The sequence below is a fragment of the Cupressus sempervirens genome, chromosome 10 (genome assembly GCF_028749045.1).
Source record: "Cupressus sempervirens isolate cs-2001-9-10 chromosome 10, ASM2874904v1, whole genome shotgun sequence".
In the NCBI taxonomy this organism is placed as follows: Eukaryota; Viridiplantae; Streptophyta; class Pinopsida; order Cupressales; family Cupressaceae; genus Cupressus; species Cupressus sempervirens.
The window spans coordinates 295117755-295189843 of NC_143127.1; the positions used below are offsets into that span (position 1 = coordinate 295117755).

General features: G+C 34.8%; 1 protein-coding gene across 4 annotated transcripts; it reads left to right on the forward strand.

The window, feature by feature from the left end:
* The first annotated feature begins 8226 nt into the window (after positions 1-8226).
* On the forward strand, positions 8227-41338 carry VPS22 (EAP30/Vps36 family protein). Of its 4 annotated transcripts, none has more exons than XM_089807023.1 (9): positions 8227-8455; positions 9863-9932; positions 10160-10219; positions 10383-10493; positions 10945-11080; positions 11421-11575; positions 11886-11993; positions 40781-40870; positions 40990-41338. In XM_089807023.1, the coding sequence occupies exons 3-9, from the start codon at positions 10169-10171 to the stop codon at positions 41101-41103; spliced, it is 765 nt and encodes a 254-aa protein (XP_089663149.1). In that variant the 5' UTR covers positions 8227-8455; positions 9863-9932; positions 10160-10168; the 3' UTR covers positions 41104-41338. The 4 variants fall into 4 exon arrangements, with proteins under 4 accessions (XP_089663149.1, XP_089663152.1, XP_089663150.1 ...); XM_089807024.1 differs by having other exon boundaries at positions 8412-8681; XM_089807025.1 differs by having other exon boundaries at positions 8415-8678.
* The last annotated feature ends 30751 nt before the right edge of the window (positions 41339-72089 follow it).

Below are 72089 nucleotides of genomic sequence, written 5' to 3' on the forward strand. Positions count from 1 at the left end.
CCACATTGTGGGTCAATATTAAAAGTACAATGTCTTTATGAGCCGATGAGAAAATTGTACACTTGGCATAATTTGATTGAATGCACTTAAACACGTGTGACTGAGATTTTCTGATTGGTTGAAGACAAATGGGCAACACCTCAGTATTCTTATATCATACAACCAATCTATTTGTTGATGATGAGAAAATATCTCGTGATACTCAACATTATCAAGACTTCAATCATGGTAGCATATTTCCAAATTGCTTCATCTTCTCAAATTTTCTCCATCTTTTTTCTTGGAAATTTTCTCATTGTCATGATTTGAACTTGATTGTACTTGCAAACTTGATATCTCTTTTGATGCCTCAAACTTGGTCTTCCTGATGTGATGAATTCTTCATGCACTTGGATCCTTCAAAATGAGCTTGGATTTCTAGAGGAGATTCAAGTTGATGGTAAATTTTCTCTGATTTTCTCTCTTCTTATTCTTTGCTTTCTTGGATTTCATCTTGATCCTGATCTTCAAATTATTCATTTTGGTATTTTGATTTTCAACCTCCTTCTCATTTGAATTCCTCAAACTTGAATTTACCTCCATACTTGCTTAGAGTCTTGAATTTGGCTTTTCCATTATCTCTATCTTTTTCTTTCCAAGTCTCTCCTTGCTCCATATTTACCCTACAAAACAAAGTAGGAAAATGTATTAAGTCCACAAAATAATGAAATGAAGGAAATCTGCAAGCTTCATGAAATAAAATTCCATCTAGATTTTACTTTTAAATCAACCTTTTCCTTACATCAAAACAAGGAGGCAAAAAGACATTGCAATCATGGATTCTTTCAAGTTTAAACCAAATTTCCGTTTCCTCTTGCAACTCCCAAGTTCTAATTTTATTGGTAAAATGGCTTCAATCTTGCAACTTGAACGTGGAATTACTTGAAATTTGGAAAATAAATAAGTTTTGCAATGTACGACATACACAATTTTTTTTTTCTTGCCTCGCTTTACCTCTAATATTTACAGAAAATATGTCTTAAGTATCCAAAATTGGTGCCCCTTGATATTTCAAATTGTTGCTCCCTCAAGAGGATATACTCCCTCTTTATTGTAGCCTTTTGTCTTAGCAAAATAATTTTCTGCCCAATAGGAAGGATAATCAATGTCTCAATAAAGAAATCGATGCTAAGCAAGGAAGCAATTCGATGTCTAAAGAGATGATTTTTCTTGCATTTAATGTTGAAATGAATTTCCATCTCTCTCCTTATATATGAGGCACATCTTAATATGAAGGTTGACTTGGTCTTTTTAATTTAATTAAAACATTTAATTTAATCACTTTTCCTTCTCTAGAATGCAGGCCAGCTTGGCCTCTTGGCAGATCAAAGACATACTTTTACTATTTTAACCATTAATCAAACCATCACCTTCTCCTCCTTTCATCGGCTTTATTGGCTTCTAGGCAAACTTCAAGCATGATGGATAATTATTAATTCTCGAGGGATGGTGGATCCCTCAAGGAATTTCTCTTTATCACATTCAAATTACATTCTTGATCTTCATGTCATCCTTCTATCTTCATCATTCTTTTCCATCTTCTCATCATTCTCTTGCATGCTCATCACAAATATTAAAGACAAGTCCTAACAATATCAACCCAAGGCAGAAATTAGAGGAGTTCATGGATTTTTTAATATTTTTTGTTTTTCAAACACTATTTGTCTTACCCCTTGAATTCAGCCAATGTAAACTTACCCACTAATATCCTTATTTCAATGCTTTTGATATTCATTCTCTTTGAATTGCCAAGTTGGAGAACTGCATTGTGTTTTAATCTTCTTGTAGACAAGGGCAGAAATCAAGGAGGCTTGAGGACAATGATTCCTTGGAGGGTGGCAGAATCTTCCACCCTTCAAGGATTTTCTTTTCTCCATGCAATCAAGTCTCCTCTCTTTCTTCATGTCAACCTGTCACTTGCTTCCTCAAATTCGGCTTTGCCTTTTATACCCTTCCATTTTGATCTTCATAATGCAGATTTCAGGGGGCTTTGTTTGAGTTTGTAGTCATATGAAGATAAGTTAGAGATTATAGTTGTTTGAGGATTCTCAATCCAATAAGGGTGGTGAAAGTGTCACCTCTCAAGGATTCCTTTCTTTTCACTTCTCAAACTCATTATGTTCTCCATCGAATTTGACCAGCTTTGGTCTTTAATCCTCCTTTGATTCACATTGCCATGAATCTTTATTTTCATTAAGCTTGAAAGTTGAATCTATAAGGTAGAATTCAAGGGGTCGAGAGCATTTTTAAATCTTTCCCTCACTTGCTAAAATTCATCTTATTTCTTATTGCATTCAGTCCAATTGAAGTGATTTTTGAATTTGTCAATCTCATCATTAGTTCTTTGTTTTCAATTGTCCTTTCACTTTCACTACACAAATCCAATCTATGTTTCTACCATCGTCACTGCAAGGTATAAATTGAGGGTATGAGAGGATTGATAATCCTTGGATGGAGGCAAAGTTTGCCACCTCCATAGGATTTTTCATGTTCCACACTTAGTCTTTTCGCACCCCACATTTTGATTTATAATTCCATTACTATGCCCTCTGATTGAATTTGTCTTCCATTTGATCGAATCAATACATTGCATATGCCTCTAATTGAACGCAGAAATCTTAGGCCTCAAAGATTCTATGATCATCAACTTTAGTTTTGTCTAATGCTTGTATCTTTTATACCAAATTAAAGGGACATTTAGATTGCTCATCTCCATGGTTTCAAGGGATGTCTTATTTCACCTTGATTTGAGGGTTTATTTTGTTATTTGAAGGATTAGAAATCCTTGATAGGGAGCGGATTCACCCATACCTAAGGATGTTTGCACAGTTCAACACTTTCATCTCACCAAAATTTCATTTCACACCTCCATCATCAAACCTCATGATTCCATCCTTTATTAACTTTTCTTGCACTATGTTGCAAAAAGACACCTTAAAAATTGTCCATATTAAGGTGGCTGAAATTAGACCCTCATCAGGATTAAGAATCCTAGGAGGGTGGCAAAATCTACCACCTCCCAAGGATTATTATTGGTTCATAACTTCACCTCAAAAAATAACATTTTGCATCTTGCTTTACTTTTTTAGCAATGAAACTCGTTTTTACAAGAGGCAGAATTTTGTGGGGTGTTAGGATTATGAGTCCTAGGATATCATCAGATTCTGACCTAGTGCTAAGATTTTTCATTTGCATGTTAACTCCTAAATTTTGTAGATTAGTTTCCATTTCATAGGAGATAATAAAGATTCTAGATTTTTGAAGTTCAATTTTTTTTTCAAATTCAGGCAAAGTTCAGGATTCAACACGCCTTCAATAGTGCCACCTCCCATAAACTTTGCTGATTTTCTAAGATGAAATTGAAACTCGAACAAGGCTTTTCTAATAATTCCATGATTCCAACTCATTTTTTCCCAAATCACTTGGTTTCAACTTCATATCCTGGACTAGCATTGCCTAGAACTCACCCATATTCTTAGCACTCTTGACTACCCCAGTAGGCCAAACTTGCCCAAAACTCATCTCTTCAACTTGGAGACTTGAACATTGCCACCAAGTCCACCTAAGACCACTACTTTTGCTACTAAAATGAAAAGAGAGGGTCCCCATTTGCAATGGGGTGTTGGTGTGAAAACCTCATACTAGGTAGGTGAATCTCCATCCCCACATTTGATGATTAGGACAACTAGAGCAATGATAAAGGCCATGTATTTTGTATCACTCCAAAATACATTACTATTCACTATACCCTTCACTCTCTTAGCCTTGGCCCATTGATTCCACTCTATAGTCATAACTATGAGTTACTGTGCCTCTTGCAACTCAATCATTCTCTCCTAAAGAATGAAATAAGAGGTGTATGGTTTCAAAGGATCCTTTGCAAAGCTGTTGGAGAGGGCATGTGGAGTGTAGAGGGTGTAGATAAACATCTACAAATCTCTCACATTGTTGACCACTTCTATAATCCAGTCAATCTTCCCCATATCCTTGAGTGTATTGTTCACGACATGCACACAACATGGAGTCCACATATGTCTGTAGGATGCCTTAATAAGCGTCCCCATAAATTTTCACACATGTTGCATTTGTCACACTTGAACCACATTTTGTGACCCAACCTCCTCAATAACCTCCCCAAGGACCTCAAACTGAAAATCAACATCTTCATGATGCCCTGGACAATCAAGTGCCTCAAGAAAACATTGATCCTTTGTACATGGAAGTTTGTAACCATGATGCTGATGAACCAATGATTCCTAATGTCCATGCATCCATCCTTGCGATGCCTTGCACAATCAAGTGCCTCGAGAAAACATTGACCCTTAGTACATGTAAGTTTGTAACCATGATGTTGATGAACCAATGATGCCTAATGTCCATTCATCCATTCATAACTATGTTTCATCTAGACTCCACTGAATGTGTCTTCATCTTTTCCATCAAAACATTGATATTGGAATAGTGATTAGCCAATATTGTGGTCCTCTGTGCTTACTTGGTGGAACACATGATGGTCATCCCTTTGTCACCATCATTATCATCTCCTTACAATAAGGAGATGCAGCCACATGAAAGTGGATGCCATTATCAAAGAACTTGCCAATGACATCATCTATCTCATCCTTGAACCGCACATTGAACAATTCAACTATGGGGTTACTTTGAATCTTGTGTTTCGCTTATCATCTTGTGATGAGCCACAATAATATGATTAGACAAAGGTTCTAGCATTGATCCTGCTTTCTGTTGCAATGTATGAGTAAAAGCACATGGCTAGCTCTAACACTACTAAATAGGTTGAACCTGCATCCTACAAGAAACACCCCAAAGCTTGTTGAGCTCAATTCTATAATGGACATTTCTAGATTGTTTAAAAAATTTAGATGGATCCACACATTTTCTTCAAATAAAAGAGAAGTGTGCATTAACTCTAATAATGCTGCCAAACCATTCCCTACTACACATGTTGCATCTGCATTTCCTTGTGCCGCCACATGTCCCCAGTGTGCTTGGTATTCTCATTACACACTGTTTGAGAGGAGACTTAGAATGATAAGAACCCATAGCAAACTCTACTAGTAGTTTGGAGGGGCAATCTATAGTAGCTGGTGTGCTTACCATGGAACTAGTTTGGACTTCATGGTCATCCCTGTCAGCCTCAAGTTCATATTCTAATTCATTTTCACCATGAGAATGATTTTTTTCCTTATCCTCACTCATATCGCGAGAGCTCATTGTGCCACTGCATTTCACAAAATTTATTCAATAAGCTCCTAGTTTCAACCTAGTTTCTAACTATTCTATAAAATTTCAATTTTGAAAATATAATTTAAAATTTGATGTTGAATCTTGAGAGCAAAATGAAGAAATTATTCCAATGCTATGTAATATTGAATTAATTCTTCATATTACCCTCAAGATTCAACATCAAGTTTGATATAGAAAATGAAAAAAGAAAAAACCACAAAAAATTGAAAATTAGAAAATATAACAAACAAATACCCTACCTTGTGTCGAAAAATCTCTTCAAGTTGGTGTAGAATCCTCCTCTTTTGGCTTCCTGTCACTCCTCATTCCCTTGCACTCATTCCTTTCACTCCAATCCCCCTTTTCTCTCCTTTTCACTTTTTTCTTTCTACTTTGAAAAAAATCAGAAATCAAGTTGTGAGTACAAATGAGGGTCTGAGGGGCCTTTGTAGGCTTGGAGGGGCATGGATGGGGCCCATTTCAAATTTAGGTTCAACAAGAAGCTACAATTATGACAAGCTTTGGACACGATTTAAACATTGAATCTAAACTCCGAGTCATGAGGATAGGTGCATAAGAGCTAGTGGTTTATAGAAATGGAGATGAGGTAGATCTGTGCTTGGAATTTGACAGTCAACCCTACTCGTCATATGATTTTTGTATGACTGTCATTTTAATGTCTTGCATTTTATGTTTTAAGAAAAATATTGTATGTCAATTTCTTTTGAGTTACAAATCATTTAATAAATTATTTAAATTCTAAATCAATAGTAATATAAAATAAACAACATACTAATTTAAAAAAAAAAGATCCTAAATTAATATGAATATATAATAATTTAAATAGAAACATATTTATATTTATCATATATTATAAATTAATACATATTTACATTATTAACTTAGTAAAACAAGTTTTTAAATCATACATTCTATTTGATAAACATTCTAAATTAATATCAAACATATATAATAATTAAAATCTATGTGATTCAACTCACTCCTTGGACCCTTGAATTGGGTATATGTGCAAATTGGATTTGTATTCGCAAATCAGTCCTTGAAGGATCCGTGTAGGGTTCATGTTTGCTCTGCGGATCCGGATGGACCCACAGGGTCAAACACGAACCTTGCTCAGATCTATCACAGACCTGGGGGGATCTTGTGTAGACCCGGGGAATCCCAGTTGGATTTGAGTGGACCCTCACAAACACACGAGCCAAACTAAGAAATTGTGGGGCCAAAGTCACTTAATATTGTATATTTTAATTTTTTTTGATCTGGACTTTTTTGATAATCCATTTGATGATTGATGAACACTTTCATGATTCATGAACATTGAATCATGTTTCAAACTTTAGTGAACTATATATTTTTGTAATTCAGTAATTCAAAATTTCAATGTGATGATTTTCTTTAGAATCATGAACATAGACCAATGACCAAGTATTTCAAATTTTAATGTTTATCTTTGATATTGGACATTGGTCAGTGATCAAGTATCATAGATCCATGCTACAAAATGATTTTAGTTTTACAATTATATATATATATATATATATATATATATATATATATATATATATATATATATATATATATATATATATATATATATATATATATATATATATATATATATATATATATATATAATGCACATATTTATTTATATAGACACACACGAACCCATAGAAATCATAATGATTATTTTTCACGAATCCAAAAATCAGATTACTAAACCCGAACAAGCAAGAATCATATATATTATAAAATAATTTAATTTTTTATACATATTATTAAGTTAGATGTTTTTATATTATTAAATAAAATACTAAATTATTTTTCAAAAACAACCAATACAGCCATCAAAGTCCACGCCTGGGTAGAAGGTTCTATGTTCTATGAGAACTTGTCCAGTCAAGCTCCTTTTTAGGTATGTGTTGTGGCCTTTGGCACTGGCTACGGTGCAACTTATTTGCACCGTGGAAAGCCGGGCCAATTTCTACTTGTCAGATGCCATGCTCTTACTCCGTATCAGGCAGTGCCGTGCTTTTACTCCTATCTGTTGCCTGACAATTGACGTCTTAAGTTTTTTTGGTTTTTTTAATTATGTAGTTTACTTATATATTAATGTAACTATATAATAATTGTAAAAATTTAATGTTTACCTATATATACGGTAAATTCAATAGTAAATTTGCATTTAGGTTTTGCTTTTTACATAACTTCTAATGTTAAATATATCTTCTATAAAATAATTTACAAATGCTAGTAGTTTTTTGGTATTTTGTTAATAAGTATTAAAAAATTAAAAAATATTTTATTAATGAAATTGAAATTTTTATATTATATTTTAAAAATAAATTAGTATTTAAATTTATGTATTCAAATGATAAAATTTTGTATTTAAATTCAATTATAAAAATATATTTTCTTAAAAATCGTCTAAATATTTATAATATAATATATTAAAAGTAACATTTAAACTTATGTCATGAAAAGTATATTATATTAGTGCAATTCTCAAAAACAACTATCATAATTTCTAATATTATATATAATTTTTTAAATTTTAATATAATATAAATACTTCAATTTTATAAAAACTATTAAAAATCATCTAAATATTTATAATATAATATATTAAAAGTAACATTTAAACTTATAATATAAAAATTTCAATTTGATAAAAACTATTAAAAATCGTCTAAATATATCAGTGCAATTCTCAAAAACAACTATCATAATTTCTAATATTATATATAATTTTTTTATTTTAATATAATATAAAAATTTCAATTTTATAAAAATTATAAAAATTTAAATATTATTAATTAACAAAACATTTATTTATTTCAAATATTAAAATTAAAACTTATTTAAAAAACATAAGTTTAAATGTTACTTTAAAAAAAAATCAAAAAACTAAAAGTTGTCAGGCAGCGGATACGGAGTAAGAGCACAGCCCTGCCTGATACGGAGTAAGAGCACGACATCTGACAGAGAAATTGGCCCGGCTTTCCACCCGTAGCCGGTGCCGTGGCGTTTTGGGTGATGTACTGTCTAGCAGCAGCATTGGTCAGGTTTGGGTGTATGACATATCCTACTTGGAGGACATCATTGATGGGTTGCCTGAAACTCCTGGAAACCAGTGTTCCTATGCTAGGTATGACTATGGGTATGGTGTGGCACAGATATTGTATCCACACAGGCCAAATAATCCGTTTTTTTCCTGTCTTTCTGGATATCATGTGATTTGGATTTTAAATAAATCTGAGCTGAATCTTGCTAAAAGCCATGGGTGAGAAGCAAAAGAAAGCTGTGATAAAGGATGGTGCCTTTTGATTCTTTGTTCTTGCATGCTGCTGCTTCTCCATTGGATTGTCTAGGTGGTATATATTTCTAGGTCTCAATACTTCTAGACATAAGTGGTAAATGATTAAGTGTAGGTTATTAACTAGATCCTTATACTTCTGCTGGACCTTTCATTTCTAGGTCTCAATCTGGAGCTGTTGGATCTATCATTATGTTTCTCATGGTTGACTTTGTCGTCGCTTTAGCCACCTTTGTCTTTATGATCTTTGCCTTTACCATAATAGTAAAACCATCTATATCCAGTTCCATATTAGGGCAGCTTGAAAAACAGTGTGTACCTGTATTTATGATCATGCAACTTTGTTGGAAATAGAATAAAATGGCTTCTATGTTTCAGAGCCAGGGCACAAAAGTTTTTTTAAAGGGTATTCAAAGAAATTTGCAGCCGGAAAAATCCTCAAGAGTGGAAAATTGGATTTTTATCATTTTTTAGGCATTGATTCTGCGAGCACAAAGAATGCCTTTGATTTTCTCTGCGTTTGATTTTTCTTTTGAAATCTACTGCATACTGAATAAGCTTCTCACGATCATGGATCGGATACCATGCAAAAAACATATTGTGGTCATAAATGTGTAATACATACTCACTAGATAATAGATGAATGAGAATCTCATTAATCTGGTAGTACAATGATGTGAGTAGCTAGCTTGACATGCAAGTTTCATATCTTTAATGTATATTTGTACAAGAATATCTAATTTTAAAGTCTGCTGGATACTAGCATGAAGGTTGGCCCAAAGCCAAATAATAATTTATATTATAACTGCAGTATTCTGAACAGTTTTATTCTTTTGGCATTGGTTCTTCTGATGTGATACATTATATTTCTTTTACCATTTAGAATGCTAACAGTAAGTACCAATAGTGCTGGGTACTTTGTTGCTCAATTTTACCATCTAGTCAAGGAAGGTTTAATTGACTGTTTTTTTCGGAATTTTGAGGAATGCTTTCTTGTCCTAAGAGCTGTGAACACCCCTTTTAGCATTACAACAGAATTTTAAATCTATATTACTGTCTTCTTCTACAAGCACCACTGGCAAAGTGCTGCTTCCTGGGATAGAACTGGGAACCTCACCATTATTTGGGTTGTGTTTTACAACCGCAATCCAGGTGTAGCCCAAAATTTTAATTATCTTAGTGTATCCTTTAAACATTACTTTTCGTTATTTGATGTCTGATTTTTGACTCTTTTAACAGGGTATTAAATTATGGATCTAAGGTTCCACAGTCCATAAAATTCTGTTGAGGGCATGTGGGAAAAATCTGTGTAAGTTGTCAATTGATGTATTGGGCCTTACCCTATGAGGTTTTGCCTAGAAAAATCTTTTGAGAATGCTGTTGAGAAATTTCGAGAAGTTTCATGATACATTAACTCTTGACTGAAAGTTTACTTTCTGTAATGTCAGATAATTTTCATCTGTGGATGCATCTTAGTTATTGTTTGGTTTTGAAAGTACTCAAATTTATTGAATCTTCCTTGAATTGTTAACATAGGGTTCAAAAATGAGGCGTCGACCAGGAATATCAGGGCTTCAAACTGCTGCTGCAACTCGTGTATGTCTTTTCTGTTTTGAATCTGTTTACCTGTCATGTACAAATAGTTTTAACTAAAAACAATGACCATATTCTTTATTTTTCATCTTACTTCAAGCAGAATTGATTTTTATATCGGCATTGATTTCTTACCTCTAATCATTCATAAGTATCTAATCTACAGGATCAATACAAGCAGCTTGGAGATAATGTCGCTAAAATACGAACAGATCTTTTGAAGGAGCAACTTTCTACGTTTAGGACACAGCTTGAAGATTTTGCTCGTAAGCATAAGGTATGCATATTGTTTTCATTGTCTATTCTTTATTTTTAATCGAAGTCTAGATGTTTGGCTATGGATGGAAATGCTTTATTTTGCAATATTCCATTGTTTGTCTGATCTCAGCAAGTTGTCTCGTGCTGATCACAACACTGGCAAAATTTGGAGAAAGATCTTAAAAACTCATCAAACAATAAATTGTTGTATTGTTTTTATGCTATGATTATGGAAACAGTTACTATTTGTTTCTATAGTAGCCGAAAGTAATTTTATCACCAGACACTGATGAATTGTTTACTTTGTTGGTCATGGGCCATTTGTAGGCAGGTAAAATTAGCGTCTATATTTTATATGATTACTATTAGTCTTGGTGTCACTTTGGCAAGATTTGACTTTGCCCTTGAAATTTTATTCAGAAGAAATAACTGCAGCTGGCAATTCATTGGTTTTTTGTTTTTGATTGCAGAATGATATAAAGAAGAATCCTGCTTTTAGGTCACAGTTTCATGAAATGTGCGCCAAGGTTGGTGTGGACCCACTTGCATCCAACAAGGGATTTTGGGCTGAACTGCTAGGCATTGGTGACTTCTATTATGAACTTGGTATCTTTTTCTCTGACTCTCTCCATGCTAGCAATATGTATAGAGTACACTAAAATTAATGTTTCAATAAAACAATGAAAATGACTATGTGAAACTGAACAAATGTTTTGATCTTTAATGCAGTAAATGTATATATAAAGAACCAATTGAAATGTTTCTCATGTCACTGTTGTACAATATTTAGAAAGGTCCTTTCCGTAGGAATTTGTTACTGACTGTATTGAGCTTCTGATTGTGCTTGAGCAACATTCGTGAGAGATTGTCTTTTAATATTTAGGAATAGATATATCCATTTAATGGAGTCAAGCAGTTGATTTTCTAATACACATCAATGAGATAGGGGTCCAGATTGTTGATATTTGTTTGGCAACAAGACCACACAACGGGGGTTTGATCGAGCTACAGGAGCTGCAAGCACTCCTTTCAAAAAGACGGAGATCATCCCGTGAAGCTATATCAGAAGATGATTGTTTGCGTGCTATCAATAAGCTCAAGGTATCTGGCCTTGTAATTGCATTTGAACTAATTCATTGTCTAAAAGTTTTAGATGTAGTTTTGCAAGTCTTATTATTCCATGCAGCAAATTGTCTGATAATGTGTAACATGTTTCGTACGTGTTATTAACAAGTCTCTCTTGGTGTCAATTGCTTTTCTTTTGGTTCTTTTATTTAGCATTTGATTTGTTTCTTGGAAATAAATTAGGAACTGTGGAGAGTGTTCACTTTTTCATGTTTTGCATCTGCAGATTGTCATAACTTGTGGTAAAAACGACGTGTGTCTAGTTTAACTTAAATGGAATTTGCAGGCTCTAGGGAGTGGATTTGAAGTGTTTTCAATTGGGAAGAAAAAGCTTGTTCGATCTGTTCCTACAGAATTAAATAAAGACCATAATGAAATTTTTGAATTGGCTCAGGTATGTTTTACAATATTGAAGACATAGGACTCAATATTAGGTGCCATTAGTTTGTCCTTTTGTGTTCTTTATAACAATCCGACTTCATTTGTTGATGCTAGTTGTGTTTGATTGCATATTTGGCTGTCAACAGAATGATTCTAGATCCTTCAAGGCAAAATCATTCTGCTGGGTCTTTCATTACGCACTATATCTTATGGCTTGCATTATCAAGTTTGCATAGGTTTTGAATATTCATTTCTCATGCTATTGAAGAAGCAGAAAGTATCAGGAAAAGAGGCATCTTTTATGAAGGAACAGGAATTATTAAAAGAGTTACTCTTATTATATTTATTCATAGGAGTGCCTAATTGATATCAGGTTAATTATCTTCTTGATGTATTTACTGGTATTCTCTCTATCTTTACCTGTTCATCAGCAATGGGTGTGTGAAGTGCCTCACATAGCTCTAGAAATTTCCCATGGATACTATGCTTATTTAATATTATCCACTGTTATTGCCAACCAGTATTAGGTTTAGATATCTTTACTAGCTAAATGGCTCGTATATGACATACATTCATAGAATGAATTCATGTTTTCTTCTATTTCTTGGTTTTCTTATTTACAGCAAATTCATAGGGTTTCCTGTTGTGAAATTTCAAGGATGTTTTTTTCTTAGCTCTCTCATTCTGATGATGGATCATGGAGTATGATCCGAAACGTTGATGCTGAAAAACTTACACACAATCTCACCAGAAACACAAATAAGGATAGCATGGATTGTGGAAATCTGTTACAATTAACTGAAGGGATGTTTTTCTACTCAGAAACTAATTATGAGCACTTCAAAATAATGAGTATTTTGAAATCTCTCAAGTTCTCTGTATGGCCCTTTGTGAGATTCATAGGCATGATGTCAATGTCTTTTATTTTTACCCTTACCAGAAATTTCCAGCAGTACAGTAACTTAATTCTGATGCATCTCAAGTTGAGAATTTGTTCTCAAACATTACAGAGACTGGTGATCTGAAATTTTCAGTTCAGCTATGGATGTTATGGAGAGAGTTGAATTGTACCCTTTTACCCTGAAATCAATGAATCTTAAAGAAACAACTGAACATTCTCATTACAGTATATGTTATGTGAGACTACTGAGCTGGGCTTGACATAAAGAAGATTGAAGATAATATCAGAACCAATCACGGAAAAATTTAAATGATTGCAGATTTAAAAAAAACAAATTCATTTACAGAAGGCAAAGATTGCTGCCACTAGAATAGCTCATGCAATCTCAGTAAGTTGAATTTCATTAGCTTGAATAGGCAGTGTTGGAAATTAGAAGCCGGAATAAGGATAATCTATTGAAACATGTGAACCTAAAGAATGAAACCATGACTGGCAAAAATCCTTTTAGAAATATGATAAAGAGAGTAGGTAATGGGTTCAAGTGATCAAAGGCAAATGTTCCGTTGATTGTTGAACTTGCTTGCCAAACAAAGTGAGGGAGCTCAAAATTCTTTCGCCTCCATTTGAGCAAACGTGTTGCAAATCAATACTAATGATCCAAAAGATTTTTCATTATGCATCCTTCACAATGAGAAGATATAATATGTTCTTATAAAGGAAGTCCAAGAAGAGAGTGTTTTGTTTATTGACAGGAGTTGAGAGACACACATATCCAAACTGATATTATACAGTGATGCTAAAGCTTGAGTGGTTGAGGGAAAGCAAAATGGAAGATCTGCAACAGGATGATTAATGCAACCAAGAGAAGTATTCTCATCAAATAAAATAAAAATATCACAACTAAAGAACAAAACAAATCTGTTGAAAATGTCTCAGGCTCTGTAAACGGTAAGCACAAATACAAGTTTTATGACATGTATGATACTCTCTTCCAGACTCGTCCCAACCATCTTGAGGATGTCAGTTGCAGTTGTTATGGATGCGCGGGATGTTGTGGCAGAAATAGGATTCCTAAATGCTGGAAATGATTTTCTTGAAGAGCTTAGTATTTTGACATGATCTCTGATTCATCTCCCATCCACCATAATGGAGATTCTAGTGCCCATAACACAAATCCACATGAGTGATGACAACAATCAAAGAGAATGAGTCTTATAATTCAGAACAAGGACTCAGGGCATGAAAAAGATACAGAATATTGATTCCAGTCAACCTCCAAATTCATGAGAAGTATCATGGGATTAATGAAAATACAAGATATATACCTAAGAGACTTTTATTAACCATCACGTATGGATGTAGTTCAGAATCATGAGTGATGCATATATTGATGGGAATCATTTGCTCCAGATGGACATTGGTCTACATGCCTTGCGTATATGGATGAAGTCAAAAAACTGGAAGCCATTTTATAATCGTAACAACAACATGAGTAAACGGATACATAGTGATGGGCATCCTGACGGCACATTGAAGACAAATTTACATAAACCAATACACATGAGGATGAGATGGCAAACACACAAACCAGATAATACCCAAGGTTCTGGGCAGAAACCTGTTGCTGTGAGTATATGCAGATATTGTGGCTGAGCGGTGGCCTTGAATAGCATGGTATTGTGTGAGAAGCAACTTAAAAATGACTCCGCTCATGTATGGGATGTTCAATGTCTAGCCAGGAGATACCGACTTAAAAAGCAGTGGTTTAGGAAAATACAAATCAGGAGGTGCTTGTGTGGAGTAGTCATCGGGAGTTTGGATATCGGCCTATGCTTAATGCTAAGAGTCGAAACCTTTTAAAATTGAAGATTACAAATATTATTAATTTATTTTTAATATATGGTTCGGTTAACAATGTTGAGGAAAATGATTTGTTAATGGTGGCACAACTTGGTATGATCATGGTTAGAAGGGATGTAATTTACATTTGGAGAGATATGACCTTTTATTCGAAAAGGCATGTTTCTTTTTTATGAAGGTATATGAATCATTTGTTGAATAGGGACATTGTAAGATTCATATATCCGAACATTTTATATTCTCAAGAAGAAGTATTTTATATTACTTGCATGGAGGGATAAGGGCTATATTATGACTTTGTAATATAAATTCTATTTTATTTTAATAATAAAATAAAATGTTCTTTGCTTATTATTAAAGGTGTGGAGATTTAAACTGCAGGCAAATTGTCCTTTGTAATTATTTTCTGGAATTCTGTATACAATTTAAATATTGAATAAGTGGACATGGTCATTTAGCATTTTAAATTTGATCATTGCAGGTTTTGTGAAATATTAAATCATTCCGTATCTGTGTCCAGTTTATCTCTCTACTAGAGGAGTTAAAATTCATTCTGGACTAATTTAAGATTGTGTAATATTTAGTCTGTCGCATCTTGATTATTTAATTCTTGACAGTATAAGTGCGTGGAACATTATAAAGTTTTATGTGAAAATTCACTGAAGTTGACTCTATCGCCCGGATGAGCAGAGGCACTGGTCTTTTATTATTAAAGTGAGAAAATCTATATATTCCTTTTACAAGAATCAAATCCATTATTTACAAATATTATGCAAAACATCCAACCAGTATCCAGTTTCATTTTGATCGAGTGCAAGGACTTTGCTAGCCAGAGAACTCCCAAAGCTTAAATTCGCTCTAGAAAAGCTTCGAACCAGACAGTCTGTGTTAAGGTGAAGGTTTACCCGCCTAGGTGTAGCAGAGCCCAAAGTGTAGGGGAATCGAGAAGTATTCCCTTTTGTTGGCCAGAAGTGATTGAGAAGTCCTATCAAAGAAGTGGTAGGCTCTTGGATTTACAATCTGCGGTTTTGGGAACTAACACAAAGTTCAAAAGGGAAAGGGAAAGACAAGTTTGTTTTGATGTAAATCTACCATGTGTCTTAAGATTAATTAGGTTAGTATTTCAAGTTAGCTAAAGTAATTACTATATCAACAAGATGTTCAAGCACAACAACAATAGAGAGATGCGCAAGAGTTGCAACAAAGTGGCAAAAATGTAGCCTTATTAGGAAGCTTGATCTTCTTGTGCACATTTCTATTTTGCTTAAATTCAATGGCTCTGGGAGATATATCTCCTATTCCTTGGGATACATATCTGAGATTTGGTCACATATCTAGTATCAGAGACAGAGCAACTTGACACGTTTGCTGAAAAATAACATTCTAAATGTCAAAAATTGAAAAGTAAACCCCAAAATGTCTAATAACAGCATATGTTCCAGTTTTATCGTTCACAGCAATTTGCCTTCAACCTGTAATAATCTACAAATCTGATGAAGGCACAGCAGCAGGAAAAAAACGATGATAAAGGATTGTGTATTTGATTTTTTTCTCCTGTACAGTTTTTCGTTTTTTCCTGTTTGGCTGTCAATTCATTATTTAGCATCTATCTGAGTGCTGTTCTAGCAGTGATCTTTTCCTCTCCTATGAAGAAAACATAATTATTTTTCCCCATGCTTTGGGATGTCTTACACAGCATAGTTCCCTGTACATTTCCAACCAATGTTATTCTTCCCATATGTGCTATGCATTTTTCCTCATTCTCTGTTTTATCACAAATAACTGGAATCGAAAGGAAAAAGAGTCTTAATATTAAATTTTTTTGTTTTAGTATTATCATAGTAGAATTTTTAGTTTTAAAGCTTTTTTGATTTTTGAAAGCTAGACTTTGGATAACTAATAATAGACTTACGTTTTACTTATAGCTTTTTAATATGCTAATTTTAAAAGTTTAATATGTAGGTTTTGGCTTTTCTAAATTTATATTATTCTCTAATGTCTCCTAAGTGTCATCAAAGAGGAAATATTTAGCGTTTTCCATTCCTTGAGGCTAGAAAATTAATTAAATAGTAAAGGAATAATTAAATATTATCCCAAAAAGCTCAAGTTATTTGCAATATAATTAATTATCCATTATGTTTAATGTTGGGGTCACACATAAGTTATAACAATATTATGACTAGCAAGTGACATAGTCAAGGGAAGATAATCTCCAAAGGAGATGTCTAACCGTGTAGCTAGATTATGCCACAACAAAAATGCCCAACAAATTAACAAGAAATGAACATCAAGGAAGAAATATCAATGAATTATCATCAAGTTGGCTTGCAAATGCAGATATTACATCGCCATTGTCAGTATAGCAACCAGACAAATACCTTCACAGCTGATCTTTCCTCAAAATTATGATATTTCAGTAGACTGTAGTTATACCAATTGCTCTACTGATTCTCTTCTTGTCCTTATTTTGCTAATCACCTAGCACTACTCAAACAAGGGCTACTACCCTACTTATATACAAGATTGCCAACCACATGTCGGCTTATTCGATCATTAATTTCCAAGACAAAGGAAATGTGTTGCAACAAATAGGTCAGGACCCAAATCCATAAGAACAACCCCAAATAGGTATGTAGTGTAGTGCAAACATACAAGAGGGTTGATCGAATGTATTATAACATAGAATTATGCGCCATTAAGCATTACATGTTGGGAATCTTCATTGCAACAGCTTGCCACCTTGATCGTTAGAATAGGAAAACCCATATAGGACTAGACCAATCTTAAGATAACTTCATTTGAAAACATCAAAAGAAGATGCATAGAACTTTATGATGCCTAGACAACACCACAAGGATTGCATAAAAAATGAGCCAACTAGATTGATCGTAACCTAAAACAACAAAAAAACTATTAAAAATGAATTGTAAACAGATAAAGTGAAAGGACATATTGTTGGGTGATGCAAGGTTGCCAACGACTCAAGTATGTTCCTCCATCAGTAAGTGTTATGGCGGAGATTTAATTATGTAATGTACCGTACAACACACTTGAACGGTATGGGCACTTCCACCATACCAATCCACACTTTTATTGTGCCATACACACTTGGATGTCGCATGCAACACAACCACACTTTGCACACCCACCGCATGACTACACTCCACACTTCGCATGCCTACACACTGCACGTCAAACGCATTGCACACCACTCTTTGCACTCCGTATGTTGTTGTTAGTTGCACACCACACAATGTACTTAGCACATCACAACTGCACTTTGCATGTTGCACAATGCATGGTTGTGCATCGCTAGGACAGTTGGCACCCTTCGACATTTTGTACCCTTTGATGCCATTCAACACTTGACACCCTTCCACACTTACCCTTTGGCTTCAGATAATTGAATATCATAGTTGTTCAATTCAGAAATATGAATGGTTATTGTGATATAGTGGATTGTAGATGAGGGCATATGCAGACCACATAAAAGAATTGCTGTCAATTGGAGACTTTCTTTCTCAGATAATATCTAGATGTACAATTTTGTTGTCCCAATAAAACCACAAATTTGAAGCACAAAGTGAAATATACGAGGTGATGTTTCTAACAACAAAGTAGGTTGGCTACCAGCCACCGAAATTGCAATCACAGAATAGGGATGGTCTGAAACTGCAAATAGTAGTGAATTCCAATTGGTCTTGCAAATACACAATAGAATAAGCTCCACAATGACTATCTACAATGCCAAACACACCTTATAAAGTGCTCTAGGAAGTTTCTTGAAGGGTTGTAAGCTGGCCGACATTATGATATATTTATTACCTTCTATTTTATAATTAGATTAATTAGTTGAAGGGTCCCTAGGATATTATTAAATTTTGGACCACTTAATCATACAATCCTCTTGAACCAAAGATTGCTTGCCTTCAAGCAATCCGCAAACTTTCCATCGTCTGACAAGCTCCAGGATCCTAAACCATGCGCGAACATTGATAGCCGGATCCGCTGAAATCTTCATGCTGCAATAGACCACATGCACGCACCTAGATGTAGGCAAGAAGAGTTAATCTCCATCAAACTTCCGCTACTACACTTTGATATTGAAGTGTTGCCATGCCCAAGGTCATTAAGATTCCACTAAAGCCAATAATCAAACACAATGATACCCAGTAGGCTGTTATGCCATCATGCCAATCAATCACTTCTCAAAAATGATGGTCTAGAATCTCAAAGTTCATTTGCAACTTGTTCTTCCCATGTAGATGCCACTACTGCTGAAAAGCAATGATCATATCTGCTGCATTTCGAGAAAAGGAAGAACTGCATACTAAACCAAATATAGACCTTGCCCATGAGAATGATCATTGGTAGAGTCCATGTCTCCGTACAATTGATCGATCAATGTTGACTTGGCAAGCTCCATTCAAGCACTTTCTTTATTCTTTTGGTTGTCATATAGGCTTTAGATGTTTTCCACTTATAGGTGTAGTAACAAGATTTAGTAGATCCTCATATGGCTGAAGTGACCTTGTGATCATGTCTTCATCCTCATGTAGTATATCATGCTTATCGCTGTTACCAACTTCCTCACACTTGTGCAAATGGGACTTAAGTTTTTCTTCACAATGCTTGAATACATTATTGACCAATCAACACACTGCAATAGAAAGAATACATTCTAGATTACAAACAACCCATAGCATAGATATGATGGTTTGGGATATTACCTCCTTCTCTTCAGTACATGAAATCATAAGGTTCTCCATGGCAACAAAAACCTTACTACCATGGTACTCCTTGATTGTGACCAAGAAGTGATGAAACATATCATGGATCAAATCTTGTAATCCCATATCGAAAAGGAGGTTACTTGCTGTGATTTTTCCACAAATCTCCAATATTCTAAACCTCCTTGCAAATGGATTGCTATTGTCGTCATCAAGGCTTTGAAAGCTATCACTTATCAAGGACAATATCTCCTTCATGGTGTCATCATCTTATGGTACTCGAGGGTTCAAGATCCTCAAAATCTCACTCAAGCACAAAGTTGCTAGCTTAATTTCCTTGTCACATTGTGTCAACAATCTTGGTTGTCTTAAGGCAATCTCAGTTGGAACAAGGATCCTTATTATAAATATTGAAGGTGACTGGATTTACCTTACTCAATCATGCTCCGAATATATCTAATGGAGTCCCAACACCATCGTTGAGCTTTTTGCCGATCTTTTGTAGTGCATTCAACCACTAATTTGCATCACCGGGAGCCATGCTAAGATTTGTATGTTACATCCCAATTTTTAGCTCAATTAGAAATGTTCATATGGCCATTAAGGTTTCATGTGAAGTTAGTTGACAAGTAAAATTAGTTATGATCATTTGAAATGGTAAGATGGTTAGTTGTTCTAATTTCATATGAAGATGACATGTTAGTTAATCGTTATGATGCTATTATATTGTTATCTTGAAATCTTAGAAAGTTGGTTATTTATCATAAATTCATGGGAAGTGAAATGGTGGTTAGCCATTATAATGGTTTATGTAATGGGCACCCTAGAAATGCCACAAACTAAACAACTGCTGATAGGAATTTCGTTACACAGTTTGCATCCAACTCCTTATTCCTCCGTTTACTAATTTAACCCCTTATGACTTTGGAAATGAGACATTTATATTGTTTGCTTATATGGAATTGAAAATCACTCACAATGAACAAAAGAAAGTACAATGATATGCAGATTGGAAATTGTATTACAGCTGATAAGATGTCATTTTCAGAATTAAATAAAATCAAATACATGGCAGATTATTAATTCACTTATTGTTCTACTATTATTGACATAATGCTCCAGCAAATGTTATTTAAACCCGCTACTATAGTGACATGAATAGTGCTGCGTGAATAGTGCTGCGTGAGTAGTGTCACGTGAATAGTACCCACGTGAACAGTGCTGCTATAGTATTTTGCCTTCCAAAGAGTCCAATATCTTCATAAAATCATTCCCTCAAAGTGGCATATGCGTCAGATGAGTAAAGAAGGAGATACAAGCAAAACATCGAATCTGCCTATAGCTAGAAGCACACCCAATCTGCCTGATAATGAAGCTGATAACAATGGATTCCAAAAGCCAAACCCTAAGGGATTGACATCTAGAATGTCACAAGAGAGGATGGACGTCCTCTAATGCCAAGAACGGATTTGCAACTCACATATCAATTTTCTTCTCATATTCAACCTGCTGAATGAAGTCAGTAACACTCCCTTTTATTCTTTCTCCAAGGGTCGATTCAACTCACATGAGCAATGTGGGATAAAAGATGTGCAAAATAAAACATATTAAAATAATCACTTATGTCTCCCTTAGGCGCCCCCTTTTGATTTGCGCACATTCCCATAAAATTTAATATTAAAGTAACGCTTAAATATTTTACAACTAAATTAAATGTTAATCTTAATAATACTTCAGGCATAAAAATATATTAGCTATCGGACTCTGAACAATACGAGTGATAGCTTGTCGAAAAGCTCTCGCCATGGAGTATCAAATCCAATCACCAAAACTAGCCTCCCCTGTGTCCTCCTGACTTACTAAAAATAGTATGCCTGAGACTTGAGGAAATTAACTCCATTTTGGCGCAAATTGGAGATGACTAGGCCAAAACACTCTAAGATCCCTTTAAACCCTTCATTAGCCCTTGGGACCATGTAGAACTAGGCTAACACACACACACTTGGTCGACTGTTAAAGTGGGGACATTACAGTCCGCCCCCCTTGAAATTGCTTGTCCTCAAGCAATCTCAGTCTAGCTTGCTGAATAACCTGCTTACTCTCCCATGTAGCATCCTCCTTCGACAGGTCGTCTTTCCATCTAACCAAATACTCTTTCACTATCTTGGTTCTGAGTTTCCTCTCTCGAGTGTCTAGAATAGCCTCAGGTGCTAACACGAGCTTCCTCTCCTCATCCAAAGGGAATAAACTTGTAGAAGGAACTACACTCTGACCAATGGCTTTCTTAAGCCTCGACACATGAAATACATTGTGCACCCAACTACCCTCTGGAAGCTCTAGCTCATAGGCGACTTCGCCCACTCTGGGAATCACCCTGTAGGAACCATAAAATCTAGGCTTCAGCTTCTTTGCTCTGCTTTACTTGAGCAATGACTGTCTATATGGTTGTAGCCTCAAATACACCATATTCCCTACCTCGAAATTGCGCTCTATCCTATGCTGATCAGCATACAACTTCTTGCTGATTTTGAGCTTGTTGTATGTTCTCCTTGGGTGCTCTTAAGATATCCTATCCTGCAATAGGTCTTTGGCTCTGGGCACTTGGCTGTTCCCGAAAACTAAATCCATGAAGCTAGGTGCTTCATACCCATACAATGCCATAAATGGAGTCATTATGATGGTCATGTGATATGTGGTATTGTAACAATACACCCCCATGTATAACCACTTGACCCACGCTTTCTGTTGCATAGTTACATAGTTTTGCAAGTAGCCTTCCACCCATTTATTTACTATCCCCGTCTGCCCATCAGTCTGAGGTGGTAATTCGTACTAGGTGTAAGATCTGTATCGCATAGCCTGACCAACTCTTGCCAAAAGGTGCTCATGAACTTGCTATCCCTATCACTAACAATAAATCTTGGTATCCCATGCAACCTGAAAACCTCTCTAAAGAATAAATCTGCCACTTGAGCTGCTATATAAGTAAAAGGAATAGCAAAGAAGTGAGCAAACTTTATTAATCTGTCTACCACCACATAGATACAATCTCTTCCTTGCACTTGTGGTAAACTAGTGATGAAGTCCATAGAAATACTTTCCTATTTCCTATTCGGAGTGGGCAAGGGTTGTAGTAAACTTGCAGGAAACGTGTGCTTTCCCTTATTCTGTTGACAAATTGCACACTCCCTGACATGCCTTTGAACATCCTCCTTGAGCCCTCTCCATGAGAACCGCTCTCGAATTTGCCTATAGGTCTTGAAGACCCTTGGATGCCTAGATGTAGGTGCATCATGAAATGCGCTCAGAATCTCTTCTCTAAACTGTGATGTAGGGATCAAATAAACCCTGTCCTGAAAGCTGATCAACCCATCCAACATTGTATGCCTGTCATCCTGAATGGTTCCTGCAACTATCCCAGAAGCCCAATCATCTCCTGCATACTCCGCTGCAATTCGATCTCTCCAATCTCCTGAAACCTCTGCCAGAGCACATAAGTGGGGTCTCTGAGATAAAGCATCATCCACTACATTTTTCTTACCTTTGACAAACTATATATCAAAGTCATAAGCTTGCAATTTAGTAACCCATTTCGGCTACCAGTCATTAAGATCATATGGGCTCATGAAGTATTTAATACTATTGTGATCAATTTTGATCACAAAACGCCCACCTACCAAATATGATTGGAATTTGGCCAATGCATGCATTATAGCCAACATTTCCCTGTCGTGGATAGAATAACTCTTCTCAACTCCTCAGAGCTTCCTACTCTTGAATGTAATGGGGTGTTTCTCCCGTATCAATACTGCTCCTATCTTGTCTTCTTAAGCATCACATTGAAGCTCAAATGGCTTTGTGAGATTAGGTAGAGTTACATCCAAACAAGATGACATCACTTGTCTGAAGTGGTCAAAACATCTGTGTGTTGCCTCTGTCCATGTGAAGGCTCCGTTCTTTGTGAGTTTTGTCAAAGGTGCAACAATTTGGGAGACTCCCCTAACAAATCTGCTGTAAAAACCACATAAACCAAAGAACCCCTTAAGCTGTATGAGGTTTGTGGGAGTAGACCAATCCACAATAGCTCTAACCTTTTCAGGATCAACCCGAACACCATTGGCACTAATGATATGCCCAAGGTAAAGGAGCTCGGTCATGCCAAACTAGCATTTTGATTCCTTGGCATACAATGACTTTCTATCCAAAATAGATAACACCTCCTCCTAGGTCTTACTAAAGACCAAGATGTCATCAAAGAAGATCAAGACGAATCTCCTCAATTTCCTCCTAAACCCCTGGTTAATACAACTTTGAAATGTGGCAAGTGCATTGGTTAATCCAAATGGCATAAACATAAACTCGAAGTGGCCGTAGTGACATCGAAAGACTGTCTTCTCAATGTCGTTTGCTCTCATCTTGATCTGGTGGTATCTGGATTGTAAATTGATTTTGGCAAAGAAGCGTGCACCATGCAACTCATCAATCAGCTCATCAATCCTAGGAATGGGATACCTGTTTTTAGTTGTTTTCTTATTCAGTTCCTTGTAATCGATGCACATGCACATCGTCCCATCCTTCTTTACTAGAATTACAACTTAAACAAAAGAGCTTTTGCTAGACCTAATGTGCCCCATCTCCGATAGCTCCTTAATTGCCTTGTCTATCTCATCCTTGTGTTTCTTAGGATGACGATAGGGGGTAATCATGACCGGTTTGGCTCCCTCCACGAGCTCAATAACATGCTCTATTCCCTTGTCAAGAGGAATCCCATGTGGAATATCGCCAAATACTTTGGCATGCCTATCAAGTATCTCTTGGATATTTGGTGGATGACTCTTTACCTGTGGCTTATGTGGAGTTGGCATAGTGAAACATTCTACTACCCATTCTATGTCATTATGCTGAAAAAGTCTCTGCATTCTCCTTAAGGAGACTACTCTGCAACTCCCATTCGAAAGTCCCCTGAGTACAACAATTCTGCCCTCATGCTGGAATCTCATCTCCAATTTTGCTAGGTTGAGTGTCAACTCAACTAGCGAGGCCATCCATGTCATATCAAGGATGACATCATAGTCTCCCATGTCTACTACATAGAAATCATCTTCCAACTCATAGCCATCTCCAAACTTGATGTGAAGATTAGATATCTTCTGAGTGCATAATAATTTGTCACCATTAGCTACCATGACTCTAAACCCAACATGCTCCTCTGTTTGTAAACCTCTCGTGGCTACTAATTGTGCATCTATGAAGTTATTTGTAGCCCCAGCGTCAATGAGAGAGATTACTTTCTGCCCCTATATAGCACCCCTGACCCGAAATGTGATCGCCTTTTGAACCCCTATCAATCGTGCCAACGACCTATAATCCTTAGGAATGATGTTTCCTTTGGAGTGCTACTCTCATCCAAATCAGTGTGCTGATCCTCCCCCTTTGACAGTGACTCCTCCACTGAAAAATACTCCATTTGATTTGCCTTAGCCTTGAGAGGGCACTTATGAGATAAGTCCAGCTTCTTCCTCCTCAACTCATTTAGGGTGTCATTATCCAACTTCCTATTATCCCTTTTTGGTTGTGCATCCTGGTAAAAAGGTTTTTTGTTCTTAACCTTATCCTTCTTCGTATGTGAATCCCTAGGCTGAAATCTACTCTTAAAAGAAGGTGCTAAGTTACGAGCTTTCTTAGTGGCCTCTTGTAATGTAGCCGGGTCATGCCCCTTGATCCAACCCCTCAAGGGATCTGAGAGTCCATCCATAAATAGCACTACTAATCTCCTATTTGAAATATTTGTAACCAACACAACTAACCTTTGAAATTCACTAGTGTACGTCTCCACTGATCCCCACTGCTTGAGCTGTGCCAACTCTTTAAACTGTAACTTGGGATCTTTGCTATCAAATCTCTCTGAGTCTCTTAGTGAACTCCTCGTAAGATGTGATCTGATTATGCCCCAAGGTTTACCATGCCACGGTGCCACCACTCATGCGTTGGACCATCCAAATGAACAGTCGCATACTTGATAGCCTCCTCCTCAGGCATCAAATTCAGCTGGAAGTATGTATCTACTTTCTGCACCCAAGCTCATGCAGTCATCTTCCCTGAAGCATCATAATAAGGTAAAGTAAGTTTTCCAACTTTCTTTCTCAGCTGAAAGTTTTTATTTCTCCCTCCTGCTCTAGGCATGTGTCTCATCCTCAAGTCCATATAATCTTTGAGGGAAATATCCGCCTGAAACTTTGGTCCACTAACCTCTCAGTCCCTCCTGAATTGATCTTGTAACTTGATAATTTGCGGTTCATTTATTGGTTGAACCAGATCTCTGGGGGGGAAGGTAGGTAGAAGAGGTCTCGAGCTTGCTGTACAGGCTGAGCGTGCAACGTGTCTAAAGTTATCAGCCTCATTCCCATTGTTGCCATGTCCATTATTATTACCATTAATGTTATTTTGAGGACCATTGTTGTTGCCTCGGCCTCCATTATTATCATTGCCCCCATTTCCATTGTTTGCATCACTTGGATTAATATTGATGCCCATCTGTTTAGCCATAAGCTGCAACATCATATCCATTCACCTATTATGCTCTTGTTGCATATGTTGCCCCTGCTCTAACGTACCCAGTAACCATCTGAACATTACCTCCTCCTGATCTGGACCGGCATTCCTTCCTCTGCCTAGTCTTGTATTCCTGTCATCTCGGTCACCCATATTGCTGTCCTGTTCAAAGAATATTTTTTCTGCGTTTGTATGACTGGATTTTATGTCCACTTGCACAGGTAAACTAGATTGCTCGCTCTGTGAGTTCGAATCTTTGTTGTCTTGCTCTGGTATGGCAGAAGTTAATGGCCTCTTTTGCATGCTCAAACATACATTCTTAACCTGTTTTATTTTTGAGTTTAGTGTTTTGACATTTCGTCAAACACTTTTCCCTCTATCCAGCTGTTCCAAATTCCTTGTAAGGCCTCCATAGGATGACAAAACTTAAAGCTCTAATACCACTATAATGGGCACCCCGGAAATGCCCACAAACTAAACAACTGCTGCTAGGAGTTTTGTCAAACAGTTTGCATCCAACTCTTTATTCCTCTGTTTACTAATTTAACCCCTTATGACTTTGGAAATGAGACATATATATTGTTTGCTTGTATGGAATTGAAAATCACTCAACATGAGCAAAAGAAAGTACAATGATATGCAAATTGGAAATTTTATTACAGCTGATAAGATGTCATTTTCAGAATTAAATAAAATCAAATACATGGCAGATTATTTACTCACTAATTGCTCCACTATTATTGACATAATTCTCCAGCAAATGTTATTTAAACCCGCTGCTACAGTGACATGAATAGTGTCGTGTGAATAGTGTGGCGTGAACAATACCCACACAAACAGTGCTGCTACAATATTTTGCCTTCCAAATAGTCCAATATCTTCATAAAATCATTCCCTCAAATTGGCATAAGCGTCGGATGAGTAAAGAAGGAGATATAAGCAAAACATCAAATCTGCCTGTAGCTAGAAACACACCTAATCTGCCTGATAATGTAGCTGATAACAATGGATTCCAAAGGCCAAACCCCACACGATTGACGTCTAGAATGTCACAAGAGAGGATAGACGTCCTCAAATGCCAAAAACGGATCTTCAACTCACACAAATCAATTTTCTTCTCATATTCAACGTGTCGAATGAAGCCACTACTCCTCCCTTTTATTCTTTCTCCAAAGGTCGATTCAACTCACATGAGCAATGTGGGATAAAAGATGTGCAATATAAAACATATTAAAATAATCGGGCGCCCCCTTTGATTTGCACACATTCCCATAAAATTTAATATTAAAGTAACACTTAAATATTTTACAACTAAATTAAATATTACTTTAATAATAATCCAAGCATAAAAATATATTAGCTATTAAACTCCGAACAACACGAGTGATAGCTCGTCGGAAAGCTCTTGCCGAGGAGTATCAAATCCAATCACCAAAACTAGCCTCCCCTGTGTCCTGCTGACTTACTGAAAATAGTAAGTATGCTTGAGACTAAGTAAATTAATTCTGTTTTGGCCCAAAATAGAGATGACTAGGCCAAAACACTCTAAGATCCCTTTAAACACTTCGTTAGTCCTCAGGATCATTTAGAACTAGGCTAACATACACATACTTGGTCGACTGCTAAAGTGGGGACATTACAGTTCATGAATAGTAACTTGTTATAGTATTTGTGATTATATTGAGGAATATGATATTATCGTGGAAAGTTCTTTCCTTGCAGAGGCTGGTCGAAGGGGGGAAGCATTGATAGAGAAGGAATTGGGCATGAGGGCACCACCTACCATTGAGCCAACATGTATGAGTCTTAACCACTATGGTTAAGGGAAAGCGGCTAGGCAAGCGAGTGTATGCTAAGGGACAACCATGAGCTAACCAGTTAAATTATATCACTTAATAAATAAAAATCACTAAGCATAGCAAATTTGTTACCTTTTTAATTTGAGAACCTTCTGTTTTATATAGCATGTCTTAATATAACGACATCATTATACCTAAATATATTCATACATGTACCCACATATACATGTATATTTGTGTAAGTCAATTTAGAGGTATACGCCTATTTTTAACGTATATATAAAATATATATGCTTAGGATTTATGCATATATGCATGTATGTGTATACATCTCTGAGTATAGCTAAGTACTGTTAGAGTTTTAGGTAACTCTACAACACCCCTAAGATCAGATGAAAGACCAAGATAACTTCCACAAGAGAATGGCAAGACAATTGCATGAAGATGCAAGAATGCTATTATTGATAATGGACTTGATTGACATCCAATGGATTGATTTGAAATGTACATAATAGGCCTCCTTATATAGGAGAGGGGATACGAGACAATGATAAGGAGAAGATAAGCTGTCACCCACACAAGGTGAAATCACATGTCCACCAAAGGTGGATCATCCTCCATTATGCAATGAAGTATGTGCAATGATGAGCATGATAATGTGATAAGGGCACTAAAGGTGGAATGAGATAACAACTATGATTGCCTAGAGTGGAATTCTCCTACACCATGTGTTTAATTGAGGTGCAAACTCCTAAGTGTCTCAATCACAAGCTACTATGCAATGCATTATCCTATGTAAGCTTAAGTATGTGTAATTAGTGAATATTTAATTGCACCAACACCCCCCCTTAAATGTAACTTAGGGGAATGCACTTAAACTCACAATGCAAGATGGGTCCTGACTACTAGGCCATTTGAGGTAACCATGGACAATATGCAACGCAATACATGAAATGTAATCTCTCATAAAGTGGAGAGAGAGAAAACCTCATGGGAAAATCCCTCCCCCAAAAAGAGAGATGAAAACAAGGTGTATGGATGAATGGAGTAACTCAAGACCTCCCAAAAATTACATACATCATGTATATACAAAGAATGATCACCCCATAGGAAGGAAATAAGGAGACATTATATCCCCCCCACAATGAAGAAGCTCCAATGTAGATGACGAGTACTTGCAAACACGAGATAATCCAATGCCTGCAAGAAACATGTCTCTCCTTAGGAAGAGAAATACATCAAATGATGAAGAAGCCACTCCATGTAAAAAGTGAGGAAGGAAGATGAAGGTCTCCATGTATGCATCATCGAAGACTGAATAGGTGTTGCCAAGCTCAAAGAATTTGTCACACCATCAAGCTGACCTATGAGATGTGAAAAAATAAGAGAACATGAAGAGTTGGGAAATCCAATCTCCAAAGAAGGTGAAGGAGTATCTTGAAGAGAAACCTCCTCAGGTTTTTTAACCAAATCTGCATTATGAGACTCATCTAAAAGAGCATCCAGGAATTCATCCAATATTGCAAGATCTGAAGCATAAAAATCATCCTGCTGATTAGTAGAACTCATGTTTGAAGAAGCAGGAGGTGGAGGAGTAGGAAGTTCAACACTTGTCTCAAGAACAAAATTATTCAAGTGTCCAATATTCTCCTCACATGAATAATTCACTCTTGATAAAGGGTTAGGTACATCATGAATATCGTCATCATTATCAACAAAATGTGCAAAAGAATATAAGCATGATGTATGATCAGCAACTCCCATAGCTATGACATCTCTAGTCTCCATGTCCCTAATATAGACATAATCAGGAGTGAACTCAACAATTTTACCTTGTGCCCCATGAGTAATTTGGTAAATGGAAAGGAGATTAGTAGTCAAGGATGGTACACAAAGAACTTCATTAAATGTACCCTCTCCCATAGGAATAAAACGTTTTCCACAAACCTTCAGTTATGTATTATTACCCATCAATATAGGCGGAGAAGTACAAGGCTCAATAGAAGAAAACATATCCATAGAAGATGCCATATGATGTGATGCAAATGAATCAAAAAGCCATTTACCTTGCTCAGGATGTGTGGAAGCAATGAGTGCTTGTCCTTTGCCTTTGGATGATGATGTAGATGTAGCAACGGCCTGATGTGTAGAAGGAGCACACACTGATGAGGGCAGTTGGATATTGTTCTTTTGAAGAATGTGAGTGAGCTCATCAATCTTCTTATGGAAACATTTATGCTCATCATGTCCCAACTTTTTGCAATAAGCACATTTATCTCTCTTTCTTCTAGATGTTTCCTCTCTTGAAGAGGACTTGGATTCAATATTATGTTGTGAAGGAGTGTCATGACCTTTTTCATGTTGCTTAGGATCTTTGTGTTGTTTGTTTCCCTTTCCTTTGGGAGCCTTTGGAGAGGAGTCATTTGCAACTAACGCTTGATACTTGGAAGGCTTCAGTTGACCCATGTGTGCTAACTTTGCATGTTCCCTTGTGAGTTGAGCAGCAAATTCATCAAGAAAAGGCATTTTATATGCACTACCAAGAGCATCCGTAGTAGCATAGAATGTGGAAACAAAGATTGAATATTTTGGACTTAGCTTGGAAGGAATAGATAATATCAGTTGCTCATCATCTTTAGTAATACCACAATTAAAAAGCTCCAATCTAATGGAATTAAACTTAAAGAAAACGACTTGAATATTGTCAAAATCACACGGACTTAGATCTATAAGCTCATTCTCCAATTTGAATTTTCTTATTCTATTAGGTTTACCAAAGATCCCTTCTAATGTTGTCCAGGCATCATGAGGATGTGTGTAGGATGCAATATGATATAGTAAATCATGAGAGATTGTAGATCTAAAAGAGCCGAGTGCTTTATCCCTTTGATCAAACCATTTCCTTCTTTTTGCAACACTTGTAGCTAGTTCTAGATCCTGTCCAAGAATCATTTTAAGCAATCCAATACTCAACTGATTAGAAACTGCTTGTTTCCATTCATGATAGTTAGATGGAGTGAGTAATGGAACTTTTGAAAAATCCATATTGCAATCAAGTGATGATTGAAATAAACTGATAACTCCTTCAAATTACCGGTTCAATTAAGAAAATTGAAATTCAAGTATTCACCAAGTGCAAAATAGCCAAAAATGACTTATTTCTGAAAGTGATATGCCCACTCCAAATCACTAAAATTTGATTATAGATCTGGAAAGTAGAGGAAAAATCATTCACTTCCAAAAAAAATTGCACCTGAAAATGTTACTGAATGTGCCCAAATAGAGCCTTGAAAGTTGTAGAAAATGGGATTTGCGATTTTCAGAAAAATTCAGAGACAGATCCAAAATCATCTGCACCACTGTGTAGATTGTGAAATTCTATCCCAAAACCAAAAAAATTGCTCGAAAAAAGGAGTCCGTATGAGGAAGATATCGTTGTTTGAAAATCACCTCTGATATTTTTTTTTTGAATTACTGCCGCCGCACCTTCAAAAATCAAATGGCTCTAGATTTGGCTTTAAATGTCCGATTTGGATGAAACAAAATTCGATTTAGGGGTTTTTGGACCTCCTCTATATAATGCCAACCTCTGATTTGCACCAGCAAGCTCCAATTTTTTCCTGCAATTGAAGGTCACAAAATACTACTCCCCAAATCTCCTCCAAATTGTGATGTCCAAATTGCCAATGCTGCACCAACAATAAGTCAAGCCAAGATTGCACTTCTTGAGAAGAGGTTTTCACACCATGAGAGCTCTGATACCATGTTAGAGTTTTAGGCGACTCTACAACACCCCCAGGATCAGATGAAAGACCAAGATAACTTCCACAAGAGAATGACAAGAAAATTGCATGAAGATCCAAGAATGCTATTATTGATAATGGACTTGATTGACATCTAATAGATTGATTTGAAATGTACATAATAGGCCTCCTTATATAGGAGAGGCGATAAGAGACAATGATAAGCAGACGATAAGTTGTCACCCACAGAAGGTGAAATCACATGTCCACCAAAAGTGGATCATCCTCCATTATGCAATGAAGTATGTGCAATGATGAGGATGATAATGTGATAAGTGCACTAAAGGTGGAATGAGATACCAACTATGACCACCTAGAGTGGAATTCTCCTACACCGTGTGTTTAATTGAGGTGCAAACTCCTAAGTGTCTCAATCACAAACTACTATGCAATGCATTATCCTAAGTAAGCTTACTTAAGTGTAATTAGTGAATATTTAATTACATCAACAAGTACGAAGCCGTCCTTGTATTAAAACATGAAGAGATTGGAGTTATTATTTTTTCATGTTGGCGATAGCCTTAATAATTGTCTTGAGCGGCTACCCTGAAATATTTCTCTTATTCCATTGGACTTTATATTTGAGGATGACTCATCATAAACTATTCATATTTGAACTGATGGTCTTGTGAGCATCTTGCCACCTTAGAACTTTCTTTGTAACTGAGCATGCACGCTAGAGCTTTTCTTGCATATCTACGCTCACCTGCAGGATGGATTATTATCATTGCTTCTCTTTGGTTTACAACACTCAAGCATTTTATTTGCTGAGAGCCATTCATATTTTCCTTCGTTCTCCCTGAAGACCAAATTCCTTAGTTCTAGGGAGTCCAAAATGTATATACGCCCTTGAAAATTTGAATATTCCAACTGATTCAAAATGGAACCCATCATATCAGTGGTTTTGAGGGTTTACTCATAGTGCCTTTTTAACTTGATGGTAGTATTTATCATTCCCATAACCTAATAGAATCTAATGTTTGAAGTTTGATTGGATGGATGTTATGGTGGAGACATGTCGTCGTTGGCTCAAGATGTTAGCTACCCTATTTTCCTTTCCTTTAATATAACTGATTTCAAAATTGTAATTGGAAATCAGTTCTAGCCACCACCTTTGGCAGGCATTCAAATTAGGTTGAGTAAAGATATATTTCAAACCTTGGTGATCGGATCTCAATTCAAATGTTTTTCCCATCAGATAATGCCTCCATTTCTGTATCGTGTGCATTATGGCGGCTAGTTCGAAATCTTGTGGCACATAATTTTCCTCGTAATTCTTGAGTTTCTCAGATTCATATGCTATAACCATAGTAACACGGGGACGCGCCCCCCCCTCCCCCCCCCCCTTTTTTTTGCTCCATGCACCGGGTACAGGGATGCACTAGGGATTCTGTTTCCCCATCCCCAACAACACCACTAGATTCCACCACCTCCGCCGAGGATTGGTGGACGTCCTGGTGTTAACTATTTGCTGATTTGACTATTTATGTTCAATGTTTGATGTTCCAATCAATGCAACGTTCAAGTATTTACTCTTTTACATCTTTATATCTTATATTGCAATACATCTTTTCATAACTAGCTTTTTAAGTACCATATGTATATTCCATCGCCCCTATGTATTGTCATAAACAGATCTATTGATCATTGCTATGGATGAGAAAACGGCCCTTTTGCATATCGTAAACATCCAATCTTTTAACGTTGATTTCCTTTTGATTTCCACACACGTCCTTTCTATTCGAGGAGCAGTACCAGTAGTAACCAATTACTGGATTGGTATATCCAATATTAATAAGGGCACATCATGATTTTACATGTTTGGGAAGTAAATTTGATTTTGCCTGTAATTTTGTTATCATCTGTGAAGAGCATTGGCAAACTTTTGCAAGTCTATAATTGCCGATAGTGATATTTGTGTGAAAAATCTTGAGATATATTAGAGTCTCCAATATCGCACTGGTCTTTAGTCTGAAATTCATTGTGATCATCTAATCAATCTGGGACAGTGCTATCCAGGCAAATCATCCATGCTGTATGATTCCAGATGGTGAGATATCATTGACGGGAGCAAGCAAGTGATAATTGTCAACCAAGACATGTGTCTGTTGGTTAGTTCACCACTCTTCCAATCATGGCTGCATTTTCAGCGGATAGAATGTTTGTAAACCTTCTATTGGTTGATAGTATCCTTAGCAAATATGAGACTCCCATCTGAATGCTCAACCAAGATTCAAGAGGCATTCTTATCCATTCATAATTCAGGCATCTAAATTATTTATGAACCTCTGATGATATGTAATAAACCTTTCAAAAGCCAACCAGTCCTTCAAGTGCCAATAAGTGTCAATAACCTTAATAATGGTTATGAGACTGTTTGTGTTATTGCTTGATTTCCCATATGTGTGAATTGGAAGAATTTTCTGTAGAGACAGTGCTATGAATTGTGACGGCCCTGGTCAAGATTGTTATATGCCTTCACAAGAGCAGAACAGTAAACATTTTATCAATGTAAGCAACACGTAGAGAAGGACATGTCACTATAAATCATAAAATGTCATTTACACGAGGATCACTGGATATTTTCTGTATCCCATACAAATGGCAGGAAATAAAATACATAAATTTCAAGTCAGCTACAGCCTGCAATTGTGCCCATTTTTTCTCATTGAAAATGTTTGATCACATAATACAATTGTTTGTAGAATCTTGTAGAAAGTGATTTTCCATGGTCTGAAGGCCTATTAATCCTATCTGTGCACAATAAACATCTGTGTTGGGATAATGAGAGGAGATGTCTGAATTTTGCTGATTGCAAATGGTTGATGGGGAACCACTTTGTATGAGGGAATCAAATAAAAAATCAGAGCAGTAGTGCATTATGTGCAAACAAAGATGAGTCAAAACATTGAATGGGATCAATTGTAATGACTTGACCATTTGGTGAATTAGGATACCATAGTGCTGTGGTGGTGGATGATCTGTGCTTCCACAGGCATGATTTTGAAGTCATTCTTGTAAGTCATCAATTCTTTTCAGAAACAACTAGAACTCTGCTAAAATCAGCACACGGGAGTTCTTTGACTACTTTGAATAAGGAATGGACAGTGTTAAATTCTTGTATGAGTTAGCAGACTGAAACTTGGAAGATGGACTTTATACATTACAGAGATAAACCATGGCATGTGACCTTATAGAGGTTTTGTATTTGGAATTCATTTTTTACTTGGTGAATAAGGAAAACTTTTAACAAAGGCAGCAGAGCCTGTGCTTCGTGTTGATTTAATTGCCACCATTATGTTTCCATAACATGAATCAACGACAAGACTACATCAAATTTCCAACATTATCTCTCAAATGGAGGCCCTAAATTTTGCAAAAAATTAGGGCTCCATCAGAAGCTTTGACACATCATGCTACGTCATGCTTAGCAATGAGATTTAATAGAGGTATACATTCTGTCAATTCATTGGCAGCCAAATAATTGCACTTTCATTCAATATCTGATTTTTGGTATACTCATGTGGGATCATGTATGTTCCATTGTTCTTAATGGAGAAGGGCTGGTAAATGCTGTTATTTGCTTGTAGCTGGGTAGTGATACTTGGGATTGTTTTTACAGACAACAAATGTTTGGCCAAAACTGGGCATGTTCTCTTCCTAGTGATGGTCAACAAAGAGGAAATATCTAGCCTTTTCCATTTCCCGAGGCTAGGAAATTATTAAAATAGTAAGGGAATGAGGGAATAATTAAATAATAGACCAAAAAACTGAAGTTATTTGCAATATATATAATTATTCATTATGTTATGTTTAATGTTGGAGCTACATTTAAGCTATAACATTATTACACCTAGCGAGGGCCATGGTGGAGATTTAAATAATATAAACTATGAAGTGATTATAAATTTATGCCTAGGTCTAAGGCTGGAAATAAAGAAGGGATTTGAATGCTTTTTGGTTGGAGAATTTTATAAAAGGATCAACTGGGGGTCGAGGCTCATTCATTATGCTATTGTGTTTGATTTTTATTTTATGTCTGCAAGTTTCTTTCCCAAGAAACTTTCTCAAGATGCAAACCCTGGAGATTCCTTTCTTTTGACATAAGCCCAAGGCTTAGCAAGTGCTTCTTCATTTAAGTTCAGGTTACAGAGTGGGCTGCAGCAGTGTGTGTGACAGATTGTAATTCAATCTTGAGCCAAAATCAGAACATTCAGCTTCAGAATATTAAGGTATCATTCAGCCATCAAATTGCTAGGGTAAATTGCAACTTGTATTGAAATCACAGTCCGCTGTTATGTCTATCAGCAAAGGAACCACAATCTATGCATCCTATTTATCATTGCTAATCGATTCATAAAGAAACAATGTGATCCATTGTAATGGTGGTTGCTGTTATCTAGTTGTAAGAGCTTCTAGTTTAAACTATATATTCTTTGTAAAATCTTCAATTGCCGTGATCAGTAATATATGGTGAATTCTATTATTAGCAATGTTACCCTAGTACTGGGGTACGTCGGACAAGTTTCCAGGATGGGGGGAAAATAGGCCTCATTTTCAGGACAGCGGGGGGATGGTGGCAAGGAGAGGATGGGATAGGGAGGAGTGTTGTATAGCATACATATATAACTTGAAATGCTTGATATGAAATGATGTTTCAGTAGAACATACCAAATTAAAATACTTTAACATAGCCAAATTGCAACATGAACTAGAACTATTGAACATTCAACATAGTAACATATTACATACCCAATAGTAACATTCAAAAAACAAAGGTCAAATAGAAATCCAAGTCCTCATACTAGCAGCAGCATGGTTGCAGAATGGTGGAGGTGGGGGTACTTGGGTATGTGAGTACCCGGTGCGGGGACGTCTCGGGGACAGGTACTCCAAGGTTTGGGAGGGGGGATGCGAGTCCCCGTGTAACACTGATTATTAGACATTTTATGTTGTTTCATGTAAGTGGGTTCCAGGCAAATAATGGAAAATTCCATAATATTGGCACAAGGTTCAGATTTCCTATAACAACTGTGTTTTGTGTGATTAATCTTCGCAAATCTTTGTATCTCTCCTAAGAGCTGCCAGTTAGTATATATTTCATATACTTATTTTCATTTTTTTAGTTTTAAAAATTTCAACATTTATTATATATATTTCACAAATTTTAAACTATTTTTTTAATATTTTAGCAAATTATGTAATATAAAACATCTCCATTTACTTGTCTCTGATTTAAAAAAAAAAATGGCATGCCAGTACTGTTAACCATCTCCCATACCGGTTCTTCCTTTCCACACTGGTTATAATGTTATGTACATTATATATGCATTTTTGAAGATTATGTGCAAGCTGATTCTTTAGGTTTGCGTAGTCCTTCATCTGTCTAAGGGTTTCCAAACTTCAAAATGATATTAAAAGCTTTATAGGCTTAGGTTAGCTGTGATCTCTTGGTGCATCTTGTCGCTGCTATCATGAAGTTTTTATGTAGGTGATCAAATCTACAGCTGCAGAAGCTCTGTGACTCATATTGGGATGTGCCATTGGGTCATCTTTAAATCTTGGAAAGTATGTTACCCCCCTTTCATCACAAAAATTGGTTGTAGAGGAAGCGATAGCTTGTTGAACTCTATTTGCTCACCTTAACTGTTTGGTTCTAGAGGCAGTTGGTATCATATTTGACCTCTCTCCATTTGCAATTTTTTGGGGTCTTAAAACCTGAGTTGAGAGATTTGCATCTGATGAAATTTCTTTGATGGGTTCTTCTGATTAGAAACCCCTTTGATAATGGTTGAAATTTTCTTTTTCTTTTAATATCTTCTTTTTGTTTAAAACACTTTTCTTTGTTCCTTTAGAACTCAAATTTTGCTCTTCAAACATAGATTGAGAGATTTGTGTTTGATGAGATTTCTTTGACAAGTTCCTCGAATTAGAAACTCCTTTTTTATTGGCTGAATTTCTTTTTGAAATTTCTTCTTTTTCGTTAAAATATTGAATCTAGTGTTTTCTTTAGAATCCAAATTTTGGTTTTGGATTTGGTGGAATTTCTTTGATATTTTTTCTTAATGGGAAATTTATGAATAATGTTTTTAATTAAGGCAAAAAAAAGTTTTGAAAGGACCCAAAACTCTTTACAGTCAAATTTTGAATCCACTTGGAACCAACAACCAAAACACTGTCAAAAGATAGGGTATTGAGATCACTAGACAATCATGGGCATTAAAGGCCCCCATTACCTAAAACATGGGGCTTACCAGCAACCTCCCACAACCTAAAACAAAAGCTGCAAACAAACACCCAACAAGCAGCCAAAAACTAGAGAAAGGACCAAAAAAAACTCTAATCCAAGCACCCCCAACCTAGAATTATCAAAATTTACCTTTAACACTACCTTTGTACGAGCTCTTCCTCACCATTACTTGACTGAAGATTCCTTAAAAGGTAAGGGGAAAGAACTTGAATCTCCCTGAGCAGTGTGCTTCCAAGGAGGAGACAGAAGTGCTGATTGGGGGTTACCCAAACATTTCCAACAGTTGCCTCTTCCCAGATCCCAGCAGCTCCAATTTCTCCTTGGGCTGGTCTGCTTGAGTATGATGCAGATTTACTGGGCATTGGCAAAATGAATAATGTCTCAGTGGCATTCCTTTCCCAGATTCCGGTGAGGGTAACATCTTGAAATCTTATGAATATTCTTAAGGGCAAGGAAGCTACAATTTCAGAATTTTTGACATAATCTTCGAATGTGCCATTGGTTGATGCACTATGGCCACTGGGGGACAAACTGATGGGGCATGCAGGGAACGGGGTTTTGGATCCAAATAAATTGGCTCATCTTCTGTCAGGCATGGAATGGACAAAGGTGTAGAAGAAGAATTCCTCTTCTGGAGAAGACCAAATGTCGCTCAGATTGCTTAAGAAAGGGGAATTTTGCTTTGGATAAAATTTACGAGAAAAGGTTTTTTCTGAGAACACAACTATCTAACGTAGCTGCTTTTTAGTTTGTATTTGTGGGATATTGACAGCTCACTTTTATGCCGTCTTTCTATAGCACCCCTTGTGGCAACGGCGTGCATTGATGTTCTTACTTTTGTATATCAATATAAACCACTTATGTATAACAAAAAAATGAAATAAATAATTTGAGTAAAGTACAACATGTGATAACGTGACATGAATTCTAACTTAGTGATTAAGGTAGTAAATGCTAAATCAGATCAATTTCAAAATTGTATATATAATATTCCCAATATCTTTTAACGTAAGTGGTTATCAATACTAATCTAAATCAAAGCAGTTGGAAAAGACTGCTGTCACATTAGAAGATTTAAGTGGTCTCAGCCCTCATGCTATGGCACACTCCAGAAGAAACTTCTTATTCAGAACTAAGCATGAATAAATTGCTCAACACTAGTGCTCCAAAGCCATGCTCAGTAAACTCTCAACACAAGGGCTTAGAACCGTGCTCAATACAACATTCTCTTGTCAGGACAATCCTAAGAGTGTTTTGTACCGTAAGTTGTACACACTGTGTGACCCTTCAATTCATAGCCTACAAAACAACCTACTTCATTATCTCCACACCCCTCCCCAAATCTCACATAAAAGCTTTTTATAAGCTTAAATTGTCACATTTTTTAACAAAGATTTTTTATTTAATAATCATTAAATAAATCAAAATTCAATTATTCTTCTTCTTTTAAAAGAGTTTATAGAAATAATTTTTATTCGTTCTCAATTTAAGTTTTAACCAAAGGAGCATAATATATATTATAATTTATTATCTAATCATTAAGTAAATGCAATTATTCCACTTCTTTTAAAAGAGTTTATATAAATACTCCTTATTAGTTCCCATGTTAACCAAAGGAGCATAATATCTTTTATATTTCTATCCAACTTTAAATGTTTCTTCTGTGGAAACATAACTTTCTTTCACTTTTGAGATATAAGTCATATAACAGTGATCAGATAAACAAGCGTATCACCACAACCATCATGCATTGGTCTTGCACTCTTTTTCATGCAATCTGGCACAAATCAATATCTTCTACTATTCAAACTCTACTTGGCATACATAATGCAATTGCTGTGAGCAACCTCAGGTTGTACAAGCTAACTCACCTGGTAAAGGTTTATATCACTCATCGTGACTCTACCATTCCATATTTTCAACAACCATTTCCTTAAGTTACTTTGTTCTGCGTTTAGCATGGACAAATTGGAAAGGGAAAATCACTACTTCCCTTGTTGGTAGCGAAAGCATTTTCTGCTGTGAGTTGAATTGTTCGCTGAGTTGATTTTTCTAGTGAGTTCCACAAATGTCATGTAGGATTTGGTGATAACTTGCTCTAAGTAGGGAGGAAATGATGGAGACATTAATGATTGTTACTTTGGTAATTGTGGCTATCTAAATATAAATCAGTCAAAGCCATGAACATTTAGGTTAGTGGAAACTGAAATCATTCCAAGGATAGACAGGATTGAATCTGAAAGGAGGTTGACAGTTGAAAATAAGAGGTTGGCAGTTGGATTTATTATGTTTGGTAAAAATTATAGGGAAATTTTTTCAGCCAACAGCTAGTATGAGATCGGTAATGGTAATCTCCTCAATCTCTCTGGGTAAGTACACATTGCAAGAAGCGAAATGTTACCCTTACGCTTGTTGCTAAATTGTATCCTGATTGAGTGAAACAAGTTTGCCTGGAGCTTGGCGAGTTTTCATATCCTACTTCTTTGACCTTAGAATTGATTCAACTTAGCAAGGAGTAATTCTAAATTAGGAATATGTATAGAATTGTGAGTTAAAGCTGTACTTGTGTGACTGGTTCACTAATGATCGTTGTTCTTTTATATACAATTGCAATGTCATCTTTGTACATTTAAATCTTGTAGCTGATTAGCACTCATGGTGATGCATGATTTTTACTTTGGAAGTTGGCACGTCTAAAAACATCCCATGTCAGCTGGAAAATTTGAATTTGTTGTTTTCTGCATTTGGAAGGGCATATGACATTATGCTGTGTAACAACAGATTCATCTTATCATACTCAAAGAAAAAATGCATTCATGTAGCTGTTCCCTTGTTACGGTCACTATCGAGATTGAAGTTTACCACGGTGTAATTTTTCTGCTCCTTTTTCTTTTTAATGATCCAGGTACGAGGGTATGTCATGGTGGAGGAAGTTGAGAGGAAGCTTGGTTGGTCTTCAGGCCGTGCTATTGATGCCCTTCAAACACTTCTTAAGGTGACTGAATATGCAGTTGAGAATTATGTTCTTTTAAGAGAAACATCAATGCATCATTTGAAGATTGAAATTCTAAATTTCTATCTCCTCATTTTGTAACAAGAATATCATTAATGCAGGAGGGCCTTGCAATGATAGACGATGGTCATCCTGATGGTAAGAGACGGTTTTGGTTTCCATGTATAGGCTCCTCATTTTCTGGCACTGCAGACTCTGATGCAATATCCATATGAAAATCTTGATGCATTTTGATATTTACCCAGAAAAAATTAGGTTGTGAACATCTTTTGATTTTACATTACAAAGGTTTGGGTTCTTCCTGTCCTAAGGAAGAGCAATTCAGGGATGTTGCCTTCATCTTTCCTTGAACCTTGGAAAATTTGGAGGTCATAAATGGTTCTTTGACATGAATATTTGCAGTCATTACATGAAAAATCTTGAATGATAAAAGCAGCACTTAGTTCCGAATTTGTTATTCCAAGCCTATTTGGTTCAAAATATGAATGTGGTTCAGAAGATGAATATAAGAGTTACAATGAGGTGGTTCGTATATCCAATTTGTTTAGGGACCTGTTCATGGTGCTTCCATGCTCGTCCCATATACATATGTGGATGTGCAATATTGAAGAAAATCTTATGCTTATTAAATCGAATCAACACCTACTTTGAAGCAGAACCCAGTTCAAGCTTCCCAAAATCATCCAAGGCACCTGGTAGTTGACATAGAGCCCAAATTAAAATTTGAAGGAAACGAACTTGTGTGATACGTCATATAATTTGAAGCAAATTTGCAATTAAATAAGAATGGAACTCATCTTACTGTCAAGATCGTCGAATTCAGTGTGGGAGTCAATCATGGCTTTGAAATGCCCAACTGTGGTGCTTTTTCCGCGGTATAGATTTCTCAACTGCAATTTCTATACAAATTTTTCAACAGTATTTTTCTTCCAAATTCAATGCTCAGTCCTATATAATAATCAAATAACTAGCTATGCTCTTGAATCTTGTATCCCTGCAGCAAAATCATCGACTTATTATTTACTGTTATCCTTTCTTGTATCGAACTTTACAAATTCTCCAGGTATATTGGTTTCAATGGACGACCTAAACTAAAATATAAATTAATCATCCAGATGTCAAACACAATTAAATTTCACTTTATTTGGAATCCCCATTTTGTAAAAATAAGATTTAAAACGTGAATTATAAATAACAAGTATTTTGGGGTTTAAATGGGGACACCAAATCCACATTTCCCTAAATCCCAATTTTGATTTTGTGCACACAAACAACGGATTTGAAATTTTCAGGGATTGGGCATTGCCAGTTCTTGTCTAATTCCACCAACCACATGGGGCTTAAGCCTGTACAAGGTTAAACTGCTACAAATAGTTTGGAACAGGAGTGCCACTTCTTTTCAAATCCTTGTAAAATTCTTGCGTAACATTAGAGAATGACCGACTTACGGTGATAATATGAATTAAGTTTCTACAAATAGTTTGGAACATGAATACTACCTCTTTTTTGAAGGTGTATAGAAATCTCGTCTGATGAAATTTTCAAGATTAGAAGCCAGCCCTCACAAGCTACCCCCAGTAGGACTGTTTGAGATTGTCTCCTTGTGAACCTTCATCTAATTGGTTGTCGTGGGTTGAGACCTAATAATAGAAGGCAAAAAGTTCAATGTACACTTCACAAAATATAAGATTGTGATTTAGGAAGAGGTTGTACCTTCTCACAACTATAGTAACAGTTTTCTATTCAAACTCCTTACACCTTGTAGTAGCGTACCGTACTTTGATGCAATTTGGACACACCATAGAGGAATTGTCACAAGTACATTGTTTCCCCCAATTTCCTAATTTTAAGATAAATAAATTAAAGAAGGAAAACCTTCTTACCCATGTTTACATTGATGCAAAAATTTGTGATTCGCAAATATTTTCAAGATTATGTAATTGAGTTGATAGTAGTGAATTATTTTATTGAGTTAGCAATGGCCACATACAGTTTATTATCCATATTCTAGAGGGAACCTTGGAAGTCTAATCCAAATCTGAATTAGTTTTATTGAAACTAGTCATAATGAAACCCAAAAACCAACAATGAATCCATCAACGCACATGCTTGAGGAATGACCCACCTGAGAGAACATGATAACAATTGCTCGAAGGTGAAAAGAAAACAAGAAACTTAAAGATAGGGCTAAGATAACAATATGGCCCAAACCCTCCAATATCTACAATGCCAAGATTTGAATTCACATTTTGGATTTGGAGCCCACAAACATCCCAACCAAGTAATGTTTTTGTCTATTAAAGACCATTTAAATATAGTCAGGAACATTGATAGCCATAGGGGAAGGTGAGACCCTACTACCATTATGAATAGATCATTTTGAATATATTGTACTTGGACGAAAGGTGTGACTACAATAGAGACCTTAAGATTAGATGCAACATTAGGTTGCATCGAAGCAATCCCATTCACAACTTGGGGCGATCCATTCTCCACCAAACTATGTATTCCTAGGTCAACAAAGCATATATAGAATAGTGTTTGTTATTAGGAAATATGTTGTGATATCCCTAACTCAAACCATGAGGCTTATTAGTGCATATGATGCCCATTTCTAGGATTACTTGAGAGGAAGAGGATGTAGAACATTATTGGTTAAGTGTGGAGTTTTTTTTGTTTTTATTCTATTTTATTCTTAAATTTGTGGGCATATCTTTTTAGTGACTAATAACCTAAAGGATTTAAGTTGTCCACCTTTATACGTACTACAAATGATTGTAATAAGCTTGTGACAAAAAAGCCAAGGGGTGTGCATTTGCAAGGAAATAATGAGTTCATTTTTAGTGTCTTTAAGTGTTGGATTGAGTTGATAGTGGATCAACAGTGGAGGTTAAATAATCTTTTTGGGAGTTTTTGTATTTTGGGGTAATACAAGGGTTCATTATGCTACTTGTCTTCTATCTATTGTTGCGGCAATTTTCAGTTTAAGGTATGAATCCCATGAGTATCCCTGTCTTAGAGTCTTATGGGCTTCCCCTAGTCAGAAGTGCATTTTGGTATGTGATGCCCTAGTAGACTATTTCAGAGCCACAATTTATATTAGGTTTGGAGGCCATTTTTTGAAGATGAAATTCAAGTGTCATATCCAAATTTGTGTTATCTTTATGTAATGTCGTCTTCTTAATTTTCCCTATAGTCACAATTGCAACAAATTAATGTTAGGGCTACATCTTACCAAGTAAATTCTCCTATAAATAATGTGATCTTGGATTGGAGTCTTACCATCATGAAATAAGCAACACATGCTTATATCCATGCCCACCCACACACGTGCACTAACACATGCATGCGCATGCGCGCAGGCAAACACACCCACTCACACTTGCACGCATGCACACCCCTTGCTCCCACACATCTGCTCATATTTGTGGCCACCCACACATGTGCGCACGTGTGCACACACACACACACACACATTGACACATGCATGTGCACGTGCACATGCATACACACCAACCCATATTTGTAGGCATGCACACCATCCATTCCCACACACCCACATGTATGTGCACACACACATGCTCACATACACCCTACACATATGAACACATACGACACATACACATACTCCGACACACTCACACCCGCACCCAAACATACCATGCATGCACATAAACATACATGTGTGCATTAAAGATCAAATTATAGTCATACATTATAGTACATGCAAACATATTGGAGGAATAAACGTGATAGGCTAGTCAATCCATTTACAATAAGCCCAAGAGTTGATGTCTACTAGAGCTTTCTTCTTTGCTTGTCTAGTGGTTTTATTGTACGTACTGTAACACCCTGCTATGGAATCCAAGAGAAATTAACTTAAACATGTCACTAAGTTTATTGAACAATTATTATAAGTAGTCACTAAGAAGCCAAATCATAAACGATGGAAGTAACAAAAGGGTGAACCCACAATAATGGGTTCCACTTTAGTGGGACGAACAAAAATGAAAAAAATTGCAAAATGAGAAATTGAGTTTACCATATGTTCACGCGAACATATTTCGTATGTTCGCGCGAACATATGTGATATATATGTTCACGCAAACATGATTTGCATGTTCGCGCGAACATACGTTCACGCGAACATGGTAAATGTGTTCGTGCGAACGCCATGTTCGCATGAACATGCAAAATCACAAAAATTTTAACCTTTTTTTTTTTTTTTTCCTTTTTTTGCTCTTTTGACTGCCATAATTGTAGGAGAATGATCTCCTACTGTAAAATAAAAAATGTCAAAATGTGCTGCTCGGAGCAAGCTTTCCAACGACTATAATTTTATTACATAATTTAATCATTAAGACTTTCAAATATGAGTTTAACTCATTATAGGTTCATTATCGATTGAACATCAACTGACTTTGACACCTTGGAAAAATTAGTAAATTAGGTCAATTTTTTTTTTGAAAAATATAGAGGCACTGGCTTATTGAGATGCCTTTCTATTCAAAAAAAAAAAAAATGGTTTATGATAAATTCACTTCAAATTATCTGTGTCAAACGGAACGTATGTCTAAATTACAATTCATGTCACTTCAAAACTTCATAAACTATACAATATTCAACAAAAATAAATCAAACCAAATGCAGACACTGGATATTGATGTTACAAATCCAACGCCGAAAGAATTACTTCATTGTCATTTCTAAAAAAAAAGTTGTGTATCAAACGGACTGTCACTTTTTAAAATATTGAATTTTATTATGTACCACTTTTTGGAGGAGATAAAAAAATTTGACATAAATAAATTTGTTTTTAAGATTAAAAAATATGGTTACAAAGTAGGAACAAAGTACTCAAAATCACTAGTTTATGTCATCTTGAAATTATTTATAGTTTTGGAGATATAGTCACTTGAAAGTGACGTTTGTTGCAAAAATATTGATTTCAGTGTCAAAATTGGTCAAAAAGTGGAACCCATTATTGTGGGATCACCCGAAGACAATTATAGTTTGCAATAAAGTTTGGGTGGATATCTCTATCAAGTTTTGATGGACCATCCAAGGGTGCAACTAGATCTTGGATTTAGAAATTGTATACTTACCTTGAATTCGATGAAGGAGATTGAGGCCATCAAATTTGCTACCCTTCACCTTGGAGGAGTCGTACATTGTTAATTCTAGGATGGGTGCAAATGTATTGACAATTGCCATCATATTGGTTGTCTTCCAAATGCAAATGAAGGCTTATAAATATGAGAGGAGATGAGACATGTCTCTACAGTTAATCATCATTAATCAAGATATTAATATAATAGTAATACAAATAACCACACACACACACACATGTTATTATATTATAATATTGTTATATATAATATATATTATATGTATAAGATATTTATCTTAAAGATGATTTACCATCAACAAGGTATCTCATGATAAAATCAATCCGACAAAAGTTACAATCTTAACACTCCCTCTTAGGTTAGGGGGATTTATAGAACACATTATGCTCTCAAGAATAAGAAGAGATATCATCTTAGTATGATATTCAATTCACTATGAGTCTAAATTCCTCACCTTTCATAACACGCAATTGAAGCAATTTCCATAACTTTAAAAAACACCACCTTAAGTGTGATCTATATGGTGTTTGACAAGATCTAGCCCAAAGAACCATAACAAGTTGGTTATCATGGTGTCTGACAAAATTCGGCCCAAAAAACCATGATAATAGGTCTACCATTTGTAAGATTGCCATCTTACAATGGTTACCTTCTAACTGTTTGTTATCACAATGTTCGACAAAATTCGGCCCAAAGAACAATGATAACAGGTCTACCATTTGTAAGATCGCCACCTTATAATGGTTACCTTTTGACTGCTCGTTATCATGGTGTCCAACAAAATCTGGCCCAAAGAACCATGATAATAGGTCTACCATTTATAAGATCGTTATCTTATAATGGTTACCTTCTGATTGTTTGTTATCATGGTGTTCGGCAAAATCCGACCCAAAGAACCATGATAATAGGTTTACCATTTATAAGATCGTCATCTTATAATGGTTACCTTATGTTTACATATGTCAATGAAAGATCGTCACCTTCCATTACATATGCGAAATAGTGACCACCATGAACCCAATCAAAGGGTGGTACAAAGGCTTTCACCTCATTCTCTCACAAAAAAATGCATTACAAGGAATTTCACTTAGAACTTCTCCTTATAGAGAAGATATTATTTACAAAAGATTGCACCTCAAAATTCTCCCTTTGAACAATGATCTTGGGAAGTTAGATCCTCTAGTTACTCCCTTAGAGTTTCTCTTCCCTCAAGGATTCTTGTCAAAATTACTCCGAATCTGATATTAATCTTTCGATTTTCTAGTAATAAACCAATACTTCCTCATGATGCACTCAAGAGTAGGGCCATCAAAACCATGCAATTTACACACATGTATTTCTAGACTCCTTCTGAGTATCAATCTTCTAAGCTCATGCATTGCCTTAGAAGAAGTGTCATACTCCCTTTGAACATTGGTTATTATTCCTTCCCCACCCCCAAATGTAACGTTCCCACTCTTACGTCATTGAATACTTTTACATCACATCAAATATATTTAACATTCCCAATCCTATTTCATTGAACACTTTTACATCACATCAAATATGGCAATTTCTTTCTAAGTTCCAACTTGCTCTTTTCATCCATTGAGGATCCAAACATTCAATGAGCTTAACAGTAGAAGCAAACTTATCCACGATTCACCAATATCTAGATTAAGTATGACTGTGCCACATGAATGACTCTACAACTCAAAACACCAAGTTTCATTCATCAAGGAGAGACTCATAGATGGTTCAAATGAATTCTTAAAAAAAATTCATTAACGGCTCACAACAACTCAAATTTCCTTACAGTAACTTCTGTAAATACAAGTGACATCATTTAGAAGTCATCACTTCATCACAATGTACATAGGGGGTAGACCCATTAAAATTACATGGTCACGATGTATGAATCACAGTCCTCTTGACAACGATAATTTATTGATCACTAGAGAAATCCATTTCATTGTTTACTCCCTCTTGATTAATAAGACCGAGATTACTGAAGATTAACTAAATAACATCCTCGGTCTTCTCCCTCCCTTTTAAGGTTGCTTGAAATATCGATCTCCCCCCAAGTCTCAATCTCCCTCTTTTTCTTGCAATAACATTCTCTAACAAAAAGATCAAGGCAAATGCTCATATTGAAATACAAGTAAGTGAGATATTACAATGATTAGATAAATAAAATACTCAAGGATAATAATTCTCATTTTTACATCAAAAATTCTTTTATTTGATATTTCATTCCATTAGATATTAATCTAAGTATAATCCCCATTATTTCAATCTAATAAATATCTAATTTAAGTATATACATTAAACATATATACATATATTCCATTTTCTATACATATACTTTAATCGATATTTTCAACATTTTTTTGTTTTTCCTATGGAATCAATATAATATTTTCCTAGCTATAACTTAGGATGTATGTATTTTCCATACACCCTTATAACTTTCATGATTGATGTCATTATTCACAATGACTAGCTTTATTTACATACATTTTTCATAATACTATAATCAAATGTTAAATAACAAGTCATTCACTCTAAATATGAAATAATAAATAAATAAAAACCATACCTTATATAATCTACAAACCTTATTTTCATGTCTTAGGAATATGTTGATCAAGAATAGTAGTGATTGATTTCCAAAACTTGAGTTCCTTTTCCTTTACGCTCAACATATCTAATATGTAGAGTTTGTAAGGGCTTGCAGTCATGCTAGAGTCTGCGTAGATGTACATTTTCCCTTGCTGTTTTCAATGGTTGGGCCCATTATGTTCTCGGTATCCACTTAGAGAATAGTGTCATGCCAATAATGTCTATGGTAATACTCAGTCATGAAAGGATTCGGTAACCTACACTACTCCAACATGTACAACAACAAAGTTTGAAGGACAACCAAACCAAATGCTTAAGGTGCTAATATTAAGAGATACAACTCTTAGCAAACACACATCTTGTATTACTCTAATTTGTGGGCTCCCTCATATCTCTACACAGGACTCATGCTTGACATTCCCGAGACTTAATATATTTTCTTTGTTATCCCTCATGGTTCCATCCTCTTTGAGAGTTTTCAATTCTTCTTACGGAAATGTTTTCAAATAGAACGAAATAGTAATTCACTAAACTCAAATTATAACTAGATGGTCTACTTATCACCGATAGTATGAGCCCATGTTTATATGTTTGCTCGTGTCCATAAGCCATCGACTGTGATGTCGCTTAAATCTTCTTTGTCTTTTCCAAGTGATGGGGCATTGTTTCTATAATTCGTTTATTGATGTGGATGCTAAATAAGGCGCCATCTCCTCTGCGATAGTAAAACATGTCTTATATATCCCTTCCACATATTTGTGTGTCATAAGGTGGATACTCCTTTAGGATCCCAAAGAATTTATGTAATTTGTATATTACTCCATTCAATTATGTTTTCTTCAATTGCTTGTCTTCCGTGTTTCCCTTGCCCGAGTACACTAGTTTGGACTACCATGGTTGTTCTTTTGTTCTCAAATTTTAAGCTTTTTGTAATGTCAATCACTGTTCTTCCTCATTATCTCTGCAAAATTTCACACCATCAACAATAAGAATCGATGTTGTAATTCAAAGTTGTTGTTTCAAAGAATGTCCCCTCTCTATTCGACTGGACTCTCCTCCACTTTTGCAATTTGACTGGAATCGGTTGTCATTCTGATTCTCCCTTTGTCACTACCATTAGTTTGACTTGAATGGGTTTGGACAACATTGTCTCTCATGTATTTGAGAAACTCTCCTTCTGGGTTGCAAATTTTGTCTCCTTTGTTCTTTCGATTTGATGCTTCTGTACAAGTACAAATAGGGCTGGAGTTCACCTACTCTAATACCATGTTAATTCTAGGATGGTTGCAAATGTACTAACAATTGCCATCATATTGATTGTGTTCCAAATGCAAATGAAGGCTTATAAATATGAGAGGAGGAGACATGTCTCATGAAGAGACATGTCTCTACGGTTAATCATCACTAATCAAGATATTAATATAATAGTAATATAAATAACCACACACACACACACACACACACACACACACACACACACACACACACACATATATATAATATTACATATATAGTATATATTATATTTATAAGATATTTATCATCAACAAGGTATCTCATGATAAAATCAATTCGACAGAAGCTACAACCTTAACATACATGAGTGGTGGAGATAAGATAGATAAGATAAGATAAGATACATTTATTAATGTCCAACAAAAGACCACAACGTGGGTCTATGGGACGGGAAGCTTACAACAAGGAAAAAGCAGACAAACGGAACACCAAACGGTGTCCAAAAAAGAACAAGCACAACAAAAGAAGAAGAAAGCAGGAAACATCACGGAAAAGATTAGGTATCCGTCTTCATAGGGAAAATGTCCAACAATGACTTATCTGTGCGGCTACCAGAAGCCCTGTGATGAAGCTGAGTGCTACGAGAGGAGTGTCGCTGGCAAAAAGGTCCCCTGCGGGGTCTCACCGATCTGGAACCGCCTGTGCTAGGGAAACTGTATGGTCGCTTCACACCCCGAGCTAAAGTTAAGGGCGAGAAGAAGGTCGTAATAAGATGTGCCTGGGTCTGACTCCTGGGAAATGAAAGCTGTAAAGTATGGTCACGAAGCTGTAAGGACTCACAGAGATAGAGTGCAATGCAACGCTGATCGGTGTACCTGAAAAAATTCGAGAGGGATCTGCAATCTCTAAATAGACAGTAAAATCTCCCTCTAATCTCGTAGTATATGGGGCATTTGAAAAGAAAATGAATCTCAGATTCTGCCTCTGCTAAGGTACAAAGTGTACACACCCGATCCTCTCTAACAATATGGTGATCGACTTGAATCCGGAGTTTGTGCGAGCCCACCCTAAAGGAGCCAAGGGAGATACGTAGGGCGTGAGTCCAGTATCTATGTAAGTACTCAGGGCGTACAATAATCCCATCTCGGATAACTAAGAAGTGCTCATCGTAGAAAGCCATCCTTGGACGTAGTCCCCTTGGAGGATCCACTCAGGTCCGTGTGATATACTTCCTGTAAATGTCAAGTCTGACATGCCCGTTCAACTCCTGCCAAGAAGGGAGTAGATGAGCAAGGGCATCCAATAAGAACTGGTAGGGAGGAAGACGATCAATGTCGATCCCCACTAAAATCAGTAGGATAGTAGCTTGAGCATACCAACCGCGGGCTCCAGTGGCAGGATCGAAGTTAGCAATAGCAACTGAAGAGCAGTATGCTAAATGAGGGTATCTGTGTTGGCCTTCCTCGGAGTCAGCAAAGCCATGAAGACGGTGGAGAAACCAAATCAAGTAAAAAATGGCTGCAAGTCTGAATGGGTGAGCACAGAACTCGGCCAAAATAATACTGTGGGGGGTAGAACCGTGACATCTGATAATCCGACGGAGGAGCATAATCTGGGTACTCTCGATCTTGGCCCAATCCGAGTCTAAAAGTGGACCCCAAATCATCGAACCATAGAGCACTGTGGGTCTTACTAAGGAATCCAGGAGGGATAGCTTAGATGATGTATCCTGAAAGTGGTGTTTGAAGCACTGTCTCTCGAGCATGGCAAGGGAACCCAACCCTTTACTGATCCGAGGCTGAATAGCTGATCTCAAGCTGAAACGAGATCCAGAAAACTTAACCCCAAGGTATGTGTAAGATGATGTAATCTCAACTTCCCGACCCTGGAAGTGAAAATGGAGATGTGAAGTCTTCAGACCGTTGAAGAGCATAACCCGAGTCTTCTCAAGGTTCACAACCAACTGTCTCATATCACAAAAAGATGAAAGTCTATCTAAAAGCCTCTGAAGACCCTCAGGAGAGGAAGCAAGAAGAACCACATCATCAACAAAGAGAAGGATGGAGATCAATACCTGGTGTAGATGAAAACCATCACCTAGAAGCGAGGAGTCACTAAGAAAAGCCTCGAGTTCATCAATGTAGATCCCAAACAAGGTGGGCGAGAGAGGGCAGCCCTGCTTCACCCCAATGGTGCTCTGGATAGGATCAGAGAGGTCCTCTGTGGTCTTGAGTGTACCAATCACAGTCTCATATAACCTCATAATAGTCGTCAATAAGATCTCAGAAATACCAATATCTCTCAGTCTCTGAAAAAGGGTTGCTTTGGGGATGGAATCAAAAGCCTTACAAAAATCCACAAAACAACAGTAGACTTTCTTCGAGTGATGTCGAGCCTCCTCTATAATAGCTCGTAGTGTAAAGATATGATCTATGGTCTGGTAGTCTATCCTGAATCCTGCTTGACCCTTAGCCCTGCGATTCCTCCTATCAAGCTCACTGGATAAAATAGTATTCAAATCTGTAGCATAAAGTTTGGCAAATGTATGTCCAATCATGATGGTCCTTTAGTTTTTGGGATTAGAGGTCAGCCCAGACTTATGGATCAGGTGAATAATGTGTCTCGACCAAGAGTCCGGAAAACCAAAACAAACCACTCTATTAAAGAGCATAGAGAGATAAGGGCCCAAGATCGTGGTACCAAGTTTGAAGAGCTTCACCTGAAAACCCTCCTCATCAGCCACCTTGCTGCATCTCATAAGTCTGATGGCCTCATAAATGCTAGAGGTGGAGAATAAGTGACAATGGGGGAGCGAGCTAGGAAGGGGGGTGAGCTGACCTAGGATGTCATACAACGTGGAGATATGGGAAGCAAGGAGATGAAGGTCGGGGGTGGACTGGGGTTGGCTACGCTTGGGGAACATGATGCGCCAAAACAACTTGGGATACTTCATAAGCGTGTCTCAGAGGGATCTGCCCTGTGAAGCAATAAATAATCGCTTCTTATGGCAAAGAAAGCGTTTGTAAGAGAGCTGTAAATTGGTGAAAGCGGGGGAATGAGTATCAAAAGCCAAGCGCAAGGAGCAGTGGAAAGTTTTACAGTCATCATCAAACCACTGATTCATGGGACAAGTATTTCGTCGAGCCGATCTGTGAGTGCTAGAAATGGAGCGACGAGGGATAGAGAGGAGAGCCAACTCCCAAATCGCGGTAGCAAGTGAGTGAAACATGGTGGACACCTGACTGTGATCCGTGAAGCTAGCTGGGCAGAAGAATCTTTTCAAATGGAAAATGAAGAGGTCTTGATCACTATCCTCAAAACATAAACGAGTGTGGGGGCGGAATTGGGTAGGGTGAGTAGAGATGGGTGGTAAAAGGTGGGAAGAAACACAGACCGAAAGGCTAAGAAGGGCATGATCAGCCAAGGGAAGATGGGAGATAGTAAAATTTTTAATGGAGGGGAGGAAGGAAGCAACGAGGATGTAATCCACCGCGCTCGCACCCCCACTATGAGGCCAACACGTAAAAAGCTCAAAACCCGAGAAACAAGAGAGGCCATTCAGAATCACCAAGTTGGAGGACTCACAAAGATGGAGAAGGTGGCGACCATAACAAGTTAGAGGTCCACTGTGATCCTTGGATAAATGCTGAAGCCCCATACTAGTAAGATCCCTCTCAGTAGTACAAATCAAATCGGACCCACGGTCATATTGGGGGGTCTGGAGATCTTTAGTCCGTGCATTAAAATTTTGCCTCTCGGACCCACGGTCATATTGGGGGGTCTGGAGAGGGAAAAATGGATCTTGCTCGTGTTTTTAAAATTTTGCCTCTTGCCCGTGATGCTTTGACTCTAGCTTGCGATGGTGTGAGGGAGGCTCATGGTGTGGTGGCTGCCTTTGTTGCGGCTAGGTTCCCTGTAGCAAATGCTTCCTCTGTCAGGGTTCCTGGGCCCCCTCCTACTGTGGTTACTGTTCTTGCTGTGGTCACCTCTCCTACCGTTTCTCTTGTGGTTGGAGGCCGATTTGCTATCTCCTATGCAGATGTGGCGGCTTTTGAAGTTGGTATTGCTCTGGTTCTAAGGAACGGGTCACGTACAACTATCCCTGTTCCTTTATGTAAGTCACTTTTGGTTGAGCTTGAATCAGACATTGTTGATGAGATTAATACATATGTTGATGATTTCTCTGCTACTACTGCTATCTTTTGTTCTAGGGGTTTTTGGCCCTCTCTCATGGATTTGCATGCTTGGATCTTCAAATTTTGGGAACCAATCATTTCAGATGTAGTTTAGATCTACCCTGTGGCAAGGGGTTTTTTTATTGTGAAATTTGCTAGTGCTGATGATAGGGATTTTGTCCTGTGCCATGGTTTCTCTTGGGAGGAACGGTTCCCCCTGATGGCCAAACCTTGGTATCTGGCTTTTAACCCGCCTAAGGAGTCCTTTGATAAGATTCCTCTTTGGGTTAGATTGCCAAATCTTCCCCTTCCCCTGTGGTAGGACTTAGTCTTGGAGGTTGTGGGGAAAGCCCTTGGGGATTTCTTAATGGTTGATTCGGTTTCCTCCAATGTTTTTAGGACAACGTATGCTCGCATCCTTGCGGAGATGGATATCTCTAAAGGGTTCCTTGCTGTGATGAAGCTGGCTTCTTCAAGTGGTTCCTGGATTCAACTTCTTGATTATGAAGGTATTCATTTCAGATGTAGGAAGTGTCATAATACTGGTCATCTTGCTACTCGTTGCTCTTCTAATAAGGTTAGATCGAAGAAATCACCTTCTTGGTGGTTGGGGGTTTCAGATGATCATTATACAGTTCAGAAAGTTTCTTCAGTTGTGGATGGACTGGATAGTTCTTTGCATATTGATCTCACTTTGGATGAGGATTCTGTTGATGTCTCAGATGTTGCGCATGTTGACCCTTCTATGATTTTGACTCAAAGTGTTGTTGATGTTCCGTCTCTTGCTGACTCTACGGTTCTAGACCCTTTGCTTGCTTTGAGTCAAAATTTTGTTGCTGTCCCTTCTGTTGCTGTTTTTGTCTAGGACACTGTTGTTGGCTCTTCGGTTGGGGGGTTTCTGGGGGTTAGTTGGGATTGGCAGAAAGTTGCGTGGAAGGTGGAGGATAGTTGGACTGCAGTTGAAGGGAAAAAAGGAAAGTACTCCAAACCTTCATTTGATATGGCTTTACGTTCTCAAAAGAAAGGACCAAAATGTAAGTCTTGATGGTCTATGTTTGACTTGTGTTGTTTTCCTTCATGTTGGGAACATTAGTGTGTCCCTCTAGTTTGTCGGGTGGTTCTCCATAGTTGTTTTAAGATTCTCATTGTTATATCTTTCTTCTTCCTTTGTATAAGGTTTCAGGTCCTTTCAAAACCCGTTTTTACTTATCAAAACATACATGAGTTGTGGTATCATGTTTTATGAATACGGCATCACAGTGCAATATATTTTTATGTCGAAGGCAGTATTTATTTGAGGAGGCCAACCTAACTTCTCAAATAAATGGTGGTAGTGTAAGAGGGACATGCAAGACAATTGAAATCTTGTACACCATTAAATTTTGTAGTCATCACATTCATTTGTTTGCATTTTGATTTGGTATGGTAAATTTGTCACTTTTTGCTTTTTTTGTCATATTCTCTTAATAAAAAGAGGAACTCCAAGTTTTTTGGAAAGCAGTGCAAAGGAGGGAACACACAAATAAAACTTAAATTGACACAAACCTGCTCTGTAAAGAGAGTAACGTAATTGACACTTGTCTAGTCTATAAAATAACACCAAATAACAAGAAAATGAGCCCAACCACATTGTTACAAGGAGTGGAGATGTATACTATGGACAAATAACACCTAAATTAAACTATTGATCACTCATAGCTAGTGTGGTCTTTTATATCCACCTCAATTATGACCCGATAAAACAATGACCTGGACATGCTTGTGGGCCTGAATAATTGCAAATTGTCTGTCTCGTTCGTGAATATATATATATATATATATATATATATATATATATATATATATATATATATATATATATATATATATATATATATATATATCATTTTGAGATTTATGCTCGTATTCTTATGTAGATAGATTATCCAACGCCTACTTTGTGACTATAGAACATTGATCGATGTTAATAAAAACTACTGCCAAATCAATTTTTTATTTATCAAACTATGCTGAGTACAATAAAAATTAGCAACTCACAAGGAATTGCAAGAAAATAATAATGACAATTCACATTTCAACTAAATATAATAGGGAGCTAAAAAGCTCAACTCCAAGCCGAAAGAAGAAGACAAAAGCATATATGAACCATCAAACTTATACAAGAGAGCATGTTGAGCTTAAACATGAAATTTTAAGAGTTTGCAAAGCTGTCTAGAAATTGTAACATCAGCATTAAATAATTGCAAAAACTGATATCTGATCTCTTCAAGGTGTGTGAAGCATACCATCTCCTCCTTCAGCGGTGAACAAAAAGAGAGAAATTGTAACAAAACGTCATAGTAAAACTATGGCATTTCCACTTCCCAATGAACAATGTGATTAGAAAAAATAAAATTGAACATCTAGTTTTCCAAATATTCATCAGAATAGATTTTTACGTAAGGAGGCCAAAAATGAGCTTATTAAGAAAACATTATTTAAATATGAGTTTACTATTAAGTTTTGAAAAATATATTAAGATTAAATATGTTTATTAAAAAACATATAACAATAATAATAAATCTATATAATAATTATTATTTATAGACTAAGATATAGAAAATAGAGGTAAACGTGAAGCTACGAATCATTGGGGTCACAAATGGGAGACCTCATCTCCAATGGATCGTGAACCTTGATAACACAGAACAAAACAACATTTTAACGATCACAACATACTCCGATTAACTACAAAATAAGAAACATAAATTATGTTAAATAATTTATTTCTTAACAATATATTAATTACCCTATAAAATTATTACTAATATTTAAATTAAACTTATACTATATTTCTATTGTCAAACAAATTGTATACAGAACAACCATACTAATATAATACTTAATCTAATTCAAATATCAATAATTTATTTACGTTGTTTATTTTTACCAGTTAGACATACACATATGTAATTTAGATAAAGACACACATGTAATTTAGATAAATAATATACGTTAATGATGCATTCACAGGCAGACATAGCAACATAAAAGTTTCAAAATCCTTTTTAAGTAATCTGTTTTGAGCAGGTCCAGTTATCATTGAAAGGTTTTGTCACAATACCCACTGCAATGCAACTACAACATTTGATAACCATCTTTTGCCATTCATACATTTCTGGTGGTAGTTTACTTGCTGTTCTATAGACGGATTTGATGCTATCAATAGATATGGAACTGCTTCTATATATTCGGTTCTGACAATATTTCTCTAGAAAGCAGAAAATTTGAAAGGTGAGAGATACACATTTTCGCCATTGCCTACTTACATTTACGATTCCTTAAGAATTGAGGACATTCAACTAAGACTCGGCTGACATCATTCATGGAATTGACGTTGGGTTTCAATGATTTAAGCACATATATTCTTCTCACAATTATCTGATTTGTATTCAGCCTTTGCTAGCGGTTACATTCCCATGCATGTTATTTGAAAGTGAGTTAGTACAAGAAGCAATTCATGCATGCAGTATATATGTCGATCAATTTGATTTCTATAAAAAAGAGCATACAACTAAGCAACTTAGCAGACATCATTAACTCTGAACTGTTGCAAGAAGAGTGAGATTAACTATGGAGGAAACTCTCTAGTTAAGTGCGTTCAAGCGGGAGTAGTACGAGGATGGGTGGCCTCTGAGGAAGTCCCATTGCTTCACCTTTGTGAGCATCACCTAAATCCAATGAGTGCCAAGTGTTCCATTTATTCTCATGTGATGTGGATTTGTGTGAGTCACTACTCATGAAATATGGGTGAATGAGTTTGACTGAAAATTTACACAGTTAAATCTTGATAGCAATATCGCAATTTTGTGTGTGTTAAAAATGAAACAATGTTGAGCAATATTTAATTATGTGGCATGTGTCAAACCTTATTTAAAAACTAAATCAAACTATAATAAAAGCATGATTTGTCTAATACTAGAGGGTACTTATATTGGTGTGAAATACTTGATCGTCAGTACTATCAAGCACAATCCATTTATTCTATTTAGGTGGAGTAATGTGATATAATTTCTTCAAGAGAATAGTTGTTTCTCTGCATGTGAAGAATTGCTATTTATTATTAGTTTTGTATGATGTTTAGTCAATTGATACAAGAAAGTACTTTGTGGCTTACAAATCATAGTTATCATTGAAATAGTTTTTACATCTTAAATTTAAATAATTATTTTTAATTGATGTAAAAATATATTTAAAAAATTATATTATTAATATTAAATATTACAATACTTTATGTTTAAATTATTTCAAAAAGTTAAATTTATATATCAAATTAAAATAAAACATAAAGAGTCCATTTTTTATTTCATTGTATATTAAAATCTAAAATATGAAATAATAAATTTAAATAAAGTAAAATTAAAGAGTGAAATAAAAATAAAATAAAATTATAAAATTAGAAAAGTTAAAATTATTTAAAAATATATTAAAGTATATTGAATTAAAATAAAACAATTTTTTTTTCTACCAATGTCTTTGTTATTTTCAAGTTCAATGTCAAGGTGTCCTACCTATATTTATGGTAAAAAAAGGTTCACACTATTTTTCTAAAATGTATTTGCTCCTTTGTACTAGGAGTAGGGTGCACTATATTCATGCACGTATGGAAATGTTATGCAAGAGTGGAAGAGCCATGTTGGGTGCAAATATTTGGATATTTAGTCAACACCTATCTTTTGTTTGTGGTGAAATGATCTAGAAATGAGCCTACCCAAGTATATATATTCTATTTCTAATGTAACATTTATCAGATTGCTACCACATAATCCTTATGTCGAGATAAATTATGTGTTTGATTGTTATATTCATAATTTGGACTATATGAAATATTAGTCTTATATGAGCTAGCAAGGTTACAACTTAAAATATTTCTCATTATTCAAAAGAGTTGTGTTTGGTTTTTGTATATATGATTGTTGTGGAATAGTATGTGCCTTTTTATTATTACTATACAATGTTTCTTGATAAAATGATACCAATGAAGGAAGATACTATTTCATCATTGTTATGTTAAAATGATTTAAAAAGTATACATATAATAATAAATCAACCTAGACTAATTGATTTCAATATTAGATAGTATATTAAATAGGTTTTTATGAATCATTTTATAACAAAATTAAAATTTATTACTCTACAATAGTATAACAAGTGTTGCAAGGCTTTTGTTTGATCACTAGGTTCACTTTCCCACAGATTCATAGTCAAAGCAATGTGATGAACACAATATTCACAACATCACCATTTCTTCTCTATAATTATATTATATTTTATATAATAGTAGTATTTTGGAAGGTTGGTATGAAAACAATGGGAATCTCATTTCATGAGCCAATGACATTACATCTATATTTTAATTTCACTATTTAATGTATGATCCATGATGTGAACTCATTAATCAATTTTATAATTTTCTAAAATATGTGAATTGCAAGGATATGAACAATTATAGTTATATTTGAAAAAAGTATTTATATTAAGAATGATTTTTTAAATAGATATGATAATGAAAAGCATAATCATTTTTGAATGTCAACAAAGTTAATCTAAAATTGATAATGTTAGCAAACAATACCCTTAAGGAGTGAACGAGGAAGCTTCTATATTCAAAGATACGAGGAGGAGGTTTATCCACCCAATAACAATAAGTTCTCCCTATGGCAATCATGACCTAATGCCAGTGTCTTCGGGTTATCCCTTCCTTCTCACTGAACAACCTATCATAGAAAAGGAAGAGGGGGAGTAGAAGAGGAGAAATGATGAGGATAAATAAAGGTAGAAGGAGAAGACTGTGGAGGGGGAGAAGAGGGAGGAGAAGGATAACGATGAAGGAGGAGGAAATATGAGGAAGAGGAGGATAAAGAAGAACAAGAGGAAGAGAGAGAGACATAAAGAATAAGATTTTAGTCAAGATACAAGACCTCATAATCTAAAATTGGCTAAAACCTTCTATTATTTGGTTCAAGTGCTATTTTACAAGTAGGGGACTTGCAATAGCAAGGAGAACAACTCCTCCCAATAGTATAAAACGTGTCTTAATTTGACGATGCTCATAAGCTACATGAATACTACCGATACTAGGGTTTTTGGGTCAGCTCATGGCCGATTAGGCCATTGACTATCCAACCATAAATTTTGTTTGGGTGGGATGCGGCTCATGCCATGGACCATGTGTTATGACATACCATGGCTACACTTTGTTAGTGCTTTGTTAGACTTACTTTCCATCAAATTGCACACAACCAAATATTTTGACAGAGTTTATATATATTTGAAGTTATTATTTAATATATGTTTTCTATTTGGAAGATAAATGATTTATTTTTAATAAAAAATATAGGACTTTGTCAATTATTGTATAATACATTTTAGATTTTAAAAACTAAAAATATAATAGAAATAAAATGATATTTTGAATAAATCTTAATATTTTTAAAAAAATATAAATATTTTAGAATAACAATTTGATTATGACAATTTATCAATAAATATTATTAAAATTATTGTATATGAATAATATTTAGTCAATAAATAGTACTAAAATTATTTTATATAATTTTTTTAGAAAGTAAATGAACTATTAAATCTAAATTTACTTTTCACATTTAATTGTGCAATTTATTAATTTCTAAATTAAAATTAGTGACTATTGTGTTTTAAATGAAAAAAAAGTATTAATAAACCAATCTTTCTTTTATATGTACAATCAAAGATAAATGATGGTGTAGATAAATTATTTATATTACTTCTTTCCTATACAAAAATTATTATTTTTTATTCTATATGTATACTTTTTGTTAAGTAATTATATAATAAAGACAAAGATAACAATTTATTTTAATATTTATAATTAATTATAAATGATGTACTTAATATTCTATATTTTATTAATATTCATTTAATTATTATTATTCTTGAAATATTTTTTTATATAAGATTTAGTTTTAAAAATAAATATCTAAAATAACATAATTCTATTATAGTTAAATATTTTATGATTTAAGAATAATTTACAATATTAAAATATATAACTCTAAATTATTGTTATTCTAACTACAACCATTTATTAAATAGATATTAAATGTTTGCTACACCACATGTTAAATATCATTTTGATTCTTGCACCATCGAATACTTGCATCTTTGCACCATTTTTTCAATTCTTCTATATTTTCCAATCAAAAGTTTTAGTTTTTTTTATGAGTCTATGGTAAGATCTTATCCATACATGTATAGGAAAGTTGACTTCAACAATAATGTTGTTCCAATCTCTGAAATTTGTCAAATTCTAAAAATACACAATTTTATGCAGTTTCATATTCTATTAGAATGAGTTTTCATTGTTCATATAAGACGAGACTATGCAAAATAAGTTATATTTTTAACTTATACTAAAAGTGGTTAGTTAATTAAATATATTTTTATATAATTAATTTAAGTCTTCTTTTAATAATAATTTCTTATTAATAATCTAAAAATACACAATTTTATGCAGTTTCATATTCTATTAGAATGAGTTTTCATTGTTCATATAAGACGAGACTATGCAAAATAAGTTATATTTTTAACTTATACTAAAAGTGGTTAGTTAATTAAATATATTTTTATATAATTAATTTAAGTCTTCTTTTAATAATAATTTCTTATTAATAAATTGTTGAATGTAATGTGAATCTCTCTCTCTATATATATAGATAAGTTTTCAATTTTAGATTAATTAACAAAATTAAACTTTGGTAGTAAGTTTGCAAACTATTACTAGTTTATAATATATCATTTTTAGATAAATATTTATATTTTAAAATATGATATTTGTATTATAGTTAAATTAAGTAAATATAATTTTTATTTTAAAATCTTAAAATCATATATACAAATTGATTTGTATATGGTTGAGATTTAAAAAAAAAGAAATATAGTTTGTTCAAGAGAAGTTAAAAAATCATCATTGTTTCAATTTACTATTTGCATTTAAGTTACGATTAGTTTAAATTAACAAGTATTTAATACTTCAAAACTAAAATTAGAGGTCAACAAAATTGATCTAAGTATACTAGTTAATAAATATTATATGATTATTTCTATTTAATAATAATAATTTCTAAATATTAGATATATATTTTTTCAATTTAATATAGTTGATTTATAAAAATAATTATTTTAAAATCTAAATAATAAAAATAATCTTATAAACTTTTGAATTTATTTATTTAAAATATTATAATTTAATTAAATGTTTTTAATTTTTTTACATTGTATAAGAAATAAAAAATTTGAAATAAAATTAGGGCAAAATGCATTTTTGGTAAAGTTTATTCAAGTGTTGTATTGAAATATATTAATTTTTTCTTACACTTTGAATAAGAATATACAATCCATGCAATAAACATGGATAAGTGAAGTAACAAGAGACACATGGCATCATAGTTCATGCCTTTAGCCAAATGGTTTTAGATCTGAGATGAAGTAGAGAAACGTAGAGCGAAGGAATTAGAATTGTGTTCCATTTATGTTGTTCAAAATGCATTTAGTTTAAAACATAATGGTTTTAGTAACATGCGCCTGGTCTATGATTTGTTATTCAATGTTTACTAGCTCTTGTCACAACATAATTTTGTTTATCTATCATGTCGACACACATGTACCTAAACAAAAAGGTGGAACCAACAATCACATACCTATAGGGACATGGTCTTTGTTATACTCATTGACCTCAAGATTAAATACATAATGGAATGCTAACCACAACTAAACAACAAAGCTAAACTCTCATTAAACAAAAACATCTTTTTTTTCACTTAAAATCTAATTGTTGTAAACATTATGTTATAAAATATTTTAGTAATTTTTAGAAATCTTTATTAAGGTTGTAAAGATGTAAAAGAAAATAATAACATAAACATATAATTGCAATAATTTACTACAATTAGTGTACTAAGATTACAACCTAATTTTCAATCCATTATTCTTTGGGTGATATTAAGTAAATTCTATTATATTAGTCTCATATATTTTGCAAGTTTTTTTAACAGGGGTTCAAGAAGCCAATCTACTAGCCTCATAGTTCTTGCCTCAAACATGGATAGAGATACTAGGAGAAGGAGGAAAATAGATAGATAGATAGAGGGGGATGAAGATAGAAAGAGGAAAATAGAAGACGAGGGAGAAAACATTTAAGATAGAGAGATGTAGAAATATGAAAATATAGAGGAATATATAGAAAGGGAGATGTTGAGACAAAAAGAGAAAATGAAAGGTATGGAAGAAAAAGTTTAAGATGGACAAATGTAGAAATATGAAATTTATTTAAATTAAGAATTTTATTTAATAAAATAAATAAAATAACTATATAATTTTAAGTAATTCACATTAAATAATTGTACCTTTATGTCTTTGGAGAAGATATTCGTAGACTAGAGAAACTCATAGGATATGAAACGTTGGGTGAAGAGTTGGGTTGGAGAGAAATGTTGGTGGTAGCTCTTATCAATACATGAATATAAATGGAATCAAAGATCAACTAAATGCAATTTGATAGTTAACTTTTGATAAAATAAGATATATTTAAATAAGTGTTTGTATTGAACATAATACCTTCTTATTTGCCAAGTCAATTACTTTGGAAAAGAAATATAAAATTATAACACTATTGTATATTAGAGTTAAGAAGAGCCACCTCTTTTGAGATTTCTTAGTGGTGGAAACAATTTATGAAAGTTGACTCTTTATTGCAAATTTTATTAACATCATTATGTTTTTGTTATCTTTCTTGTGAAGGATGCCCTATCTACTAGGACCTTAAGTTGACATTAGCCTGTTCATTAATTTGATAAACACTATTACAGTAGTTAAATAGTAGGTCTTTTTGGGTTGCTTGTGCTAGTTTTATGTATTAACATAAAATTTATATTTTAAAAAGTGCAATGAAATTTTTATAATCATTTTTATAAAATAAATTTAGCTCATATTTTAAATTTTATTTAAGTTTTAATGAATTTAATTTAGAATTTCGTTTGGGCTAGATGCCACTCATGTCATGGACCATATGTTATACCATACCATGGCTACACTTCATCAGTGCCTTATCAGACTTACTTTCCATCAAATTGCACATGGTTGGAATATTTTGGTAGAGTTTATATATATTTGTAAGATAATATTTAATATATGTTTTCTATTTGAAAGATAAATAATTTATTTTTAATGAAAATTATAAAACTTTGTCAATTATTGTATAATAAATTTTATATTAAAAAAAGAAATAAATTGATATTTTAAATAAATCTTATGTTTTATTTAAATTATTAATATTTTAGAAAAGCAAATTGATTATGAATCATGCCCAAAATTACAGGGCAAAAACACAACTACAATTTTTTTTTGAGGATAAAACTCAGAATATCACCTATGGAATTATACATTGTCAACTAGGTTATCAAATGTCTAGCATTTTAGAATACATCCACTCAAGGTCTGCAAGTAAGGGTAGTGTTTGTGAAGGTGATACAAACTTCAACCACTAAATTGGAAGTGTTCCCTTAGGCTGATTAAAGTTTAGGGTATGGTGTGGTTGAGTGCTTAATTCTAGTTGGTGCCATGAATAGATGACTCGATTTGTTGAATACTCTAGTTTTCCCAACATGATTAAATTGATGGGGAAAATCTATTCTTTAAGTTTCTAGATGACATTTGTCAGGGATTATAAGAGTTCAATTGGAGCACATGGGTTGGAAGCTGTGTCCTAGAATATATGTTCATTTATGAGATCTCGTTGTGCAAGAACGTTGATTTAATTTAAGTACCCTAACCTTGTAAGCATTTGTTAGCATCTATTGATGTAACTCCATATAGAGTCTTTAATTGATATAGAATAAAAAATTGGTTTGAGTACAATGTTCCAAAATACCGATGGGTGATTAACCACACATAACTTCGTTATTAACAACTTTTATATTATATCAAGTATCTATAATAGGCTTCGCATACATAGTTGGGTCGCGTCATATAACATCTTCAATACTTGAATAGATAACTGCTATACATTTGTCCCTCCCTGTTTTATAAGTCATATTTGTATTCTCATTAAATAATGTATATTTATATGTAACAATTATTATAAATGTATATTATTGTTCGAATTCTTGAATAATAGAAGTGAAAATTAATCTATGGTATAGGAATGGGATATATCAATTAAATATTCAACTTAATCATTTTCAATTTATAGCCATATTTATACTTTCCACTCAATGGTTAATATCTACCTCACTGATCTTCATACCCAATCTACACCCTAGGAATTTCTATGAGACATACATTTATGGATTTGATTTACAGATTATGTTAATGTATGTAAATATATCTTAAGTATAATACACACACACACACACACACACACATTTAGATTATATAACCGATATATGTATATCATACTACACAAGATCTATGGTATAATTATAAAACATCGATAACTAATTACTAACAATATAAATTGAATATTCTATTTAATTTATACACTAGTAACAATTAAATAACATTTATCTAAAAAATCATTCTAACCTCTAAATATATTACTTACATAACCTACTAACTAATGTTACACTCAAAATAAACATTAAATACTTACTACTTAAGTTTACCTATTTACAACACACTAACTACTAAATAAATTTAACCATCCTAACTAATTTAAAATATGCTAATAAGTTACAAAATACAACTAGTACTAATTCCAATTAAAACCTTCCCTAAAACTAACAAATATCATATTTAACAATTATTATCATCCAATGGATACTAACCTATTAATTTACTAACTACTTTTAGTAATCACGAACCAACCTAACAACTAATTTCCCTCTACCAACTAATTCTAATCACTAATTACATACTTCCTAACATTCACTATTCCCTAAACCCTAATCTTCTACCACGTGGCCCACCCCTAAACCCCCTAACCCTCCTTTCCTAGGCCTCTATGAGGGCACCCTCGAGCTAGGGGAAACAAGGTTCAAACGGGTTGCAAACAACCAAACTCACTAATACATGAGCAACACAAGACAAAATTTCATAACCCCAACCAAGGCTTTCACAATGATTCACATATGGAATCATGAACATTGGGTGAAGGTGGGCTCTCCAAAGAGGAGAATTCCATATCCATATAAATCACATAAGTTTTGTAATTGTAACATGCCTCAACAAGGCTTTCTCATAACATGCTTCTCTTTACACCACTTCCTTTATACCTCCCATAACACACTAGAAGGGAATATGGCTTCAATGGAGCCCACAATCCATGAAATCTCTCTCTCTCTCTCTCTCTCTCTCTCTCTCTCTCTCTCTCTCTCTAAGAGAAGAGTTTCTCAACTACATTGTTGAGCTCAACTAACCCCTTTACCCAAGGCTTCTCTTCCCTTCCAAGGGTGAGTGAATCCTTCACACCCCAAAATAGCATGCATTCCAGAAACAAGAAAACCAAAGAGATAAACCAAATACAAAAAGATTCAACATGCTCATTCACACACACAACAACAATATACACCATATCCAATTCACATTCCTACATGCCCATGAATGCAACACAAATATTCATCTTCAATGAAGAACAAAATTCTATGGGAAAAAAGCACCAACCTTGATCCAAGCAATGGAAAATGAAAGTTGATGATGAGCTCCCTTTTCCCTTAGCTGTGAATAACCCTAATTGTCTCTAAAGTTAGAAAGTGGGTGAACACCCACTAGTTTGTCCAAAAATCTCTTAAAAAGACCTCTAACCTTCTCACTACCTCAATTTTGGAAAAAAAACATGAAACTCACTTTCTCTTACACTATTGTCCCTTCTAAATATAAGGCCCTGACCAAGTGTGAATGTGAGGTTCAAGTCACATGACAGCTCCAATTTCGAAATGCTTAAGAAATGGCTTGCTAAAAGGGTTTCCAAAGTTGTCTAAACACTTAAATGGTAAAATTTAGATCCCTAACATGTTATGTTATTATGTGGGTACCTTATTTCCACTAAAACAACATCTCGGGACCACTTTTAGGCCTTCTAAAGTCCCTATCAAGTTTAAATTCGAGTTTCAACATGATGACGACCTCTCCTTACACCCTCCCAAGTGGGTTTAACTTGAATACTTAATAAGGATTAGATTAGGTTAATTTTTTCATGCTCAAAACACTAAATGACATGTCATCCACACCTAAATAATACAAGTGTCAAGTGACACCTCAAAGCACATTACACATCACAATGATATGCCACTAATTGCACATGAAATTAAATCTATTACACACAATTCACATTTAAGAAATATTACACATAACAATGAAGTTTTGAATCTTCCAAAGATTCACCTTTGCCATATTGTGTTCACATAAGTTTGCGCCTTGTTTCCTTGGTTAAATTCCATGGTTCAATTTCCTGCACACTAAACTCAAGCATTAGTAGTTTAATGAAAATCATATAAAAATGCATGTATATATGTGCATGAAAAATTAATATTTCATAATTCTCATTGACTAGCATATTCATTTATCACAATTAACTTTCTTTTCTAATCATTTTCATATGAAATATTCTAAACAATGAAATTTTAAAATATGCATATCAACATTAATCTCTACTTAACATAACCAAATTAACATTCTGAATATCATCATAATCCATTTTCTATCATAGTAATGAAATTTTGAATCCATAACTATTAAATCATCAAAGACTATAAAATAGGTCCTAGCACATAACATAGGTAAAAATTGCCAAAATATAAACATCATCACTAGTATCTTTTCAATTCGATTAAATATAGTGAAATTACTAAAAATATCATATTGTCATTATGAGATAACACACCATAAAGTGCATGTACTTAAAATCAATTATGTTAGGTAATTAGGATGCTTGCATAATCATGTCGACATAGGTCCAAAATCAATCATCAAATACAATAATTAATATAATCTATCCTACTAGAACATCAACATATTGGTTTATCTTCCCACTAATCACACAATAATTGACTCATTATGTGCACATCATACTTAATCATACCATGCAGACACTTACCCAATTCTAATAACAACCTATCACAAGGGTGAGTGTTGAATCATCCTAATAGAGCATAAGATATTATGAAGTCCTCTACATAGTTTTGGGGATAGTACTATGACATCCCAAGCCTTGATGCAATAAGGTCTCTATTGAAGTTGATGAAAGATCAATCCCACAACTCCCAAGAATAATTTGCATGCAAACACTTGTCACATAAAGAGAGAAGCAAAAGCTATGGAGGCTAGAATTCCCAGATGCATGGATGAGACATTCTTGATGAGAAAAAAGAGAAATTGCTACTATTAAAACTGAATTAATTATTACAAAGAGATCAATCTTTATAAAAGGAGATAAAAACCATAACATGTAACTAACCTAGGTTGCATACTAATAATTAATAAAAGAATGAATTATTATATGCCCAAAGTTTAGCTTAAGTAAACTAGAGATAATAAGTGAGTTAATAATTAAATCAATATGATTTAATTAATAAGAAAATACTTTATTACTTTAACCGCCCACCCCCTCCCCTCCTTAAGATAAATTTAGGGAGTACCTAAAAATCTAGAAACTACTACTGAAAGTAAATTTGGGTCCTGAGAACAAGGCCTGATGAGGTACCCAAGCACAACCAAATCTCTAAAAAGAGGAGAAATAGAGAAAACCACATGGGAAAAACCCTACTCCAAAAAGAGATGGAAATAATGAAAAAAAGAACTAGTGAAGGATTGGAGAAGCCTCCAAACTAGGGAATGTCCCAGAAGATAGGAACAAAAGATGATCAAGAAGAACACCACTGAAGCATGAAGTTGCAAACACTGCCAAACTACTGATCTGAAGAACCTCCACTGTATAGAACATGACCAGGTAGAGAAGACTAAGTTTTAAGAGTTGATCGATCGAAGATGGAAGGTATCTTTATGGACTCCAAAAATAAGAATAAAAAATGTCTATATGGTAAATGATCCATCTCACCGAAATGCATAGGTATCCAACCATTGCAATTGCCTAGTACATAGTATCAAATACTAAATACATAGCTCACTCTATCAAACCAATAAAGCAATACAACCAACATAACCCCCTATAATGTTGAGAGGTAAGAGATGAACACTAAAACTTAATGCAATATCTCCTATAGAAAGAAGAACAAGAAACATCTAGAGTGCAAAAGAAGTACAAACACCTATAATGGCACATGTCATCGACACATCATGAGGCTAATATCATGGAAGAAAAATCACTTGACAAAGGATGATGGTGAATATGGCCAACATGAGACCCCCCAAGGTACTTTATAATGTAATGCAAGTACAAAAAAACATAAAGATGTGCAAGATGATGAAATGCAATAGAGTGGCACTTTATCTTAGTGCGTTTGCAAAAATACTACAAAAGGATGTCAATAAAGATCAAAAGAGACATAGGAATGATACAAGAGATAGTACAACCCATGAAAAATCATATGAAGTAACAAAATTTATCTCCAGACCTAAAACTACCAAGATATCCACCAGAATGTAAAAAAGAAAAAAACTGAATGGGATGTGCTTGGAGCAGAATCTGGAAAATAGAATGTGTCAAGATATGTCTCTCGGAGTGCAAAATAGAAATCCTTACTTTGACAGAAAAGACAACCATAAAAAAAACCAAAACTGAAAATAACCTGCACCACTAGAATAGGCTTGGAACCAACTTTCTGACGATATCTCGATTTCAAAATATGGAGTCCCAATGAGCAAGTTACGACCAAAAAAATACATGTAGTCCTTATAAAATGAGGTCAAAACCCTAATAGGTAACTAACCTAGGTTGCATGATAGTAATTAATAAAATAAATAATTATTATATGCCCAAAGTTTAGCTTAATTAAACTAGAGATAATTAGTGAATTAATAATTAAATTAATATAATTTAATTAATAAGAAAATACTTTATTACTCTAATAGGCTCAACAAATCAACCTAATATGACCGTACTATCACCTTACGTCCCTAACTTTTTAGCTTCTCTAATATCCATAACATTTAGGGTTTATAATAAGGCACTATAGAAGGTGCCTTACATCCTCCCCCCTTGCCTTTGAGTTCATCCTACAAGTTACCCAACTAGAGACATGGTCCTAATCCTAGGACTTAACTTAATTTAGCATAGTTTGTCTAATTTAGGGTCTCATAAAATCCAGAAGAGATATATGTGTGTACATGATTAACCAACTCCTTACCTAATCTAGGTTTAACTAATCAAGTTTTTATTGAATATTCTATCACTTTTCAACGCTCTTATTTGCAGTCCTTATTATGATGTCCATCCACTGTCTTATCAAGTTATGAGACAATCTGTCTATATACTAATAGTGGTTGAATGAGTTCATATTTACGATACGAGAAAATATGGTGTCTTGGGAACCTTATCTAGTAGCTTAATATCTCATAACAAGAAGATTTTATTGTATTCTAATTTTCCCATATGGTTTATCAACAATCCTTCTTGGTATGGTTGTTTTATAAATCATAGTACAATACACTTGCCAACTTCATTCTCAAGAAAATGCCTCATAAATAACTTAAAAAACTAAAGATAAAAATAACAAATTTACAGGAAATCAAACACAAATTTGGCCACAATGGTAAACCTTAATCAACACAAGGCATGTCCCCAAGGAAAAATGAGACCAAACAAAAAAAATCTAGCTGAGTAGTGCAATAATAAACTTCACATTGTTGATAAAACATATCAATACAAGAATCTGCACAAATTTCACATTACAAAAATGATGTGGCCATACCAAGGTTTCTTGATGGGAGAAGAGGAAATATTGTTTTATAGAAACTAGTGGTATAGGAAGAAACCTTTATGACCTCATTTCCTATGTCTCTGGGTGCTCTAACCACCGATCGTGTTTCTAGAACTAATGGTGGCTCAATCTAGTGCACCAATACTTCCTCATGATCACCCCGTCCCTATACATAACCATGCGATGGGCTCCTAATCCTTTGACAACCATTGTGGGTGAAAATCGACATCCTAAAAAAATTTGAAGTTTTGCAAAAGGTTAAAAATAATGGGTTAGGCTCCTAGTGTTGAAACTGCGATTTGATACCAAAATGTCATGCCCAAAATTACAAGGCAAAATTACAAGTACAATTTTTTTTTTGAGGATAAAACTTAGAATATCACCTATGGAATTATACACTGTCAACTAGGTTTTTGAATGACTAGGAGTTCAGAATAAATCCACTCGAGGGCTATGAGTAAAGATAGTGTTCGTGAAGGTGGTACAAACTTTAACCACTAAATCAGAAGTGTTCCCTTAGGTTGATTGGAGTTTAGGGTATGGTGTGATTGAGTGCTTAATTCTAGTTGGTCCCATGAACAAAAGACTCAATTCATTCAATATTTTGCTTTTCCTGACATGATTAAATTGATGGGGAAAATGTATTCTTTAAGATTCTAGATGTTAACATTTGTCAAGGATTATAAGAATTCGATTGGAACACACGAGCTGGAAGCTTCATCCTAGAATGTATGTTCGTTTATGAGATCCCATTGTACAAGATCATCAATTTTAATTAAGTAACCTAACCTTGTAAGAATTTGTTTGCATCTATCGATGTAAGTCCATATAGAGTCTTTAATTGATATAGAATCACAATTTGGTTTGAGTATAATGTTCCTATATACCTATAGATAATTAACCACATGTAACTGCATTATTAATAACTTATATATATTATATCAAGTATCCATACCAGACTTGACATACATAGTTGGGTCACATCATATAACAACTTTAATACTTGAATAGATAATTGATACACATTTGTCCCTCCCTATTTTATAAGTCATATTTGTATACTCATTAAATAATGTGTATATATATATATATAAATATAGATATATAACAATTATTATAAATATATATTATAGTTTGAATTGTTGAATAATAGACATGAAAATTAATCTAC

Coding starts and splice junctions, on each gene's coding strand:
- VPS22 (XM_089807023.1), top strand. CDS start 10,169: ATGAGGCGTCGACCAGGAATATCAGGGCTTCAAACTGCTGCTGCAACT. Junction 10,494..10,944: donor ATTTTGCTCGTAAGCATAAG/GTATGCATATTG, acceptor TTTTGATTGCAG/AATGATATAAAGAAGAATCC. Junction 11,081..11,420: donor TGACTTCTATTATGAACTTG/GTATCTTTTTCT, acceptor TCAATGAGATAG/GGGTCCAGATTGTTGATATT.